Source organism: Callorhinchus milii, unplaced genomic scaffold (assembly GCF_018977255.1).
Source record: "Callorhinchus milii isolate IMCB2004 unplaced genomic scaffold, IMCB_Cmil_1.0 Scaffold21, whole genome shotgun sequence".
NCBI classification, from domain to species: Eukaryota; Metazoa; Chordata; class Chondrichthyes; order Chimaeriformes; family Callorhinchidae; genus Callorhinchus; species Callorhinchus milii.
In genome coordinates this window covers 5,540,418-5,612,506 of record NW_024704762.1, presented here as the reverse complement: position 1 = coordinate 5,612,506, position 72,089 = coordinate 5,540,418, and the positions used below count along the sequence as shown (strand labels likewise).

The window sequence follows — 72,089 nt, the reverse complement described above, 5'->3', positions numbered from 1 at the left end:
ATCACTGATTATTATTGCAGGGTCCCGTTTAAGCGTATAAATCACATTTTACATCTTGCTTCGTCATTGATTTTCTCCTCTTTTCTCCCGACCCAGTCGTCTTCTGCCCCCCCCCCCCCCACACACACACACACACACACACACACACTCATTCGTACGCACACACCCACACAAAAAAAAATCACCTTATAAGAGAGTCGTGCCAGAAATTGTAAGGACTTTGTGCTCGAATGTATGCTCGAGGGTAATTTGGTGGAGTGTTTCTGCTGGATCGTGGGGGCCAATTGGATTCGGTTTGCAGACCAAACAAGTTATCATTAAGTGATCAGCCCTCTGGGACACTACCCTGCCTGAGGGGTGCTACACAAATGCAAGTTGTTGTTGTCGACAGTGCAATGAGATAACCCGCAGTCTCTGTCATCCTCGTATAATGTCCCCGGTCTGGCATTTCCTGACCTTACACAAGAAGTGACTGAGGTGCCCCACCCCACCGCCTGCCTGTGCCACGGGCGCGAGCGACAGACGCAGTATTTGGTGTACTCCAAATACTGTGAGAAAGGCAGGCATTCGTTACTTAACACTTCAAGTTAAACGCCCCCTTCTGGAATGAAAGGGATGTCACTTTATATATATATATATATATATATATATATGTTATCCCGTTATCCACCCTTCATCTTGCGCAGTGTGCTCGGGAAGTTAGGGGCTTAATTTAACACAATTAATGAGATAACGCACATCTAATTGTGGCACATTTGTTCTCCATCAACCCTGTAACCCAATAAATAAAATAGGAAGCACGTGCACTCTATTAATTGGGTAGAAGATAGCATCTCCCTGGGTGTCCTGAGCCAACAATTCTCCTGATAAAATTAGTCATTGATTCCTGGCTGTTTGTAGGGCATTTGTTAAGCACAAAATTGGCTGCTGCATTCACTTACAAAGACACTACAGTCACATCAGCTTACTGTATATTGTCTGAAGTGCTTTGAGATGTTTTGGCAGATGTGATAAGGTGCTGTATCGAATGCAAAGATTATTACTATACAATAACTTGTGTAGCGGAAACTAAAAGAAACCTAACGGTGTAAGTTGACACATCGCCCACCACGTCTCAAAAAGTGTGATACGTGCAACAAACAAGGCTCAATGTGATGTGAGAATTCACTGTCAAGTAAGTGGAGTTCAATTTCAGAATCTTCAATGTTCAAGCTTTACTGTGCTCCAGTTAACCCACACCTGACATACAACATACAACAACAAAATTACATTTATAGAATGCCTTTCACATCGGGAGGATGTCCCTAGGCGGGACAGACAGAATTTCGGACCCGAGCTGGGTGTCGGTATCAGGAAGAGTGGAGGGCGGGGGGTGGCGGGGGTGGGGGGGAAGCAGGGTGATAGAAAGCACGGTTGAAGAGGAGGTCTTGAGATGGGTCTTGAAGGAGACAAGGGAGGGGGCGAAGCGGAGGGACTGAGGGATGGAGTTCCAGAGAGTGGGGCCAGAGTGGCGGAAGGTGAGGACCAGGATCTTGAACTGTATCCTCTGTGTGATGGGAAGCAGGTGGAATCGGCGAGGATAGGGGTGATAGAGTCACGGAACCTAGTGCGGGAGAGGATGGACTGCAGAGATCTGGATGATCGGCAGCCTGTGGAGGGAGGAGGTGGGGAGGTCAACAATCAAGGAGTTTGCATCATCAAGCCTCGATGTAATGAAAGCGTGTATGAGGGTTTTGGCAGCCTGGGTGTGAGACAGTAGCAGAGCCGGGAGATGTTGCGGAGGTGGGGGAAGGCAGAGCGGGTCATGGCACAACTGTGGGGTAGAAAATATAGTTGAGGGTCATACATCAACTGTGCTTTTGATCTCCCTGCTTCCCCCCTGCCCTCTATCCTCCCCCAGCTCAGGTCCGTAACTCTGTCTGTCCAGTGCCTTGAGACGTCCTCCCGTTGTGAAAGGCGTTTTACAAATGTAATTTGTTGTTGTTGACGTTCAACTAAAGAAAGTTAGCTTTCATCCAGGACTTGATGCGTGACAGATATTCTGTCAGGACAGCAGTGGTCCTGGAGTCGAGGGGAGGCAGAAAGATAGAGTTGGGTGTCATCCGCATACATGTGGATGTTGATCCCATGTCTGCAGATGATGTCACTAAGAGGGAGCATATAGCTGTTGAAGAGGAGGGGACCAAGGACAGAGCCCTGAGGAACGCCGCACGAGACGGTTCGGGGGCTAGAGGAGAAACCGTTTGTAGAGATGAAGTGGATGCGGTGTGAGAGGTATGATCCAAACTAATCAAGGACAGCCATGAAGGTTGAGGTGAGAGGAGAGATGAGGATAGGGTGGTTGACAGTGTCGAAGGTAGCAAAGAGGTCAAGGAGAACAAGGAGGCAGAGGGAGCCCTGGTTGCAGATGGACAAAATGTCATTTGTCACCTTGACCAGGGCTGTTTCTGTGCTGTGGGCGACACGGAAACCCTACTGGAGGGGTTCGTGAAGGGAGTGGGGGGAGTAGGAAGGAGCAAAGCTGGGAAGCAACAGTTTGTTTCTTCCCAGCTTCGTGACCATACAATTCTGATCACCAAAATAATAGGGAGCCTTCCAGTCCCTGAGAAGCAGCGCACAAGATAGGAACTAGCGCAAGCAGTTAGGGGTTTTCGAAGTAGCTAAAAGCTCAACAGTGTGCTAGCCTGGCTCTCACCACTGAGTCAAAAGTTTGTGAGTTCAAACTCTACATCAGTTCTTGGAATCACATAGTCTGACGCTAAGCTGACGCTCCAATACAATGCTGGGAGGGTGTTGCATTATTGGAGAATCCGTCCTTCGGATATGACATTAAACTGAGGTCCCGTCAGCCTGTTCAGGTGGATGGTAACGATCCCATGGCATTGTTTGAAATGAGAAAGGAATTTCTCCCGGTGTCCTGGTCAGCAATCCCCCAAATAAAATTGGTCATTCACTGCATGTTTTTTTGTAGGACATTGCTGTATGCAAATCGGCTGCAGCATTTGCCCACAAATACACAGTCACTCCACTTCGCAGACCAAGTAAAATCCTGTGAAGCGCCTTGGGACATCCTCCCGAAGTGAAAGGTGCTATACCAAATGCAAGCATTATTAATTTTTATTATTATTAACATGTACAATCATTCAAAGGTTTGAGGGCAATTTATCGAAGCTGTGAAATAAAACTAATGTTTTTTTGTTGTTGGTTAGCTTGGAGTTTAACAGTTGCGGAAACCCATCCAAACCTGACAGAAAGCGTTAAACCGTACAAATCATTGGTTAGGCCGCAATTGGAGTATTGTGGCCAGTTGTGAGAAGGATAGCATAAGGAAAACTGCATCACACAATGCAGAAAACATCTGAGAGGATAGAAAGAAAGAGAGAGAAAGCAAAAGAGAGGGAAGGAGGAAGAAAATAAGTTGTTCAATAAAATAGACAAGAGCATTCATCTAATTAATGCTGAAATAGACCGTAAGAATCTTTAAACTTTTTTTGCAAGAAAAAATACTTACTGCAAAGGACTATCAAAAGTTCTTTGCACTCTATGTGACAGAAATGGTGTGATCGGAACAAGTTAGTCACCCAATATAACATCAAATATCACCATGTCAAGTGTGCATTATCACACTCACACTCTGAGGTTTTGAAACAATTGTGTAATTGGGACACAACAGAATTTCACCCTAGCTCGACTGGCTACGGCAACCTACATGTCCCTCGTGCCCTCCGTTCCACCATCCGTTGCCGCACTTTCAGCCACTACGGCCCCGAAACTCTTCCTCTATCCCTCCGCCTTGCCCCTTCCTTCCCCATCTTCAGGTCGGGCCTGAAGACCTTCCTCTTCAAGTGTCCTCTTTTGGGAAGTGCTTTGAAACATTTATCTGTGTGAAAGCTGCTCTGCACATCTAGATAATTCCAGCTACCGATTTAATTGCCCTTTGCCGGATCTTCTGAATACTTCTGAAGCTGTATGCAACTAAAAACATTTAGTTTCTTGGCCTGAAGATTGTGCATTCAATGTTAACCTACATCTGGACTTTACAAGTGGCTGATGCTGCAGTGCAGTACTGGGGAAGTACTGCCAATTAGATACGTGGAGTCCTATAGTGTAGTGGTTCGCACACGCACCATGCAAGCGAGAGGGCCAAGGTTCGATTCCCGGGTGGGGTGAAACCTTAGGCAAGTTTCCTTACTCCATACACCTCCGTTTACCTAGCAGTAAGTAGGAACCCAGTTGTTAGTCAAATTGGGGGATTGCTTTCCGGGAGTAAATAATCCCTCCAAAAAATAAGTTGGTCACTCAATCCACGACTCTTTGTGGGACACTGCTATAATCAATTCAGATTATTTTGCATTTTGGTCTCCAACTAACCTACAGCTAAAGCAAATAATTTACATCATAATTCTTAGAAGTAAAAGCTCGATATTTCTGCCTTTTCTTTAACAAAGCTTTGGCAGAGTCATAATTAAATCACTTATTTGCATAGTGATTAAACGTGAATGCTCAGAATGCAGATAATTCTGATCAACGATAACATTAAAATGGAAACATTTGCATAGGACTGTCTATATAACTGCTTATCAACAATGCATTTTAGTAATGAAACCGAGAACGATCGCATTGCACTTGCACAGTTATCAAGCCACAATCAGCAAAACTTTAAAATTAGACTACAAATAGAAACAAAACTGATAACTTAAGGTCAGCCTTCAACCATTTATCTTCAACAGTTAAATTAGATGGTACAAGAGACAAGTAAAAACTTTACATGACTGTTTTAGTGAGCAGAAGACATACAGTTCTGTCCCTTTATTTATGCATTTTAGTACAAACATTGTTGGACATTTGCAATTGTTAGGATGACCAATGCAGTTGGAGGTGATTTTTGGGGGAAAGAACCAATAAAAACTGCTAAGAGGAATAAATGTTATTGATGTCTGTACTTTTCTTGTTATCACAAGTCATGTGTAGTACAGGAACTTGCATTAAAAAGAAATGGAGTGAGGTGGATCAACTATTGCATTGGATGTGCCATTTTACAGATTGCATAGGTGTCCAACACTTCACGACCGCTTTTTACTTGTAGCTTTCGTACAAACGTTACTGTTTGACCACTGCTCTGTTTTATCTGATAGCATCTCAATGGTGTTGTTTTCTGCCCCCACCCAGGGCATCATTGGACAAGCGGCTGTTTTGCTTCACAGCTGCACCTTCATATTTTACAATAGCCTAACCTGGATTTAGGAGCCGCCAACCCGTCTAAAAACACTGACCTGACCAGTTTCTCTGTAAATTTCCAACGCCACATTGCATCTTTGGCAAAACTGGCTAAATGCACCATTTCACTGGAGCCTGATGCAATGGACTAATAGCAAAGTGTTCGAAAGGCAAAGTACTGCAGATGCTGGAAATCTGAAGTAGAAACAGAAGCTGTTCTCTCCATAGAAGTTGCCTGACCTGTTGAGGTTTCCCAGCCTTACTTCTGTTTTTATAGCAAGTTGTTCAGTTTGTTTCAGACCGTTTTTTATGGCATCATTTGCATAGTCCTAAAAGCAACAGACCTTTGTGGGTAGGGTTACCACCTGTGTCTACATCTACTCTATTTGTACAGTGTATGCCCACAAAATATACAGTCAATTCACATGACAATACAGCAAACATTATTCTTACTCAGTTTGGAGCAGGTGAGGAGGAATCTCAACTCCAGTGAAAGACACCTTTGGAATTGGAGCTCAAACACCTACCACCCACTCACCCACCCTCCCCCCTCCTCTCTCTCTCTCTCTCTGTGTATCTAACGAGATGATGTCAATGTGGTTTTGCAGAGTGTGAACATGAGGAGCTTTCGAAATGGCACCTTTTTTAAGCTATTTTTGTCCACTCCTCAGCATCCGACGCCTTTCCTCTCTCTCTCTCTCTCTCTCTGAACAACGGGGTTCCCGGTGTAGTGATTAGAACAAGGGTGGGGGTTATTTTAGCCCCTGAAACTCTCCCTCCATCTCTCCCCCTCCCTGCCCTGCCACCCCCAACCCTGCCCTCTTGCTCAGCCTCAGCCTCCCAGGGCGCTGCCCAGCTCCATGTAAACTCAACTCAATGCCTTGCACATTGGGGAGGAAACGGGGTGGGGGGAAACACCCCCAAGTCCCCAACCAGTCAGCCAATCCCCAAGTCCAGCAGTCAATTCAGCCTCCAGATCAGTGCTCTTCATCACACAGCCACTCAGCTGCCGCCTTCTCCCTGTGTCTCTTTTCTCCTTTCTCCTATCCTCCAGGACCAGTTCCCCCCCCACCCCTTCGCTCTCTTTCTCTCTCCTGCCATTTATTAGCGCGACTCCAATCTCTTACAACGCGCTTCTCTCCCAACGACTTACAGTGACTGCGTCTCTCCCCCGACGCACCGTGCGCTCAAGCCACATTTTGCGCTTGGGTTGTGTTGGGGAGGGTCGTGTGGCTGCGGCTCTCTGAGCCCAGGGGACCTCTGAGCCTGGCCCTGCCCCCCACCCCCCAACCCCAACCCCAGCCACTCCCTTGGGCAATTCCCTCTTTGAAAGCCACTTTTTTTGGTGCTAAATTCAGCCTTAACCCCAAACTAACACTAACCGTTTCTGCATTCGATCCATCGCCTGTTGCCAACTGCACAGAGGTCTCAAAGCACCAACACACCTAAAGTGTGGTGACTATTTTCTGTGAGATCACCTACCCAGCGCAAAAGGAAGAAATAACTCGCAATGTGTGCCCCCAAAACCTTCTATTTCCCACCCCACCACTTAAGAGTTTAAAAGTCGTGGGGTGAAATGTTGCAATAAAGTATTTAACCTATTTTTTTCCCACCTATTTCAAATTGCACATTTTCTTTCACAAGTTTAAAGTATATTCCCTGCACCGTTGGTGCTCTGTGCTCCAATGCGAAGCACTATTCCAGATTGCTGGAGCCGATTTCATTGAAAGGTACCATTAAATCGCGAATTAATATATTTTAAAAGATAATATGCTTAAGCATCCAACTTTATGCAAGAGATGGATTGAGTGAGAACTCACTGGATGGAAATTCTCACCATATCAATAGTTCACACAAACTATGTCGAAGTTTCAAGGAGCAAACGTTTTATTATTAATTTTAGATGTTAAATTACTCCAAACACCAAACTGCATTCAGCTACCAATTTTGATTCCAACCCATGATCAATCATTCATTCAAATCACCTTTACTGATTCACCGCAAGATAGATAGATAGATATATAGATATACACATAAATGTACAGAAATTCTCCTTTCGCTTCTTGGTAATTTTAGATTAATTTAAATTAAATGCATTTAGGGTCCAGATCAGCCAAGGAGAGATAAAGCGAGCATGTTAATTAATTCATTCATTCATTAATAACCCCATTGTGCCAGTCCCTCAATTCGCTGTCAAGCAAAGAATATTAGGCTTAATCTACAAACCTTGATGTTAAAGTCACACATTTTAACAGCTCGATTTCATTCGACCATCGTCTTCCACCCACGCATTTTAAAAAAAAGTTTATTTTGCGCCAATTCGTAAACGGATTGATTGCGTTAAAAGCGCAATCGCGGTAATCATTTGGGTAAATCGACACACGAGGAAGACTAAAGGAAAGGGGACGAGAGAGAGAGAGAGAGAGAGAGAGAGCGAGAGAGAGAGAGAAGTGGGGGTGGGGTGGGGTGGGTGGTGGAAATGGGAGGAAGAAAAAAATAAGGAGGAAACAAAAATATAACCGGTGGGTCATTTTCTCTCGCATGTGGTGGGATTTCTGAGGGGGGGTGGGGAAAGTTTCGTAGGGTTTGATGGGCTGAGTGCAAGAGAGACAGAGCAGAAATAAAAACAAATTAGAGTCTGCGTTTGAGTCTCTTGAATCTCCACAAAGTGTTGGACTAGCCCTGAAATTCCGACTTGGTAAGAAAGAGATGGGTCATTTTATTTGAAGGTGGGGTGGGTGGAATTGGAAGGAAGAAACAATTTACAACACCCCATCCCACCACATTCCCCCCCCACCCTCAAAGAAAAAATAAGCTGGATACATGTTATGCTTACCTGCACATCAGGGTTAAAGGCACAAATTAACAAGGGTGGGTTTCAATGGAGAGTGTTCAATGTTGTGTGGGTTAGGTTTGAGTGAGAATGGAGAAAGCTACAGCAGCCAATGAGAGAAAAAAGGGTTCTAACACATTTGATCTACTGTCAGGCTCATTGCACTTTGCCTTAGCTCAACCAAGCCGCCTTCTTATTATTTTAGAAGTTATTCTTAAAAATGGGTCACTGGTTCATGAGACACTGCTGTGCGCAAACGACTACTGTGCACAGTTGGCAGCCGTGTTTCACCCACTAAAATACAGCCAATCCACTTTACTGTGGGTATTCTGTGAAGAGCTTTGAGATAGATGTCTCTGCTTCCGCGTTTGATGGTTGATTTAATTAGTCACTCACTTTATGGCTGTTAGTGGTTCGTTACCAGCCCTGTTCGTCTACAACTACGCAATCACTATACTTTATAATGAATTTGGTGAAGCGCTTTGAAATGTCTTGACGACGTCATAAGGTGTTGTGTCAAATGCAAGGAATATTACTTTTTATTTTCAAATATCTAAAACTGAGAATATCTAAGTTAACCAAGGTTTTAATAAATGTTGATGTACCTTTTAACGTAGAATCATTCACCCACAAAATACACGGTCACTTCACTTTACAATATATCCTGTGAAACGCTTTACAATATATCCTGATGAAGTGAGACATCTCGACAAAGTGATAAAGACGGTATATCAAATGCAAGGATTGTTATTATGATGATGACGATAGTAATCCTTGTACTTAATATAATGCCTGATCACATTGTCAAAGTGCTTCACAAAATTTAATGTAAAGTATAGTGACTGTATATTTGTAGGCGAAATTTGATAAATGTCCTTATGTATGTGAAAGAACCACTGCACAATCTCTTGGTTGCTCCAGATGTCGTGCTACATCTGGTGTGAGATGGTACCTTGAACCTGCGCAGAAGTTTGGTAAGGTTTTAAACTGCAGCTGCCACTGTGTTGCCCATCTTCTAAACGCTGATCCTATGGCACTATTCAAAAAGACCTGGTGGTGTCCTAGAGAAAATTGGTCATCAACTTCATGGCTGTTTATGGCTAACTGCTGTGCACAAATTGGCTGCCACATTTGCCTACAAATATAAAGTCGCTACACTTCACAGTAAACGCTTGTGAAGGGCTTCGAGACACCTGGGTGCTGAAGTATTATTATTGTCGTTTCTCACGTCAAAGTTGAATTATGGTTGTCTTTACTCCACGTTGCTCCCAATAAACCTTGTGGTAATCTGCCACGCTAAAGAGAACTGAGGTCAGACCACTAACTCTCCTCAGGCTGAGCTGAAGTAGACGAAGAGTGGGCGGGAATTTATTTAGCCTCTTCTAATATTGTTTTCGACAGCAGCTACAAGAAGGGGCAGGTTCATTTTTTCCATGAAGTGTCTCACTTCAACTGGAACCATTGATTAACACTGAAGGGGAGGTGGAGGAGGGACAGACCTCCTTCGTCTACTCAGAATTTTTGCGTCCTTTCAGTCTTTACTGAGTCATCACTTCCTGAAGTGTCAAATTGGTTCCGGTGTGATTCTGATTGCAATTGATCTGCTCCTCCAATCCCAGGGTTTTCCAGTGGAGATTCCATGTCCACCGAACAAGCAAAGGTCATTTCACCGACCATTAAATATTATATTGTGAAGCCCCTTTGAGATAATAATAGCAATAATAATAATCCTTGCATTTGATATAGCGCTTTTCACGTCGGGAGGACGTCCCAAAGCGCTTCACAGAACACACTGTAAAGTGAATTGACTGTATATTTGTGGGCTAACGCGGCAGCCAATTGCGCACAGCAATGTCCCACAGACAGTCGTGGATTGAAAATGACCAATTTATTATTGTTTTTGGTTTTGGAGGGATTATTATTAGGCTCTGTGTGGAGTAAGGAAACTTGCCCAAAGTTTCGCCCTCTGCCGGGGATTGAACTCTTGCAAAGCGAGTGCTCTAACCACTGAGCTACAGGACTCCACGAGATGTTGCAACAATGTGATAAGGCTATATCAAATGCAAGGATTATTATTATCATTATCATCATCATTGTGTCATCAGCCTGACTTATTCTATCACCTGGAGGAAAAAATTCTCTAGTTACTGTACTTTGCTGTCAAGATGCTATCTCGTATTTGATAACATTTGTTGGCAGCAGTTTCACATTGCATGGCCTGCAGTGAATGATTAATAATCTCCCTCGGATTGTTTGCCCCCTTCTCCACTGACTGAAATTCTGGTCTGACGATGTCAACAACAAGAAGTTTCATTAATAAAGTGCCCTTCACGAGGAGCACTTTACAGGAATTCGATTTGCAAAGTGGGGAGGGGTTGTTCAAAGAGGATGGATTTGAGGGGGGACTTAGAGTCAAAAAGAGAGGGGGTGAGATTGAATGATAAAGGTACGGAGTTCCAGAGGTCCATTAAGGTGAATTTCACTATTATAATCTCTCTTCGACAAAGACACTACACATAACTTTGACTAGAATTTCAGCCATCCCTTGCCATACCCTGCCATTTCTTTTTCTTGTTCACCCGAAAAATACACAGTCACTACTCTTTACAGTAAAACATGGAATTAAAATAGTCTAAGTCGACACTCCAGACACTCCAGTGCAGTGCTGGGGGTGCCATTTTTCAGTGAGACATTAAACCAAGGTCCATCTGTGCCTATTTAAGTAGATGTTAAAGAACCCATGGCATTATTCAAAAAGACAGTAGAGTTTCTCCCGGTGACCTGGCTAACAATCCCTCAGATATAATTGTTCATTGGCATCATGGCTATTGTAGATCAGTACCTTGTGCAAATTGGCTGCAGTATTCGCCTACAAATACACATTCAGAGCACTTCACAGTAAAATCTTGTGACGTGCTTTGAGATGTCTCTCCCATGTGACAAAGCGTTATATCAAGTTGCAAATTGTTCATGTTTATGATATTCCTGTCACTCAGTCCAGTGTTACCTGGATTTATTTCAGATTTCCACTAGTTGCTCCTTTATAATCCCTTTGAAACAGCAATAAATGCACACTTGACAGGTTCGCTCAGCTTCCCTCAACAGCCAGTATTTCAAAACTGTAACAAGGTATTGTACTGCCAATTTCAAGTCAAGTTCGAGATGGTGGGGAGATTTTTTCTCTCGTTTCGAGAAAAATGTTGATTTGGGGCGAACTCTCTGTGAGTAAAGTTCATTTTGAAGATCGTTCGATATGCGTGTTTGGAAAGGAGCCAAGTCTTCTTAATATGGCTGCATCATTTCCTGTGATGGTCAGTGCTTATTTTACCTTTGTGTTTGGCCTTTGACTGCACTGAAAAACATTGGGCATATGACTACAGGCTGTGTGATAGAAGATAAGGCCAGTTTGCTTCACAGCGCATTCCTTTGATATGCAATGCTATTGAAATATAATCCTTTTCTTNAAAAAAAGAGAGACATTCACACCAAGATGCTGATCTGCGCTGATGGAATAGAAAAACTTGGCTGATGTCATTGCAATTTGAAAAGTTGGCTCTTCCGCAAGAGTATGTATAGCTTTTCACAAAGTTAAAGCTGTGTTTCTGCAAGCTGCGTGTAACCGATCTTATCTGCTGTCGCACAATACGAGGTCTGAATGACAAAAAAAACTCAATTCTGCTCCAGGATTCAGTCAATGGCATTCTTCCAACTGCTTTTGCACCTCCATATGGACAAGAACTGGTCACTGCACATATTTGTTTGCCGTGTGAAGTAACCTCTCTTACAGTAACATTTCCTGAAAACAGAATTATTCCTCCACAGTCAGGCAACAGAAAGGGAACAATCTCTCCAAAAAAAGCAGTTGAAGCTTGTTGCAGCTTTGAAATAATAATAATCTTAATCCTTGTATTTGACATAGATGAGACGTCTCAAAGCGCTTCACAGAATATACTATAAAGTGGATTAACTGTGGGCGAAACCCGGCAGCCAATTGCACGCAGCAGTTTCTCACAGTCGGGCATTGAGTGACCAAATTATTATTATTTTTCTCTAAAATAGATTTGAGGAAAATGCGTTTCCTCAAATCTATTTTTGAATGATGGTTTTTAGAAATAAGGAGATGGAAAATAATAATCCTTGCATTAGAATTTCACATCAGGGCAATCTCTTGAAGCTTCACAGGGCTCACTGCAAAGCGGAACCATGGAAAGTTACGACACAGAAGAAGGCCATTTGGCCCACCATGGCTGTGCCAACTCCATCAAGAGCAATCCTTTCAGGCCCTTGCTGTTTGCAAATTGGCTGCCAAGTTCATCTACAAATACATAGTCCTCACAATTTGCAGTAAAATCCTATCAAGTGCATCGAGACGTCTGAATGATGTGATAAGGCTCTACATCAAATGCAAGGATTATTATTTCAGAGTGTCCTGAACGTAGGAAATTGTTGAATTCCATTTTAACTTTGAAGTTAGTTTCCTGTTGTTCCTAAAAGAAACTTAAAGAAATCCAGCTTCAAAATGAAGGCCTGCATTTAAGAAATGAGACATTGTACTGAGGTCCTGTCTGTCTGTTAAAGATCCCATGGCACTATTCGAAAAGAGAAGTGAGTTTTTTTCCCAGTGTCCTGGTCAAAAGATCCCCAGATAGAATTGGTCATTCATCTCACTACTTACTGCTCAGTAAACATAGGCATGTGGAGTCAGCAAACCTGCCTGAGGGTTTGCTTCGCCTAGGAATTTAAATCTTCTCACTTACGGGGTGAGCACTCTAACCAGGGATTCCTTAATTATTATTATAGTATCAGAGCGTAAGAAATGAACAGCACGGGTCGTTTTTTTTACTGGCCACAGGCTAAATAGAAGGTGTGATAGAAACAGTTTGTACCTTGGTTTCTGGTCACACTGACTCCTGTGAATCCAGAATTAGACGTGAAAGCTTAGGTTTGGTGGTTTCTACGATCTCCGTTTTACAATTTTTATTATTGTTTCACCAGCGTCTGGTTAATTCTTTGATCTGCAGAATCATTACTAATTCAAATTAGAAATTTCAGGTTATTTATAGCAGTGAGGCTTCTACAGCAAGGATTTTTGAGGAATGTTATTCACCTCCTAAAGGTAGAAACGGCTGGCATCGGCAGAGAGGGTTGAGTATTGTGTACTTAGTTGGAAACAAAACGGTTACTGGGCTTCAGAGAATCTTCAAACAATTCAGTTATAATAATAACAATAATAATCCTTGCATCTTCTAGACATCTCAAAGCGCTTCACAGAATAGACTGTAAAGTGAACTGACTGTATGTGTGTGGGCGAAATGCGGCGGCCAATTGCGCACAGCAGCGTCCCACTGGTTTGAAATGACCAATTTATTATTGTTTTTTTGAGGGATTAATAGCAGGCGCGCGGAATAAGGAGACTTGCTCAAGGTTTCACCCTGCTGGGAATCGAACCCACGTCTCTCGCTTGCAAAGCGAGTGCTCTAACCACTGAGCTACAGGACTCCAGTTCTTCGAAGCTGAACATTCCTTGAAATCCTCCACAGAAATTGGCAGTTCACTTCTTTGCTGTTTCTGGGAACGTTACTGTGCGCAAATCAAACAGTCACTGCACTTCCCAAAATCTTTGTGAGGAGCTCTGAGCTATTACCAATGCAATGAGGTGCTATATCAAATCATAGAATCATAGAACTATACAGCACAGATGGAGGCCATTCGGCCCATCGTGTCTATGCCGGCTCTTTGAAAAGAGCTATCCAATTCAATCCCACTCCCCCGCTCTCTCCCCATAGCCCTGCAAACTTGTCCTCCCCAAATGGAAGGATTATAAGTAGTAATTGTATTCAACAAATATATCTGTAAGCTGACTCTGGTGCATAAGTAATAATAATAAAAGCACAGAATATACTGTAAAATGAATTGACCGTGTATTTTGTGGGCGAAATGCGGCAGCCGATTGCGCGCAGCAAACGTAGCGTTAGTTCAGTGTCACTTTTATAATTTAATTTATTTCTGACAAGTAAACCTTTCTCTGAAGCTATAGGGTGCTCTGGAACCTCATGCATTTGAGACAATGAAAAAATACACAAAGATTATTCACACTAGTATATAAAACCAACAATCCTATTGGCCGAATATATGAATGTTGAAGTGAAAATTCTTACCATCTTAGTCTCTTTTAAACAGCCCTCGTCTTGTTTATATTTAGTTTGATTTACCCTTCAATGGCATTACGTGGATATTACATGACGGGTAGACCATAGATCAAGGTGTGATGGATGTTCTATTTCCCACCAGAAGGTTAGCTACCAGAATAAGTTCACATTGAATTTACTTTGCTTCTGATAAGTGGTCGGAAGTAAACGAAAAGTGCCCAAACATTCATTCCTGTTCACACGGGCCTTCAATAAATAACACGTAAAACCATCTTAAATGATCAAAACATTTTGTTTGTGTGTGAGAATGGTGCTACAAGAGCCGTACATTACAACAGAGCAAAGCTGTGCCCTATCCTTGTTTTGCCACTTAAAATAACTTGTTTTAGAAGGCGATTTCAGATATTGGAGGGGAGCAGATTAGGGTTCTGTATCGTTACTGCAGTCGTTATGCTTCTGCTGAGATGCATGGTGTTCTATGGAAACTGCAGGTATTGTGCATTAAAATATATGTATGTGTGACTGACCAGATCTCAGCTCATCTGGCCACAAACCCATTGAAGTCATCGTTTGACAGTGGCTGGTGAAACCACCCATTTCCCGGTGAACAGCATACATATTGCTCAGTAACTAGACAAGAGAAAAAAAACCTGCCACAACTTTGATCGCTTGCAGTTTGTTTTTTTGAAATGAGTCTTAAGTGGAATGTAGAATAGCATTGAACGCATTGTATCGTAAAAGAACTTCTCTTCCCTTTTATTCTTAAAATCCGTCTTAGAACGGATAATTGCTATCGAGTCTGCACTTGTTGACCAGCGTCCCATTTGCAACAGAAAGGTCCCATAATAACAGCAACAATAATGATTCGCTTTTATATAGATTTATATAAATAATATCTCAGAGCCCTTGACAGTGACAGAGGCCAGAGACAGAGCTGATCTCTTGATAGAAAGGGTCGCTTGCTGGGAAAGGCAACCTGCTCTTGTCAAATTGTGTCATTTGAATTTACAGCATTCACCTGAACAAGCAGAGAGGACTTTAGTAGGACATAATAATAATATAATAATAATATATGTGTCAAATAAAGAGGACCTCCAACAACACAGCACTCAGAGTGTCCCAAAGTGTCTGCCTCAACCACGAATTCAGGTCCAATCGCAGGGAATGAGCCAACAACATTCTAACTACAGAGTATAGAGTATAAAAAAAAATAATAATAATCCTTGCATTGGATATAGCACTTTTCACATCTTCTAGACGTCTCAAAACGTTTCACAGAATATACTGTGAAGTGAATTGACTGTATATTTGTGGGCGAAACTCGGCAGCCAATTGTTCAAGCTTTGTCTTAGAAAGCTATATATTTTTCATGGATATAACACGGAATCTCCTTTACATTGTCATTCCATTAGCTAACGATAAATATACATTTCTGTTCATAGGCCGTTCAGATATTATATATCGATTACCTGGATTTGCAGACCCTGTATTAGCTAATTCTTTTTTAACGTGATACCAATTTGGGCAAAACTGAGGAATCAGAGGAGTGTAGCAAAGATCGTACAAAGAGAGACAGAAGGATTGGATGTGCACATGGGCTGATAACTGGCAAATTAAATTTAATAATAATAATCTTTGCATTTGATATAGAGCTTTATCACGTCTTCGAGACGTCTCATAGTGTTTCACAGAATATACTGTAAAGTGAATTGACTTTATATTTTGTGGGCGGCAGCCAATTGCGCACAGCAGTGTCCCACAAACAGCCGTGGATCGAGTGACCAAATTATTTTTATTTATTTTGGAGAAATTATTACCCTCGGAAAGTGATCCGCCAATTGACTAACAAGCGGGTTCCTGCTTAATACAAGGTAAACAGAGGGGTGTGGATTAAGGAAACTTGCCCAACATTTCGCGCAGCCGGGAATTAAACCCAAGTCTTCTCGCTTGCGGTGTGAGTGTTCTGAGCGCTGAGCTACAGGACTCCACAAAAGAACGTACAAAAACCTATCGCAGAATTAAAGCCACATTAAAAAAAATTGCCAAATTCTAGATGCTTTAAAATGCTGTATAAATAGATAGATAGAGTAACTTGAGACCTGCGTGGGATTTCTCTCCATTTATGGGAGGGAGTGAAAAATATCCCAGAGACGTGACTCTTTTTTACAGAACTTCCAATGTATCTTGGAACTAAACATGTGTGCTTAATTTTAGATATGTTTCAATACACCACCTCACGCCTTTGTATAGAAAATACTCAAAGCATCGACAGTTATTTGCCTCACCCAATATGGAAGATGTAGTTATCAATAGAATATTCAATGAACCACAAAGTAACATGTGTATATTACTCACATCTAAACTCGTGCTTTGTGTGGGGTGAACTAATTGAACTCCAAACCCACATATAAACTGCAGCACATCCTGAAAACACCTCCCCCAAGGATGTCATCATGTTGCTATGTGGTAGAAATGAATGAAATATTATAGAGCCATAAAAATTAACCGTACGGAAAAAAAACTTTCAGTCCCAGTACCGTCCACAAAACATACAGTTAATTCACTTTAAAGTATATTTTGCGAAGCGCTTTGAGAAGTCTAGAAGACGTGATAAGGTGTTATATCAAATACAAGGATTATTATTGTTATTATTATCAGTGCTGGCTCTTTCAATCCCACTTACCTGCTGTTTCATTGTGCCCCTGCAAACTATTCCTTTTTAGATATCTATCAAGTTCCCAAAAGGAATAACTTCAGTAACCTTTGCATTTGATATAGCGCCTTCTCTCGTCGTTGAGTCATCTAAAAGCGCTTCGCAGAACATAATAATAATCCCTCCAAAACAAAAAAAACAATAATTGGTCATTTTCAATCCATGATTGTTTGTGGGACGCTGCTGTGCGCAATTGGCTGCCGCCAAATATACGGTCAGTTCACTTTACAGTATATTCTATGAAGCGCTAGAAGACATGAATAGCGCTATATCAAATGCAAGGATTATTATTATTGCATACTGTAACGTGGGGTAACTGTGTATTTTGGTGGGTGCAATGTGGCAGCCAATCGCACACAGCAGTGTCCCCTGCTCCAACCAGGAATCAAACCCAAGCCCTCTCACTTGCAAGTCAAGTGCTAAAATGCTCTGGGTACCCATAACTGTGAATATTCATAACTCGTCAAGAAATAATGACATGGAAATAATTCACAGGATTTTACTGTAAAATGTAGCAATTGTGTATTTTCTAGGCAGGTACTGCAGCTGAAATGCCCCAATTTTATTTGAGGGGACTGTTGGGCAGGACACAGGAAGAAACTTCCTTATTATTATTATTATGATTCTCTTTTCGAATCGTGCCATGGGATCTTTAACATCCGCCTGAATAGTTAGACGGGGTCTCGGTTTAACATCTCATCTGGAGGGATTGTAGATATTTTGCGATGTGCGTGAATGCATTTATATCTGATACTCACTGTCTGCAAATTAAATGACTGTTTGCACGTGCAACTTTAAAAGTCTGTCGTGGAAAGGAAGCATTGAAACAATGGTTGGCTGTTTCATAATGTGTTCCATTTGTTAATTAACACAAAGAGCACATCATGAGATACCACAGACTTTACCAGAAAGACATACTATAGTCAGAAAAGCAGACAAATGGCAAGATATTATTCTGCTGCTGCCTTGTCATACACATAACTTTACAGCTCACAGTTTTGGTTTTGTTATTATATGGCATTTTAATACAGTTTTGCAGTCTAGAAAGGTTTGGAAACCTAACAGCTCTTCAGCACAGATAAGTACCACGGTGCGTTTTAGGTCACAAACTAGAGGACCCGGGTTTGATTCCCAGGCAGAGCAAAATCTGAGGCAAGTTTCTTTACTCCACGCGCCTCTGTTTATCTAGCAGTAAGTGTGAATCCAGTTGTTCGTCGATTTGCAAATTACTTTTCGGGGGTCATAATCCCTCAGAAAAAAAAGCATTTTTGTCATTCAATTCCCGATTGTTTGTGTGGACACTGCTGGCTGCAATTGGCCTCCAATTTTCACCCACAAATTACACACTTTACAATATATTCTGTGAAGTGTTTTAAGATATCCAGTAATACCAATTACACATGCAGCACTACTAAGTCTGAGTAAAAACTGATTACGCATCCTGCACATGTAGTAACCCTGCATGACAAAGCCCCAAAGGGTAGGGTGGTTCCAGCTAGACAAGTAGTGTGAAGCTTGCCAGTTATCAGTGTGCTCTCAATAGCAAGTTGGTTAATTACTCTCTGGGTAAAGAAATAAATTGTGGTATCCTGAAATTGAAATCTGCGTCTTCGTGTTCTGAGTTTACTTTCTCAATCAAGATAGCAATACCGGACAACTAGACAGGAAGGATAGGAAGAATAAACACTGATTAAGATATTCAAAAGAGAGAGAAAGAGGTAGATTCTTGTTAAGTAAGGATACGGAGATGGAGAAATGGAATTAAAGGCATGCCTTAGAGTTAATTGCAAAGCCAACAGGATGGAAGTCCTTGCACTTATTCCTTATGCTGCAATCAGGAATTATCTGACTTAACTCAGAGACTTAATATAAAGTCAAGGGTTAGCGTCTTAGAGGGCTGAAAAGACAGCATCTTGAAATCTATCAACCTAATGGGCATTCTTCACGAAATACTGTCGAAAAGCATTCCAAAAATGTACACAAGATACAACCACAATTCATATTTATACAGTGCCTTGCACATCAGGAGGACGTCTCAAAGCGCTTTAACACAAACTGACTGGGGAGGCCGAGCTGGGAGCGGAGGGCATCAAGTGGACTGAAAGTGCCGTCAAAACATTTTGAAGGTGGCGAGGGACAAGGTGGAGGGATTCCAGGATGGCGTTGTGGAGCGCAGAGGCAAAAGAGCTGAAAGCTGTCTCACTGATGACAAGGACGGATCAGGCTTGGGACAAGGAGCGGGCAGTTTGTTGAGTTGGAGGGAGCGGGCAGTGCGGAAGGGCATAGCATTTCTAAAGTTATAAGCTTTGAACCGCACTTACCTATTGCCAGGAACTGAGGGAGGCACATGACGGTGTTTGTGGTAGTTACGTTAAGTGTTGGATTACTCACTGAGTGCTAGTGGTGATTTTGATCTTGCTCACATGATGTGATATTGTAATGATTAATTTTGACCATCACACTCAGAAGCTGGATGATTCAGTGTTGCACCTATCACATCTTTGATTGTGCGATACTGACAGATAGTGTTTATTTCAATAATACCACGTACAAGTGGGTTGATCATAGTGGTCCGTTTTAGTCATGAATTTTCTGTGAATTTTGTGTATTGGAATGTAGACTGTGAGTGCCTTTGTTGGTTTCTGCCACCCCTGTTTGTTAGAATTGGAGGGGATGTGGTTTGAAGCTGAATGGAAGTTCTCATTTGGTAATATTCCAAACAACCTCAATGTTATTTATCCTCACAGCCAAGATGTCAACCTGGCTCAATTGGTAGCACTCGTGCCTATGAGTCAGAAGGTTGTGGGTTCAAGCCCCACGTCGGGACTTTGAGGTCAGTCTAGGCTGGGGGGGAAGTGTTTCATTGTCAGAAATGTTGCCTTTGATTAAGGCCAATTCGCACAATCCAATGTCCCACTAACAGCCATGAAGTCAATGACTGATTTGGAATTGTTGTCCAGGACACCAGGAAACACTTCCTTCTCTTTATAAACAGTGCTGTGGGATCTTTAACATCCACCTGAACAGGCACAGATGGGACCTCAGTTTAAAGTCTCGTCTGAAGGTTGCCCCCGCCAACAATGCAGAGCTCCCCCAGCATTACACCGAGCCTAGACTTGTGCGTCCAAAGTGGCCGACATGGGACTTGAACCGGCAGAGAGTGCTACCAACTGAGCCAGGCTGCCACAATTAAATGGACCACACGTCATCTGTCTGTTCTGTAATTTCCATCTGTAATGGTAGCCACTTGTTGATACAAAGCCCTGATCATTTTAATGGTACTTGTCCAGCTGGAGCCTTGGGTGGGTGACCTGTTAGGACCTTGGCTTGCGGGAACCAAGGACGTCTCCAAATCTCAAGGATGACCCGGGAAACGCATTGGGTTACAGCAATGTCTTTTTGTCCTCATCACAATGCCTTCTGACAACAACAACAAAATTACATTTATAGAGCGCCCTTCACGTCGGGAGAACCTTCCAAAGCGCTGAACAGTCAGGGGTTGGGACCCGAGGAGGGGTAGTGCAGGGGTGAGGGAAGGTAGAGAGGTGGGAGGGTGACCAAAGGCACGATCAAAGAGAACCTGTTTCACCTCTTGGAAAGTATTGCTTGCCTCCACTCGCCCAGGAGGAAACATTTAGACATTGTACTCATTCTATCAACCCCCAAAAGTGGACCATGTATTTTTGTGTCACCTGAGTAAGCAATAAAGGATATCATACCACACATTTGTCAGTGGACACTGCCCTGGCACATTGCGGCATTGCGGTATTGCAGTTCTGGTAAAGAGATGGGACTTTGAATCTTTTAACAAATTACATTTGTATAGTGTCTTGTATCGTGTCATCAGGAGGACATCCCAGCACACAAACCCATCAGCAGAGGAGTTAACTGTGAATTGCAATGTTATTTGGTGCAGGATGTCCGTTATAGGAAGGGTAACCAGCAAAACACATTCTTGTGGTTTAATAAGTAATGGTTATGATGGCAGACTAATGCAATGATCTGCAGTTGACACACAGTTCAGAGTTACACTGACAGACTGGTCAATAAATGAACCCACCAACAGGGTAGAATTTTCCATTACATAACAACTAACACTGGTGACAATTATCACATGGCAGGTTGCAGTTTTCACTCACATCATTATTATTTCTAAGAAGCCTCTTGTGAGTTACCTTATCAAATGCCCTCTGGAAATGCATATACAGAACACCATTAATAAAATCTATGCTGGCTATGAATGCCTTTCCAAGTATTTTTTAAATTAACCTTTAATATTTTTTTCCGAATAATAAGACTGTAGACAGACAAGCCACAGCTTATCATTAGTCATGATGTGATCCGAATAGCTGACTACATAACAGTGGATTTGATGCAATTTCTAATTTAATATAACAATTTAATGCATCATTAATTCATTGTCGTAAATACAAGTCAGCGTTGGATATATTTATTTATTTATTTTAAAAATTAACATTTTACCAGGACTATTCACTAACTCGTGCAAGTTCAGGACTAGCAGTTCTGATGAAAGACAATACATTGTGCAGCTCATTTGTGGGATTTCAGATTGAATTTTGGTGGCACAGAAGATGAGATCAATTACTTGAAAAAACAGTTGCATTTGTATAGAGCCTTTCACGTCAGGAAGGCATCACAAGGCACTTAACCAATTCTGATCAAAGTCCCGTTGGTTGATGAATGACGTGTTTAAATTTTCTAGGTTTAAAGTCGCAATAAGCTTTCATAGCTATTGACTACAGAAGCTCTTAATGATAGAAAATACGTAGATTGCTTCGGCAGATAAATGTATCTTCAGCTCTTATCTGCTGCATCGTCGGCTGCTGCCAGCTGCTGAGTCAACTTATAGTAGTAGTCGCGCATTTTATCCTCAACGTGAACAAATCCAGGTCGTTCTTCCCACCTGTGAAGGAAAACACAGTGGAACACATTGTAAACATTTCAGCTTTGTCAAAGAAATTGAGGGGCATTGCCGTGCGTAAATTGGCTGCAGGGTTCGCTTATAACATACAATCATTTAGACTTTACGGTAAAAATCTGTGAAGGGATTTGAGACGTCCTCCTGATGTGAAAGGCACTATATAAATATAAACTATCTTGTATTGTAAAATGACCAAAGCATCCCTCCAGAGTCTAGATTTACTCTTGTTGATACAGTATTTCAGAACCCCCAAAATTTGGCAAACTCTTAAAGGCAACGTTCATTTTGAAGCTGGTTTGCTGTAAGTTTTTTTCAAGAAAAAAAGTCAAAGTTAAGACTGAGTGCAACGATTTACCATATTCTTGACATTCTGAATATGCTGCATAAATAGAATAAATATCCCAAACAGAATCTATTGATTATTCAGAACTCAACCAGTTAATCAGCAGAACAGAGTAGAAAAGGATTTAACGCAGTAAATGAAAAAGTTTAAGTGCACAGGTAAAACTTGCTGGTGTAGATCTGTATATTTTAGGGGTACATTTGACACTCTTAGAGAGTGTTTACATTGCTTGATAATAATAATAATAATCCTTGCATTTGATATAATAATAATATTATTGCATTTGATATAGTCTTATCATGTCTTTGAGACGTCTCAAAGTGTTTCACAGACTACACTGTGAAGCGAATTGACTGTATATTTTGTGAGCGAAATGTGGCAGCCAATTGTGCTCAGCAATGTCCTACAAATAGTTGTGGATTGAGTGAACAAACTATTGATTGGTGCTGATGATCAGAGCTATGCATTGCCTTCCAATGACCACACAGTATCTATATCTTCCTGTGTGAGCTGCTGCAACCTGGTGGTATCAATTTAGGCTGGAATCATTACCCCTACAGCGTTCTTTTTTTGTTCTTTTCATTGAATTTGAAAGAATGGAGCACAGCAAAATGAATTACAGCGAAGATGTCAGGTGTAGAATTTTGTAGAAACTTATTTTTACTGGAAGTTTTTTTTTCATACAGCCGAGCAAATAAACTGGCTAAAAGCCATTGCTGTAGCTTCAGCATCTCTGCCACCACAAAAGTCTGCTAAAAATAACCATTTATGAAGTGAGACATATTCTTGAAGCAGCACTGCCATACGGCTATTGAACGTACTGCATACCACTGAGAAACACTCGCACATCAGACCCATGACACATTCCACACCAACACACTCCACTGTCACACATTTTCTGACACCTCATTTGGGAAAAAAAAATGTATTGAAATGGTTTGGCTGTGATCTTGTCTAAGACACTAACGATACGGGTTGGGGGCAGGGCAATTATTTTTTTCTTGAGAGCCGAATTCTTAAAAAAATGTGCTGGATCCTTGTCAGTTGGGTAACGGACTTTTTCGGACCCAGGAATAATAATAATATTAACAAAGAAACATCCCACAAACAGCCATGAATAGGGTAAGAAGCCAGCTGGTCAATGCCGGAAGCTGGTTTTTTCGTATTGTGTTACCAGTCTTGTGTGGATCCACAATACACCCGCGAACCTGAGTTAAACCAGGCCGGTTTGAACGGGTTGCCTTGTATGTGGACAGGAACTTCACATTTTCCAGGTTGTCACGCACCCGTTGATCTGAATGGGGCTATCAGTGAACCCTTTGGCCTTACCACAACAACACAAACAACTTGGGTCTATATAGCGCCCTCTCATGCGGGGCAGCTTCTCCGAGCGCTTACTTGTAAATCCAGCACTCCTGCATGAGCTTGTGCATCTCCTCTGGGCATTCGTTGGGACGCTCCAATCGCCCGCCTTGTTCAATGAACGAAACGACATCTGGACCTTTCATTTTCTGCAAAAACAGAGCAGATTTTAATCCTTCCTGTTGTCTTAAACAGGGTCCGCCCATCAGTGTGTATCAGTAAAGTATTTCTGCCTAATGTTGAAGGAAATCACACAATTAATCACAATCGCCTCGCCCATACCCTCACAGTCACAGTAACAACGTTTGCATTGTTCAAAGTGCACCTTATCACGTCTTGCAAGGACAGGTTGCATAAACTTGGTCTGTATACCCTGGAGTTCAGAAGGTTGAGGGGTGATCTAATCTAGCTGCTAAAAATGGTAAAGGAACTTGATGGGGTAGATATAGAGAGACTATTTCCTCTGATGAGGGAATCCATAATCTTAAAGTACGGGTTAGGCCGGTTAGGAGTGAAAGTAGAAGCAGATTTTTCCACACAGAGGATGCCTGGACCCCCAAAAGGGTCAAGTGGAATTTTCAAGACTGAGGTCAATAGATATTTGTGAGGTAAGGGTATCAAGGGAAGTGGAGAAAAGGTGGGCAAATGGAGTTGATGTACAGATCAGCCATGATCTAATGGAACGGCAGAACAGGCTCGAGGGGCTGAATGGCCTCCTCCTATTCCTATGTTCACAGAATTCTACTCTTTCAATACAACACAGTAAAATCCTGTGATGAGAGGGCTTAACGACGTGAAGAGGCACAATATCAAATGCAAGGCTTATTAAGGATTAAATATGACACTTTCTGCTTCGACTACGGATTCAGGCAGTGAGTTCCAAATTCTCACCACCCTGTCTGTGAAGAGGTTCCTCCCTTACGGAGAAAATCATGTCCTCATCAAAGTGACGTCTAGGTTCATGTGCCGGAATATTCCAGAAACCATTAGCCGCCTAAGTGCCGTGTATCGCCAACAAAAAATACGCAGTTAATTCACTTTACAGTCTATTCTGTGAAACGCTTTGAGACGAAGACGTGATAAGGCGCTGTATCAAATGCAAGGATTATTACAATTATTATTATAAACACAAAATGGGATATAAGGGGCAAGAGCCCCTACTGAAGATATGTGAAGAAAAATAAGAAAATAAGTAACTTCAAAAGACTGGAAATTACTGCGAGTAAAATTTAGAGCACCAAAATAAATCTAGAGTTATTTATTGATTTATCTCCAGTTGTAATCTATAGAGTTACTGCACTCAAAATGACTAGCTAAATGTACAATAGTGGCTCAGAGTCTGGATACCCATGACTAATGTCTCTTGGAAGGGACAAGGTGAGATATTGGGGGTGGAGGGGGGGAGCAAGATACATCCTGTGATGTTAATCTCTCATGATACATTTTCATAATTAGAAAGTCACAATTAGGCCCTTTCTATTCTGAGTGGAAATACTAATCCTTGCAGTTAACACAGCGCTATCACATCGCCAACACTTCTCAAAGCACTTTACAGGATTTCTACTGCGAAGCGGAGTGATTGTCTATTTTGTCGGCAAATGCTTCAGACAATTTGCGCACAACAGCGTTTCACAAACAGCCACAAAGTGAATGACCAATTTTCTCTGCCGTATTGTTAGTGACCACCCGAACAGGCAGACGGGACTCTTAGTTTAACATCTCATCCGTAGGACGACACCTTGGACAATGCAGAGCGCCCCCGGCTCTTTACCTCTGAGTCAGAAAGTTGTGGGTTCAAGCTCCGAGTTAAAACGTTGAACTCACTGTCTCGACAGACACTCCCACACAGGGTGTGTGCTGTATCGTTAGAGATTCTGTCCTTTGGGCGAGACGTTAAACCTAGTTGTTCGGGTGGACCTTAAGGAGTTCCGTGATTACTCAAAAAAGAGACGAAATTTCTCCCTGTATATCACGAAATTATCTGAACCTCTGAATACGTTAAGTGAGCGAATTTGCAGGACACCATACCAGCCTTTTTAACCAGTTTAAAAAACGACCACCAAAGATGGCAACCTTTACTGCTGCGTGCCATACAGTATCGACCAGCCTGTTTTGTTCAACCACAGGAAACCTGCACAGTGTCACCCGATCCGCGTAACATCAAATGTGTCCGTATAACATCATCAAATGGTCTGTATAACAGGCCAGTGGGTATGTCTGCTCTACCTTTCAGCTGCAGGTGAATTGACTTCAGACCTATTTGCTGCGAGGAATAGAGAGTGCTGTAAATAACATCGCGGGACATGTTTGCTGAATGCTTTTGTGTGCAGCAAGACCGAAGTTGGTTCAAAAAGAAACATGACTTTCATGTGGACAGAGCAGGCAACCTCGGCTGTTAATTATCTTTTCCATTGTGGAAACGGCCTCTTTCTAAATGTGTAGCGCTGATTTGATTCTGTTTCAACTTTTTTTGTCTGCCACCCACCGCTAAATAGCCTTATTGTGCAGTCGTGCCTTTAGCACTTGGCCAGCCTGGACAGAGATAACCTCAGGTGCAAACTATCGCAATGCAGCAAGCTGTCATTTTAAACTGAAAAGTTGGTTCATTCAATCGATTTGAATCTGCGCACGTGACAGCACATTTGCAATTACGAGGTGAAGATGGTGAGCAGTGTTATGTTAATTGACTCACTTTTAATTAAAAAAAAACACAAAAATGGCATCAGCCTTTCTCAGTTGTACAGCTCTTTCCCCTGAATCATTAGGTTGTGGGACTTTTAACCTCACAAATAAGCTGACACTCCAATGCAGTGCTGGAGGGAGAGTTACTTTTGTTGGAGGGGCCGTCTTTTGGTGGAGACCGAGGTCCTATCAACCTGCTCTGTCTTTCAGATCGGACGCTAAAGATCCCACGGCAATACTTGAAAAGAGAAGAGAGTTTCTTCCAATGTCCTGGTCAACAATCCCCCAAATTCCCTTCAGTCATTCACTTCATTGCTGTACGCAAACCGGCTGCCACATTCACTTACAATACAGACCGTCACTGTGCCTTACAGTAAATCTTGTAAAGTGCTTTGATCCATCTCAATGATGTGAGAAGGCGCTATATCGTGTGTAACAATTATCTATTAAAGGGTGTGGGGAAATGGAGGCCAAATGGGACTCAATGAATAGCTCATTCTGAGAGCCAGTATTGACACGATGGGCTGAATGGCCTCCTTCTGTGCTGTAAATCACTATTCACCCACAAGTACACAGTCAATTCACTTTACAGGATTTTCTGTGAAGCGCTTTCAGACGTCTAGAAAATGTGAAAAGCGCTGTATCAAATGCAAGGATTATTATTATTATTACGGTTCTGTGATGGAGAAAAAAGTAAACGTGATAAATAATGCCTCGCAACTACTGCAACCAGAATATGACGTGACCATTACCTTGTATGGCTTTTGCCCAAAACTGAATGCTTCCCACATTGTCACGCCAAAGCTCCAGACGTCAGCCTTGCTGGAAAACTTGCGGAAATTGATGCACTCCGGGGCATACCACTTCACAGGCCATTTTCCGGCTGTTCGAGCCTAAGGTCAAAACAACAGCAAAGTCTCAATGAAAAACAGTTCAACGGGACTCTCCAAAAACTCAGTCAAGAGGTTCTCTGTTTTAGTTTGGCGACAGGACACATAGAGTGAGTTGGTGACAGGTTCTCCTCTGTTATCTGGGACGATACAATTAGAATACATTAGAATATACAGTACAGAAACAGGCCATTCAGCCCAACTGGTCTATGCCGGTGTTTATGCTCCACATGAGCCTCTTCCAGCCCGTCTTCAACTAAGCCTTCAAGCTTAGAATAACCTTTGGACTAATTAGAATATTAGTCCTTGTATTTGGTACAGCACTTTTCACGTCGAGAGATCGTCCCAAAGTGCTTCACGGGAATCTACTGTGAAGTGGAGTGATTGTATTTGTCAGCAAACGGGGGGCAGCCCAATTGCGCACAGCAACGTCCCACGAACAGCCATGAAAAGAATGATCAGTTTTATTTGGGGGCTTGTTGGCGAAACTCCCTTTTCTTTTCAAGTAGTGCCAAGGGATCGTTTACATCCACTCAAATAGGCAGACGGGACCTCGGATTCCACATTTCAATTGGCCTCAGGGCCACTGATTTAAATGGTGGGGTAGGAGAAGTGACAGGTGACACATGATGTGATAATTATCACTGGTTAGATTTGTCCTGGTGATGGCCCAGTCCTCACAACTTTGGCTGGTGGGTTCAAGGCCCAACATTGGTCTTATCCAGAGGCTGCTGTGTATTTGATGAAAAGATTTACCTTGTAGTAATTATCATCAGCACCTATCGCTTTGGACAATCCAAAATCACTAATCTTGGCATAATGTTGATGGACAATGAGCACATTTCTTGCAGCGAGATCCCTGTGCACAAAGTTCTTTTGCTCCAGGTACTTCATGCCCTCAGACACCTGGAAGAGTAGCTCCACGATGTTGTCCACAGAAATCTGGTCTCTGGGGAGGAAATATACCACGTTTAAAAATAACAATCATTTTTACTTTGATATAAGGCATTTTACCTCGTGAGAACTCCTCAAGGCGCTTTCAAGAATTTTACTGCCGATTTGCACGCTGCCCCTGTTTGTCCCACAAACAGCCATGATCTAAACGACTGATTATATCTGAGGGATTGTTGCCTGCGTCACTGGCAGAAACTCCCTTCTCTTTTCAAATAGTGCCACAGGAACCTCAAAGTCCATCTGAGCAGGCAGACGGGACCTCGGTTTTAACATCTCACCTGAAAACCAACACCTCTGACAAAAATAATAATAATAATCCTTGCATTTGATGTAGCGGCTTATCACGTCTTCAAGACGTCTCAAAGCGCTTCACAGAATATACTGTAAAGTGAACTGACAATGTTATGCTTGCCGGAGCATTGCATTGGAGCGTCAGCCTTAATCCTGACTCACGTGCAAGAGTTCTGCAGGCAAGTTCCAAACGAACAACTAGGTAATAATTTTCTGACGGGTCATATTGAGGGGATGACTCACTTTTTACTGGACAGGAATTTATTGAGAGGTCCTCCCGATGCCATCTCCATCACCAACATCAGGTGCTCTGCGTCGCACACACCAATTAAACGCACAATGTACGGATGATCCAATTGCTGCATAAACTGCGCCTCTTTCATCAGTTCATCCTTCAGTGACTTCTCGTTGTCGTTTTTCAGCACTTTAATGGCGACATCGATATGCTTCCTGGAGAGAAAACACAACAACGATCGATTACGCTAACAAATAAGGCTCCTTCTGTAATGTCCAAACCACCTCTGGTTCTTTTGCGATCGCACATGAGCTGAGCAACCCTCTCTTTTTCACTTTCTCAGTCACTATCCATCTCTTATCTTGGTTCAGCCACAAAATATAGAGTCGCTAGACTTCAGTAATAATAACAATAATCTTTGTATTTGATATAGTGCCTTATCATGAGACGTCTCAAAGCGCTTCACAGAATATAGTGTAACGTGGATTGACTGTATATTTTGTGGGCGAAATGTGGGCAATTAGCACAGTAAATGCTGAGCCAGGCTGATGCTATATAGTAATTTCATCTTCTCCTTAGTAATTAAACTGAATTTGCTGTCTTCTTTCTTCCCTTCCTGAGTACTGTACGCACAAGTTAGCCAAGACCAAAGCCTAATAACTTTGTAGATAAGTTAACTAGATCAATATAGGAGGATTTAAACTGTGACAGAGGTATAAAACAAGTAGTCGCTTAGAAGATTATGAAGAGATAACTGGGAATAAAATTCACCCAAATCTAGATTTATTCTATCTCTCTGTAGAGTAGCATTGGAAAGGATCCAGAATTTGGCAAATTGTTGAATTCAGTCTTTGAAGCTGTTTTTCTTGGACTCTTAATAGAAACACTTTTTTGAGATTAAGCCATATTTAAGAATATGCCAAATTTTGGATGTTCTAAAATGCTGGAGCGAGGTGGAATTTCTCCCCGATGATAATGTACAAATAGATTATTTGAACTGTTCAGCCATGATTTCATAGAATGGTGGAACAGGCTCGAGGGGCTGAATGGCCTCCTCCTGTTTCTATGTTTCTATGAGTGGGCAAAGAGAGAGAAGAAGAGCTTAAGATAATCAGGGCGCTGGGAATTTGGAATATTCTGCCACAAAGACTGTGATGGAAGCAGAGTCGAGACCTTCCTTTCAAAAGGGAATTAGTGAGAAGACTATTAAAGGGTATATGGACAATGGAACTAAATTAAGTGACTCACGTACCACGTGGAAAACAAAATACAGCGTGGAAAAAAAAACATAGACTGGACCAACTGGGGCTGAAATATTCAATGAGTCGCCTGTCTTAAGGTGGGATGTGTTTACACAAAAGCAACAGCAGCTCACAAGTCTCCCACACATACGGTAACACTATGGTGTGAGCTTAGCCTAGACAGTGAATGATAGTGGGCTGTTGGACCACAAGCATCATTTTGCCTTCAGCCAACAAACACATATTGCAACGCTTCCATCTGAGATCAGTGTACACTTATCAGGAAAGTAAACCTCTTTCCCCCTTTCTGGCCCAGAGATGCTGCAGGCAAGTGAAGCATCCCCATCGCGCTCTGACTGAAATGTCAGCACTCAGTTTTTTGGGGGGTTTGTTTGATTGTTTTTGATCAGTCGGGTGCCTGACACATGCGAAAACCCATCACCATGCTTAAGAGTATCCAAACCAAGCTGTGTCAAGGCTTGGGGACCCCAGAGTGTGCATTGGGGTACTGCTGGAGTCCAACCAGCGCTGAGTATAAATTGCCAAAGTACCGACTCGGTACAAAGCTGGGTGGAAATTGCATCCTTTGTTGGTTACACATACTGGACCATCAAAGGTAACTTCCCTGGTTTCGTGGAGGGTGGGGGGAGCGGTGGGAGGTGATAAGCGAGGTCTCTCTGGTGTTGAGCTGGCTCCAAGGTGACGTGTCTGGCAATGGAATGTCAGAAATGAATCAATCTTCCGCATATCTGCAATTCTCCAATGGATTATTAATGGCAGTCCAGTCAGCTTGGAGGAGCAGGTTGGTCACTCCGGACAGGGATTCTACCTACTCCCCTCCTGTTAGTCCTACATGTCAAAGCCCTACTGAGAAGAGTGGTCCTAACTGGACAAGTAGTGGACAGCTTGCCAGACAATGCTAACAAGGGCAAGCAATGTAGCTTTTAGCTGGCTAAACTCCAGCAATAGCCCAACGCACACTCTTGAGTTCACAAGCATCGAGCTCTTGCCAACCTTCTTCTGATACGTTCCAGGATTGTACAAGCAGAGTGCACACTCCATATATATGCAAGGATTATCCATGCAGAGGAGGCATGGGTATGTAGAACTTAAGCATGTCGCTGAACCCTATTTGTCAGACCAATGACCAATAAACAAGTCATTTTTATGAGTGCTAGATACAAGGTGCGGATGTGAATTATTTTTCCGACAGGTAATTGGAGTTGAGATACAGATCCGCCATGATCTAATAGGACGGCAGAACAAGCTTGAGGGGCTCAATGGCCTACTCCTGTTCCCATGTTCCTACTTACTTTGGCAACTTATAAACTCCTTTTTTCACAGAGCCAAAGTTGCCAGATCCCAGCTCCAATTCGTCTATCATCAGGTTTTCTCGCAGGAGGTAGAGCTTCATCTCTTTCGGGTCACTGTAGATGCTTCCAAACACGTTGGAATCCATGGGTAGAGGAACCCTACCTGCAAAGAAGAATTTGTCAATTACATAAGAAAACAAACAGGCCATTTAACCCTATAAACTTATTCCTATTTCAGTGCAACAACAAGTTACATTTGTATAGCGCCTCTCACATCAGGAGGATGTCCCAAGGCACTGGGTAGACCACACCGGAGATGGTGGTTGGGATCAGGAGGGGTGGAGGGTAGGGGAGGGTTAGGGTTAGGAGGGTGACCGAAGGCACGGTCGAAGCGGAGGGTCTTGAGATGGGTCTTGAAGGAGGCAAGGGAGGGGGCAAGGCGGAGGGACCGTGGGATGGAATTCCAGAGGTCGGGGGCAGACAGGCTGAAGGCCTACCTGCCAATCATTGATCACCAAATTCCAGATTTCGAGTCCAGCATCGAAGGACTCGACTCAACTGAACCTGCAGCCGTTGTTTGGGACTGGGATTGGTTTCCAAGTTCCATTACAAACCGTAAATTACTATACACTCAGAAGCTTCCAATTTGATACCCCGCAGTCTACTTCCCATTAGGTGTAGTGACTGTGAAGATATTTTATTTATAATATTAATAATAATAATACTTTCATTTGATATAGCGCTTTGTCACGTCTTCAAGACGTCTCGAAGCACTTCTCAGAGTATACTGCAAACTGAATTAACTGTGTATTTTGTGGGAGAAAGGTGGCAGCCATTTGCGCACAGCAGTGTCCCACAAACAGTCGTGGATTGAGTGACCAACATTTTTTTTAAAATATATATAATATATATGCATACATGCATATTTATAAAAGCAGATTATCAAAGTCACTCCCCACAGCAGAAGATGGGGATATCAATTCTTAGGAACTGATGGTTTGTGGTGAAATACTCTGGGCATGTCCTCTCCAAAATATCACCCAACCAATCATTTTAATCTTCAGTAGGAAGTTCATTATCTTTTTTCTGGGTACCAGCGCAAACGGCAAACATCTAGATGTCTATCACTCACTTTTAGACAGTCATTAGCTCAGACGCACAGAGCTCGATGGTGAGTGTTAAGAAACTTACCTTTAACCGGGTCTGGTGTGTATCCATCAGCATTGATGTTAAGGGCCACAACACTTAGTCTCTGAAAATCAGACCGAGTTTCATTAATATTCTTATTCCTGTGCTTCTGAAACAGCAAACTGTTTCTTTAATGAGTACAGGGTTTTGGCCTCAACCAGCCTTCCTGATACAACAACAACAACAACTTGCATTTATATAGCGCCCCTCATGCAGGGTAGGGTCCCAGAGAGCTTGACAGTGGCAGAGCACGCCCCCGAGCCATGGAGAGGGGGAGGTGACCATAGGCACGGTCAAATAGGAAGGTAATCAGCCTTGATCTGAAGATGGGGAAGGAAGGGGCAAGGCAGAGGGATAGAGGAAGAGTGCTCTAGAGTTTGGGGATGTAGTGATAGCTACAATGGTGGAACGATAGTGATAATCCATTCCTGATGTTAATTAACTTCTATTTAAATAAATGCTTCCTGGTGTCTGCCAAAAACTTATCTGAGCTTGTAGCTTCTTATTCTACTAACTCCCTGGAGTATCTGAAAGTATTTTTTCCAGGTTTATCTGTCAAGCATTACACATACCTCAAATGAGTTCCCTTGTTTTAACGTAAAGAGTGCTCGGTTAGGGATTAGTATGGCTAATTCAGTTGAGTTTAGATGCCCAGATGTCACAGTCAAGCTATAATAGTGCTCAGATCAGGCCACACTTTGAGAGCACCTCATACAGTTCTGGTCACCATGGACATAAGGCAGCTTCCTAGGCTCTAGTGACAGTGTAGAGGAGAGCTATGAGGATAATAAAATAATAATAATCCAGCGCCTTATCATGTCTTTAAGATGTCTCAAAGCGCTTTACAGGGTATACTGTAAAGTGAATTGTCTGCGTATTTTGTGGGCGAAACGCGGCAGCCAATTGCTCACAGCAGCGTCCCACAAACAGTCGTGGATTGAGTGACCAAATTAGATGAAAGAACTGCAGAAATGACTGCACTACCTTCAGTCGAGAGAGAAGACATCTCAGAGGGGACCTTTTCAAGGTTATAACATTTTAAGGGGGAATTGAAAAATAAACCCAAAACGATAATTTAAGACGTGTCAAGCCAGAGGAACAGAGCATATGAAATTAGCGATGCACAGGGCAATTTCAGAACAGACGGAACAAGTGGAGAATGAAGCATGTGGCCCAAAAGCAAGATTTTTTTTAAAAAAAGGTACATTTTTGGAGAGTTTTGAAGATAGGGTAAGAGAACGGAAGTGTGTCATCTACAAAACCAACTATGTTGCATTGAATCTACATCATATCTGAATACCAGGAATGGTTTTGACCAAACTAACCACCCTGGCTGCTTCCAAAAATCTAACTCTAATAAAAATACGATTTCTAAATGGAGGAACGTGCCAAGGCATGCGATCTTCAATGCATTGTGGATTAAATTTTGGGTTATGTTTAACTCAATAGCCCAAACTAAACCCCACTTCCAAATCGAGACATACGAAAACTGTACGATGTAAAACATAGAGGAGTTGACCACATCAAACCATAGTTTTAAAGTGATACTTACATTAGGAGGAAGTGAGGGAGGTCTCAGTGAATCTGTGAAACACAAGCGAGTTAAAATGAATAACCTTGGCACCTTTTATGCTCCTGTGTGTGTGTTTTTTTAAAAAAAGAAAGCAAAAACTCTTTTAAAAATGTTAGGTTGAAATCCAATTCTGTTCGATCTTTTTTGACACAAAAGCTTTGCATCTATGGAGCGGTTTGTCTCGTTTTATGATCACATCAAATCTGTTGGCTCGAGTAATCCTTTAATTTTATTATAGCACCTCATCACGTCTTTGAGACGTCTCAAAGCGCTTCACAGAATATACTGGGTGTTATGTGGGCGAAACACAGCAGCCAATTGCGCCCGAAAGGCCTGTTTCTGGCAGTGGAATGACTGACAGCAGAATCTTTTAAATACCAAATCACAGGCTCATGTCTGCGTCCCATCACTTTATGGAATATCGTTATATTCCCAAAGTTGGTTAGACGCAGTGGTTGAGATTTTGACTCTTGAGACAAAGGCATTGCGTAACATTCCTTTTCTATGTTTCATGCGAACAACTTTTAGATCTTTTTCTTGGGAGACAGCTCACCATTCCAGGGAATTGACTCTATTTAACTCGCTTTACTCTTATTTTCTTTGCACTTAGCACGGAATATGACAAAGTCTTTGCTTCGGAGCCTGTTTCCTCAAAGTTTTTTGAATACGTACGACAAACTGGCTTCAAAGGCTAAGACAGAACTCAAAAACATTGCTGAATACTGGCCGCACCGAAACGTGGAACAACCCATGATGTGTTAATTATTCCATCACATTTAGCATCACCTATGGGTTTTTTTTCCAACCTACTTAAATTTGCTGTTCAGCAGTACTTTTTTGTGCGATCAGGTCAGAGGACAGGAAATCACAAAATGTGATTCCTACTTCATGGCTCCTTATCACACAACCTTTACACACACACTTCGCTGAAGGTTGATGGCTGATAAAGAGTCACAAGTTTCCCATGCACCGATGTCAGTCAAGCTCACTGAGCATCGGTTCGGTTCCACAAGTGACCACAAAGCGAGTTTGTGAGCATTGTGCATTACATTGTATTCACGCAGAGATGTTTCACATTCACAAGGCGGGGGGGGGGACTTGAGCAAAAACAAGTCACACAAAATGGGGGGCGGTCGGGGGGGAGGAATCGAACCTCTGAGCTACAGGACTCCACTGAGATCAATTACAGCTCCCATCTGTTGCCCCGTTAGGCTCAGCTGAGCAGCGGGGATCAATCACACAACCTCTTGGTCTGGATGTTGCAGTGCTTCTTAGGTGGTACTTTTATCAACCAGGCCATTGAGTAAACCCAACAAAAGCAGTTTGAGAACCTCCAAGAAATACTAAATAGTTGTTCAGAATTCTCTCAAGGCTCTGCAGATGAATTGTTTCACCACATCACACGAGATATTCCTCCCCCACCTTCAGTCTGACTGGTAATCATCACTGTAGTTTAACCGTAATTCTACCAATTGAAGTAGGTGGACTGAGGTCTCGAATGCAGTCACCGCAAACAGTCTTAATGCATAACTCACCAGGGTGGCTCGGGCTGTTGCAGGTTTCACGAAGAGTAAAGACAACTCCATCAGGCTTGAGCTTCAAATATTCCACCAGCTTTAAAACACAGAACAGAAATGACGAATTTTTTTTTTTTTAAAATTTAACGTGGCAGTTTGTTTAGTCTGCAAAGGTTCTTATTAAAGCACAAAAAATATATAAAACGTGCCCTCTGACCACCCCCTACCAAAAACAAAGGACAGGTGAATTTAGTTGACATTTAAAATGGAATTAGGGGTGAATGTCCATAGTTTTTGATATTTTTAATTGTGTTAATACGGCCAATGTGGTCATCCCTCAACCGACTGTATTCAGGAGCGATGACCGGGGCAGAAATCTCACCCTGTGGCGGGGAGAGGCAGGGTGGGGGGGAGGTGGCTGTAAGTACGGTCCGAAGAAGAAGGTTTTCAGGTGGAACTTGAAAAAGGGGAGACAGGGGGCAAGGCGGAGGGATTGAGGGAGAGTGTTCCAGAATTTCAGAACGTAGTATCCTAGTTTCATGCTAATTGGCTTGGACTCTCCTTTGTTCTCCATGAAGCTCTGAGTACAAGTGCAATGGTCTCCACGTCTCTCTGAGGAGCCCGTTCATGCCTTACCCTTCGATGTGACAAGCCCCCTGCTTGTGAGTTTGAAGAGTAAGTAAGTGTGATTTACCTGCCAGAGAGTATCGAACTTTGATCCCTCCGGAATAGAAAACTTTCCCGACTTATCCATGTCTATTTTGTAATGGTAAACTGTCTTGCCATAGATCATAGAAAGTGCGTATGTTCCTGGCGTATTTCGCTCCCTGAGTCTGGAACAAAAGAAAACAAATACTATTTCTTAGATGAAATTACCATAATCATTGCATTTGATATATTTGGGCTTATCACTATGAATTAGTCTACTCTTTCCCCAAATTCTTGCATTCAAGTTAATTCCCTATTTGTGATCTTGCGGTTTTTATTTTCATCAGATAGGCACTTATACACATTTCCGCAGGTGACCTAAAGAGAACCACTCTGTGTTATAGTCACAATGAAGCCTGATATCCAATTGACACCACAATTGAAGATTTTATAATGAATCATTGTCTTTAACTTATTACAACACAACCTGCGACTAATACTCTCCAGAATTAAGTAAGCAGGGAGCCAGTGAGCATTCCATAGGGAAATTTCCATGCGTAGGTACCATACGCATGTGGAGCTTCCAGCCTGGTTGGGATATTTTTAAGAGTGTCCATGGGTTTCCATGTGTGTCAGACACCTGGTTCACCAAATAGAAATTGATTCATTGAACCAGAAATTGGCATGTTGTGCAATGCCAGAATTATTGTTATAATTATTGTAATAATAAGCCTTGCATTTGATATAGTGCCTTATCATGTCATTGCGCGCAGTAATGTCCTACAAACAGACATGAATCGAATGACCAATTTTATTTGGGGGATTGTTGGCCAGGACATCGGGAGAAACTCCCTTCTCTTTTCGAACAGGGCCATGGAATCGTTAACATCAAAACTGAACAACAAATAGGACCTCGGTTTAACATCTAATCCGAAGAACAGCACCTCCAACAATGCAACACCCCCGCAGCACTGTATTGGAGCGTCAGCTTAGATGATGTGATTCCAAGTCCGAACGTGGGGCTTGAACCCACAACCTTGTGACTCAGAGGCGAGAGCACTACCACTGAGCCAGGCTGACACACAATGCAGTAGACCAACCTGCTCTTAGCGGATTAATGGATTATCATTCCTCTTTACACTTTAGTTTAAGACAAAAACAACCCTTAAAATATCAAGGAAAGGTTTCCAGAACTTACAGAAATTTCCCATCTGTCTGGTTATTGGAGTATAATAGTTGTTCTGCATTTGACCGAGAGATGGAACCATGGTACCAGGGCATCTTCTCATGGGCAGTGGTTGCAATTAGTTTCTCTAACTGTGGAGCTTGAGTGATAATTGCTTGTTCCAGATCCTCGCCCTGCAAATCAGAGAAGCATAGAAAGAGGAATAGGCCATTCAGCCCCTTGAGCCTGTTCCGCCATTCTATAAGATCATGGCTGATCTGTACCTCAACTTCAATTGCCCGCCCTCGCCCTATATCCCTTAATATCCTGACCTAACAAATAGCTATCCACCTCAGTCTTGAAGACGAAATAGAAGAGAACACAGAGAATCCCAATCCCAGGCAAACAGCACATTTTTATAGTATTACAAAATGCAGCAACTTTAATGTCGCGAGGATGTCTCAACGCACTTTACCAGGATTTTACTGTAGAATGTAGTGACAAGTATAGTGACCGTGAATTTGAAGGCAATTGTTAGTCAGGACACTGGGAGAAACTCCTTTCTCTTTTCATACTGCCCCACGGGTTCTTTAAAGTCCGCCTGAACAGCCAAACAGGACCTCAGTTTAACGTTTCATCTGAAGGATGGCACCTCTGACAGTTCAGCGCTCATTCAATACTGCATTAGAGCGTCAGGCGAGATCGCGAGCTCACGTAGAATGAATTAAATTCAACCCAGTTTCATTCATTTCCATATATAAGTACTGCGATTCAGAATTTTTCTATAATAATTCCGTAAGTTGATAGATCAGGGTACTTGCAAATAAATGTTGAATGTTTACATGGTATTGATCGGTCATAGATTAAGTGTCCGGTATCAGACAATCAATTATTGAAAGGATATGACAAATATCTATCAACTTGCTATGATATCTATCAATGGCTAGCGTATCTCAACCCCTTGTCCCCTTTGTTATCTGTACCATCTCGTACCTCCCCATTCAACATGTATTCCCTTCTGCAAGTTTAATATCCAAATGTGCAACTCATGCTTTGTCTCGTTTAACAGTACCTGCCCATTCGCTTTAATAATAATAATGATCCTTGCATTTGATATAGCGCTTTTCACGTCGGGAGGACGTCCCAAAGCGCTTCACAGAACACACTGTAAAGTGAATTGACTGTATATTTGTGGGCGAAAGCGGCAGCCAATTCGGCACAGCATTGTCCCACAAACCGTCGTAGATTGAAAATGACCAATTTATTATTGTTTTTGGTTTTGGAGGGATTATTATTAGGCTCTGTGTGGAGTAAGGAAACTTGCCCAAGGTTTCGCCCTCTGCCTGGAATTGAACTCAGGTCTCTCGCTTGCAAAGCGAGTGCTCTAACCACTGAGCTACAGGACTTCACAAATAATCAGCTCCACAGATAATCAGTTTTATCTCTCTATAATCTGTGTCTTCTTCACCATTCACCATACTTCCTATTTTAGCCCAACTGCAAACAGATATAAACCCGTCTACTCCTACACTCAGGTTATTTATGCAAAGCGTAAAAATCTAAGACCCAGAACTGACCATAGTAGGACATCAAATGTCAATCAGAGAATATAAATTTTATCCCAACCCTCTGCCAACCAATTTCCAACTCCGTCTCACTTTAGTTCCAGTTCATATTCACTTGTGTGGGATTTTATTAAACGGCCTTTAGAGTTAAACGTGTTTTATAACGCAGAAAGAAAATCGTATCACATGGGACTGAACAACCTAAGTTGAACCATGTCTATGAGGAAAGCAGAAGTCACACACTGAAGGCAGGCGAGATTGTCAGCAGCATTTCATTCAACAGAAATGTAGGTGCCATTATTAATGCAGATGAAATTCCCCTCTTGTTGAATAAACTCAGGTGGTTTTGGGATGCTAGCACGCTCGTATGTTAGTATGCTGGTATGCGCTCTGAAAAGCTTGCTCTTCAGTCATGAAAGGTAAGTGGTTTCCTACAAAACCACAGGAGCTGAACCAAAAATAAATTCATCGCACACCATGTAAATAATACCGGCGTGATATGAAAGCTGCTCAGTGTAACACTGAATTATGAAACCAGGAAGTATATCCTCTGTTACCCAGAGGGTAACCATCGAGTGTAACAGGTTGGACAAGAAACGTGAGTAAGGCCAGGATGCTAGACTGGGAAGACATTAGGGTGGGTACTCCAAAAGGATAAGATCAAATGGGTCCAATGGGCCTTCCTCTTCCGAACTGATCTTATGGTCTACGTGGATAATCAGTAAGGCCGAGAGATTGTTTCCTGAAACTTTTATAATATAATAATAATAATTATCCTTGCATTTGGTAGAACACCTTATCGCGTCTTTGAGACATCTCAAAGCGCTTCCCAGAATATACTGTAAAAGTGTAGTGACTGTATATTTTGTGGGCGAAACATTGGAAGTTATCTCTTCGAAACAAAGTGTGTACACGAATGCGCTGAAAGCAAGCTACTCTATTGAAGGCCAAAGGCTTTTTTTTTTTGGATCAATTTATTCCTTAAGCAAAAACGGACCTCGACAAGAGAGGTGAACCCTGTAAGTTTATCCATCAAACGACCACTGCGTAGAACTTCAGCTTTAACTGGGCACACTGCCTTTTAGCGAAGTCTGAAATTAGATCTTAATTGCAGTGAAATTAAACTGTAGAGAGCGCAAAACTAGCACTAAGTTAATGGGGGAATTTTATTGATGCTTATTTATGTCGACTCTTGCTTCCAAATTTAAAATCTGTGTCATTGTCAACATGGATTTTCAGCTTCTCGGGGATCCCCTCTTGGGGTTGGTTTGACACCCACCCTTAGAAAGGGCTCCCAATGTAATGGCAGGTACTTCCCCCTCCCCCTCTGAAGGGTCATGTCTCATAACTCAAAATATGTGGTCACTTAATCCACCACTGTTTGTGGGACGCTGCTGTGCGCAATTGGCTGGCACGTTTCGCCCACAATATAAGCAGCCAATTCACTTTACAGTATATTCTGTGAAGCGCTTTGAGACGTCTCGAAGATGTGATAAGGTACTATATCAAATGCAAGGATTATTATTATTATTAATAATATTATTATGTGCATAAGGATAAAAGGATCTGCCAAATTCTCATAAACTGGTGGAACTGTGAATGGTCTCCTGTTGTTCCCTGTTTTGCTATGTTTCTATAAGTAACAGCCGCGACACTGAGACTTGTAAATGATTACAAATCTTGTCTTAGGGCACCACCTGGAGGATGTTTCAGGCATTATTTGCAGACACAGGAAACCAGATTCATGTTACATAGTCGTGATAATAATAATAATAATCCTTGCATTTGATATAGCGCTTTTCACGTCGGGAGGACATCCCAAAGCGCTTCACACTGTAAAGTGAATTGACTGTATATTTATGGGCGAACGCGGCAACCAATCGCGCACAGCAATGTCCCACAAACAGTCGTAGATTGAAAATGACCAATTTAACTATTGTTTTGGGTTTTTGGAGGGATTATTATTAGGCTCTGTGTGGAGTAAGGAAACTTGCCCGAGGTTTCACCCTCTGCCGGGAATTGAACTCGGGTCTCTCACTTGCAAAGCGAGTGCTCTAACCACTGAGCTACAGGACTCCGTAGTATCGGAGGAGGAGTGGGTCTCCTTGGAGCTGAGCTGCCTCCTGACTGACGGGCTTGGCAATATAATGTCAGAATCAAATCAATTCTCTGTAGAGGTTATGGAGGCTGGTCCTGTAGTATTTCCAGGACACTGCTGATGACAGCACAGTCCAGCCTGGCTCAGTGGCAGGATTTGGAGGGGCAGACCAGTCACTGTGGGCAGGAATTCTTCTCACTCAACTCCCGTTAACCCTGCAAGGCAAAGCCGTAATGGGTAGAGTGGTCCTCGCTGGACAAGCAGCGGGAAGCTTGCCAGACAGCGCTCTCGATGGTAAGCTGGGTAAACTCCAGCAGTTACCCCAACGCACACTCTGGGAGTCCCCAAGCCTTGGTTCTTGCCGGCCTGTGCCTAATAATCCCTGGTGTTAGGTAAACAGTGATGCATCTTTTTAGGGAGAGAGTGCACCTTCCATCCCAGGCACGGAAAAATCTCCAGGTGTTTGTGTGTCAGACGTGTGTGGTACTCTCAGTCTGGTTTGGATACACTTAAACCCAGGATGGACGGCTTGCCACCAATGTCAGACAGCCGGCTGACACAAAGAAGAATAATGTACGTAATAACATTTGTTAGTTAAGAAGTTACTTGGCTGAGGGTTTGCGCTGTGCACAGTCCATGGATGTATTCAGTTCCCACTCACTGCACTACAAATTCTGAGAGTGAGCGCAGAAATTTTGTTTTTTTTAACATTTACAATATATTAAATATCATTTTATTTGATTCATAAGATAATTCATATCATTTAATGTCGTATAATAAATAGTCAGAGGTATTTTAACACTTATAACCTATCATGAGTATTAAACCACTGGTGTGCAGTTCGTATTCTCAGCTCCATCATTTCTGAGCCGGCAAATGATAACAATTTAATCCTCAATAAGCAACAAAGATCTGGTGCGGTTTCCTCCGAAAGTGATCTTAAAACCATTGACTGAAATGTCCGCCAGGTGGCGTCCCAGGACGGGGTTATTGCTGAGGGTCCTGTCTATCTGGATGTTAAAGATCCCACGTTCCTAATGATTCCAAAAGCAAAGGTAGTTTCTCCCGGTGTCCTGGCCTGCAATTCCCCCAGATTAAAAAAAAGCGAGTCATTCAATCGCTGGGCGCAATTGGCTGCCACGTTTCACCCACAAAGTACACAGTCACTACACTTTGCAGTATATTCTGTGAAGCGCTTTGAGACGTCTCGAAGACGTGATAAGGCTCTGCATCAAATGCAAGGATTATTATTGCGTTATTCACTTCATCGCTGTTTGGGACCAAGCTCGCTGCCACATTTGCCCACCAATACACAGTCACTACACACTACCGAAACCTCTGTGCAACACGACGTATGAAACTCGAGGCTGGTTTATTAACTTCGACATGCTTCCGTCTTGCGAAGCGCGTAAATTGAATTACATTTTGGTGCAAGTGCCAAGTGCGGTTTGTTTGTTTCCGGGATGAACTGTTTTGAAAAGAAAACTGTTAGAAATTGATTCGATTGTTCCTGATTCGTTTCGCCCACAAAATATACAGTCGATTCACTTCAGACGTCTCTGTGACATGACAAGATTCTGTCAGATGTAAGGATTATTATTATTAGATTTGGACTCAACTGATGCAATTTGCATCTGAAATTGCTATATTTAGTAGACTGCACAGCGTGTTCACCCCATCAGTAGGAATTTATAAACGATTTGATGACTGACTGAGCAATAAAATACTCCTGAAAGGTTGTAAAATGTCACAGAACGGAAACAAGCCATTTGGTCCATTAAAATCAGCAAACACATCCCATTCTTGGCCTATCTGCCCTACAGTCGAAGGACAAGCTTTCAGCCATTGCTCCCCCGCTCTATGGAACTCCATTCCGGAGTCCCTCCAACTCGCTCCTTTTTGAAACATTGAAACAGGAGTAGGCCATTCAGCCCCTCCAGCCTGTTCCGCCCTTCTATAATAACACGGTTGATCTGTATCTCAAGTCCAATTACTTGCCCTTGCCCTATATCCCTTAATACCCTGACCTAGCAAATATCTATCCTCAGTCTTGAAGATGTGAATGGATCCAGTATCCACAGCCTTTTGGGGGAGAGAGTTCCAGATTTCTACTACCCTCTGGGTGGAAAACTGCCTCTCCTGATTTGACTCCTAAATGGCCTTGCTCTAATTTTGTGACTATGTCCCTTTGTTCTGGATTCCCCCCACCAGAGGAAATTGTTTCTCCTTTCCTCCTCTCATTCATGGCCCCTCTCAAAATATGTCTCTTTGACCATGCTTTTAATCATTTTTTTTCCTCCGCACCCTCCACCCCACTCAGCTCCCACCCACAGCTCAAGCACTTTGAGAGGTTCTCCCAACGTGAAAGGCGCTATATGAATGTATATTGTTATTATCATGGTATCGTTGGCACATGGGAATATGCTGTGAAACCTTGCATTTTTCACCCATACATCACTGGTCCATGTTGCTCTCTTAGATTGATCTCACGAGAAGGGAGTTTCTCCTGGTGCCCTCCCTTTGCTCTGAGACATTATCCAACGGAAAGGGCGCTGTATAAATGCAAGTTGTTGTTGCTGTTGACCTGGCTGTACTTTTGTTTGTTTCTGGGGTGTTAGATAATCACCAATAATCACCAACAACAACTTGCATAGCGCTCTACACGTTGGAAAGACATATAATCGTCACATCACATGGTCAATGTTTCGTCCGACCATTTCTAACGCAGACTACCTTGGGGTGATGGGAGGTGGTGGGGTGTGGGGGAAGGTGTATCTTTATCATCTGCGGTGCAGTGCGTAAACTATTGGAGACTTATGAAAAGTTCCGAAAAAAAGCCACAAGCCAAAAAATGTCCGTTCAACTCTATCTCAATTGTTCGCTTGTCGATTCGCTCAGGGAGGTGTGTCTCAGGCGTTCGAAAGCAATGCTCAGTTTTTGAATAACCCAAATTGAATAAGGTTTGATTTCACAATCTGACAGAGTAACGTTTCAAAACCGCTGTATGGAAATAGTACCAGTGGTGGCTGGAAGCAGGCAAGGGGTTGTGCAAACAAAAGCCAACTCTCTGAACTCTGTCCTTTTACAGGAAACTTCTACCCAATGAAGAATTAAGTCTCGCTCGCAACCGCAGAATTATACCTCTGCAGTGTGCACGGTACAGTTGGCTTTTTGACTTGCAACCCAAAGTTGTGTAGAAAGTGCAAAGGCACAATGCTGCAGTTTCCAATAAGATGGGCGATCATCAAAGTGACCCTCTCTCGAATTGGAACAACTTGTTCCTGTTCTACACAACGATGAAAGTAACAGACGTAAGAGAGAGGTCCACATGTCGGCGAGTCCAACATGAGGGAGTATGAACATTAATCAGCCACGAATGAATCTAAAAGGGAGTTTAGGAGGAACATCTATACTCAGAGGTTGATGAGAATGTAGAACTCACTGCCAGAATTGCACAGTACTGTATATAGTTTAGGACAGGACATATCAAGCGACTGCCAGGATGGTAGAAGGCCAACTTGATGGACCTTGGTCTTCTTTCGCCAGCAAATTCTTATGTTCTTATGAATTCACGCATACGCGCATTCATAACATCGAGGCTTGACCATGCAAACTCCCTGCTTGTCGGCCTCCCTAACTCCTCCCTCCATAGGCTGCAGATCATCCAGAACTCTGCAGTCCATGTCCTCTCCCACACCAGGTTCCATGACCTTATCATCCCTATCTTCGCCCGACTCTACAGGCTTCCCATCACACAGATCAAGATCCTGTCCTCACCTTCAAAGCCCTCCATGGCCTTGCTCCCCCCTACCTCTGCGACCTCCTAACCCCCCCTAGCAACCTGCTCGCTCCCTCCGCTCAGCGGGCTCCAGCCTTCTTCACGTCCCCCGTCTCGCCTGCCCCGCCATTGGCAGTTGGGGCTTCTGTTGTTGTGTAAAGCCATGGTTTTGGCTGAAAGCATCAACTTATTTCAGAGGAAATTTCATGCATACATGAAGGAGAAAAGAATAGAGGTGCAGGAGAGGTGGAGGCTTGTGTGGAGTGCAAACACCAGCACGGACTAGTTGGGCTGTAACATTCTATGTAAAGTCGTGCAGGTTCACTTACATCATATTTCTTTGCAGCCAAATTGGAAGGTGATTGTAATTTGTTTGAGAACCAATTCATTGATGGAGATTACCACTGGAATATTTTCACCTGAGTCCATTGAATGAGGTACTAACCATTGCTTTTACAGGAGGCCACACAGTCAGGGTAACAGTTTAGAATGGCTTGCCTTGTTACAGTAGAGCATTATAATTGGTAAAGTAATCGTAACATCTAAAATGATATAATACTGGAGAAATATCTTAAAAGGAAGACCCAGAAAGGCTATGGTTATGACCCGGGAATTGGGATTACGTTTCAGTGGATGAGATAGCATCACTCTCAGCTTTCAGTCAGAAGGTTGTGGGTTCAAGCCCCACATCGGGACTTTGAGCTAATAGTCAGTGGCGGCCAACCTGTGGCCCGCAGGCCGGAAATGGCCCACGGGGCCATCAAGAAGTGGCAGTGGTTAGTCGATTGGCGGATCGCTTTCTGGGGGTAATAATCCCTTAAACAAAATGGGTTATCGACTGCCGCTTTTCGCCCACAAAACGTACAGTCCCAATCCGCAAGCATTATGATTATTTATTATTAGTAGTAGTATTATTATTATTACTATTATAATAAGACCAGCCCGCCTTTCACCCCCGTCAGGCGGGGTCAACGTAAAAGCATTTACCTCCAGGTTCCACGTTTTACGAACATACTCCCTCAGCATGCTGTCCCTAAGACTGTCGAAGACGCCGGATTTCGGCTCCACACCAGACGGCCGGATGCAAGGCTTGCGAAGTACGCAGCACAGTCCGTCAGCGTCCCGCGAGTAGTACTCACACAGAATCTCAGGCCCACAGTGGGGCTTCCCGCCAGAGATGGCCAGCGTCCCATTCATCTGCCGTTCAATTGTATAGTGGTAGATCTTCGACTCGTAGGCAATAGATATGACGTAGCCTCCAAGGCTGCGCAGACATTGACGCAGCAGGAAGAGTCCGTCAGACATCCCCCCCATCCGTAGGTATTCGTCGGCTTCTGACCGGGATATGCTGCCGAAGAAAAACGGCAGACAGCAGGCAATGTCACGCATGGTCGCTGCAGTTGTCTTTGCTTCAGGGTCAATGCACCGAGTTTGTCCTCCTTTTGTACCTATTTCGAAAGAAAAAAAATCACACACAGACACACAATGTAATCCTTGCATTTGATACAGCGCCTTATCACGTCTTCGAGACGTCTCTAAGCGCCTCGCACCGTAAGGCGAATTGATTTACAGTCCATGTAGAATTTCAGCCTGCCCCAAAGCCAGGATGGACATGGAAATCGGAGGTGGCATTAGTATTAATTAGTCCTTGCATCTGAATTCAGCGCCTTATCACGTCGCGACATCGCAAAGAGCTTAACGGGATTTTACTCTGAAGTAAGCATGTAGGGAAACGCCAATTTGCACACAACAATGTCCCATAAACCGCCCTGAAGTGAAATGATGTGATCACCAAACCAGTGGTGATTTTCACACCAGTGATAATTTTCGCAAGGCTTCACCCAGTCCCACCCCAGCCTGCGCGACCCGCTTTGTCTTAAAATTTACAATCCGGTAGAAGCGTGGACAATCGGCAAATTTAAATCCTTATTCGGAAGACGGCGTCTTTCTTTTTTAGGAGCTGCGGAAAAGCAGCTTCCGAAATCCTGGCCGGGTTTGAAGCTTTCCCACAATGCTGCCCAACCTGAAATTTTCAGGTACCATGGTCAAGGCGTACAGGCTAGGACTAGGTGGAATTTTAGGGCCTGCGGTCACTTCAGTCAAAAATGATCAGTGGCCATCAGGAATGAGTAGCCTCCCGCCAACCCCACCCCCAGGAGTTCGGTGACCATTTTGGCTTGTGATAATTATCTGCTATATTTCCGCAGGGCCTCAATCTCCAAGTTGGTTTTCTGCACGTTTATTTTAAGGAAAACCGCTTTCAAAGTTAAGACTGAATGCACTTCATTTGCCACAATCTGGACGTTTTGAAATACCACTTAAGTGGAGCAAATCTAGACCCAGGCGTACGTTTCCCCAATAACATGCGCACGAAGACAGTTAAGTAATTGACGTGTGCAAGTCCCAACGTTAATAATAATGAGAAGTGTCACGAAGCAGTACACTTGAGGTGTCCGCTTTTGCCTCATTTGGAAACGCTCTCACTTAAGGGTCAGAAAATGGCGTGTTGAACCCCCCATGTCAGGAGTTGAGCTCGCAATCCAGGCTGCGGGCCACTAATTAACTATCCTCCATCGAGGCGCTATATAAAGGCAAGTTGTTGTTGTTGACATTCCTACGTGGCGATTGGAGCGAACTGCATTGTCATCCTTTGGAAGAAGCGTTAAACAAACCAAGTTTTCTTCTGCCCGTTTTGTCGAGCGGATCATGAAGAACCCAGGGAACTATTGAACAAGGATTGACCCAACTGTTGACCCAAAAGTCCTCCCGTTCGCTAATGACCAATTGATCGTGAGGATTGCACCCTGGGGTGTTGGGTGCTTGTGGGTCTTTGCTGCACGCAAAATGACTGCCTCATTTGCCTACCAATCAACACTCACTCGACCCAAACAGCAGCCGTCGTGTAGTGTTTTGATGCTTGTACACATTATCATAACGCAGAATCTTCTTGCCAAGCGAAAGTAGCCGAGGGCAGTGGAGGTTGTGTAAGAGTAATCAGCAGGAAATAAGACTGGCATTAGTTGTGAGTTGTGCAATGTCACATGAAATCAATAACAGATTTGGTCCAAAGCATCTATTCAATTTAATATTCCCCAAAATGTAATAACCAAATGCTTATCAATTATGGGATACCAGTAACAGTGCTTCGCCCACAGAATACACATTCAATTCACTTTACAGTATATCCTGTGAAGTGTCTTGAGATGTTTCAATGACAGGATAAGGCGCCATATCAAAATGCAAGGATTATTATTATTAATATGGTACATTTAGTCACTGCTATATGGAACTATACAACACAGAACTATTACATGTTGTATCACATGCCTATGTTGCCTGATGTAATGGGGAAAAGGTGTGACTTGACACAGCGGCTTCTGTGTAGAAATAATTCGAACTGAATGCATGTGGTTTCAGCAGGAAGTAAGCAGGCCACAAGCAGTCAATGTTATCCTTACTGCACTGGCCTAAAGGAGCTGAAAATGGAAGTTAGCATTGCGGCCCCTCTTTCTGAGGGTACAGTGTCCGATCGTGCACCAGCTTTGGTTACATAACCAAAAAGATCACGTCGTCGTAACATCTCAATGCTCTCCACAGGATTTGCTCTAGAGAGAGTGACTGTGTACTCTGTAGGCTAAGCGTATACGTCACATACATTATATATATACATGACAATGGTGTTGTTTTACAAGCAGTCCTGTTAGAAATAGTTCTTTATAGAGTTGCAAACACTCTGGAGAGACATGAGTTTGTTCGAAATAAGTTACTAAATCTAGGACCTATGCTGCTTGAAGCAATTGGTGTAAACTCCTACTGCTTTGTCATCATTTAGTATGTGTCTGAGCCCAACTCAATTAGAAGCGCTTTCACCTCCGAGTCAAAAGTCTGTAGGTTCAAGCCCCATGTTAGGACTTTAAGCTCACATTCCAGGCTGACTCTCCAATGCATTGCTAGGGATTTTGGAGGTATCGACCTTCACATGAGACATTAAAACCGAGGTCCTGTTCAGGTGGATGATAAAGATTCCATGGCACTGCCCGAAAAGAGAAGAACATTGTCTCCCAGTGTCCTGGCCAACAATCCCCGGATAAAGCAACAACAACTACAACAAAATGACATTTGTATAGCACCTTTCACATCGGGAGGACGTCCCAAGGCGTTGGACAGACAGAGTTACGGACCCGAGCTGAGGGTCAGGGTGTATATTCATATATACATGTGTGTATGTATGTATGTAAAAATGGACTGTTTGTGGGGCAGTACTGTGGGTAAATTGGCTGCTGTGTTCACTTAGAAATACCCTGTTGTTACATATAACGGAAATTACTGTGAACAGCTTTGAGACATTCAATATTATTATTTATTACCATCAGCATCTAAGCGTGAATGTTGGCCTCACTCATACAATCAATTCTACATCACTTCCCGCTCACGTATCTTCTAAACTACATCTTTTCCCATTTGCTCCCAGTGTTATTGCCATGGTACACGTCCAGGTTACTTGACATTGTTTCTTAGCCGAAGCCCTTTTTCCAACGTGATTTGACAATGTGCCACGTGTTCACTTGATATTTGATACTGAGCAGGTTAAAAGTATCTGTTAAACTCCGCCAACTATTTGTGCTGCACCTGCATCATGCCTTAAAGACTCGTTCAACCACAGTTGCAAATGAGTTAGGCAAACGTATCATGGCTTCCTGTCCTATGGTTTCCTGTAAGCAATTGAAAGACAAGGTCGCTTCTGATATCTCATTTTCCGCTTGTAAATACACTTAAGCTGTCTACTCCTCACCATCAGATCATCTCTTCCAGGGCTAACCTCATTAACTTTCACCCCACTTGTACGGGTAATGAAGTATCCCAAACCTCTCTAGAAAGTAAGATTCCATCCCCGGGTGCCTTAGTCACTAAGGCTAAAAGTTTTGTGGGTTTATCTTTTGTTGACAGACATTTTGTCGACGCTCATTTTCGATTACCGGGCTCCTGCTTGTAATTTCTTTTGTGACATCAGCTAAAGGTCTGTTGGTGTAACATGTGAACTCATAATCAGAGTGGGCCAACTGGTTGCCCGGGGGCCGAGTTCATCCTTCTCCGCTCCCTCCATAGCCCGTAAGAGTTAGGTTATCTTTCTGGAGGGAAACCCAAAAACAGGATGTGATCGAAAGAGCCGGAGGGCCCTCTTCATCTAAATCTCTCTCGCGATCTCGTGAATCCAGCAGATCACCAGACGTGTGGCTTATCTCACGCCTTAGGACGTCCTCCCGCCGTGAAAGGCCCTGTAACAAACGTCATCGTACGGGAAAACCTGCTGCGACGTCACTTCCTTTCGGAGCAGAGCTCCTGTGAGGTAGCCCGACACACATGCGGCCAGCGGTTACCTGAAGAAGTGACGATTTTGCAACCCTATTTCACTTTATTGATGCGATCCACATTTCAGACAGTACTGAGGTGCCATTAAATAAAAAGCTGGCAATATTCAATCTGTGCGCGATTATTACTTTGCCTACAAGATACAGTCACTGCACTTCACAAGTACATAACGTGAAGAGTTCTTGAGATGTATTCGGCACTATATCAAATGCGGGGATTATTTTATATATATATGTGTGTGTGCGGAGCACTTTGAGACATCTCAATGGCGTGATAAGGCGCTTTATCATGGATTACTGTTATTTTTACAGTTATATCCTCAAACAAATTAAATGCAATAATTAAACAATTATCGGATTGAAACGTGCCGCATTTCACACCGGATTCCATGTGATAACGAGCACGTGAAGTCCCCTTAGGAAACATCCGATTTTGCACCCCAGCTATTGTGATGCATGCGATTTCATTTTGCTTTATGTTTGCAAGCGAACGAAGCAGTCCAGTGCGGGTGGGGTGGGGGGTGGGGGGTGGGGGGGGGGGGCGGTGGGGGAGAAGGAAAACAAAGTAATTGACAAGAGATTCTTCCTTCATTTCCTATTTGTATTTTTAAGGAAACTGAGCTGTTTGAAAATACTGTGCGTTTCCACTTTAGTATCTACAGCGCAGATTGCAGACAGCTAATAATGTTTAAGTGTGCTGCATTGCTGTCTACCTTACCATGCTTCAGGCACATTCCAGGCAGAGAGTCTCTGCCAGCACCATCACAATACATTTATTGTTGGCCCAATAATTCTGTGTGTTTTTCTCCCCGTCTGTAGCCCGAGGAGCAAAATCTACATGAGCCTTTCGGTTTGTTGAAATCCACCAGCATAAAATGCTGAAACAAAGCCCCAAATGCCAGGCTCGGCGTCGCACTATTGTAAGGAAGAACGGTATGATTTCAACGCAGACTCTCTTAACCGATAGAATTATATTCACTTGAGTAAGATGAAGCATTGGCCAGAGTGTACACCAGGAGCCCTGTAGCCTAGTGGTTAGATCGCTGGTCTTGCAAGCGAGAAGACCTGGGTTTTATTTCCGGGTGGGTAGAGCAAAACCTTAGGCAAGTTTCCTTACTCCACATACCTCTGTTTGCCTAGCAGTAAGTAGGTCTGGTACTTAGTCGATTGACAGATTGCTTTCCGGGGATAATTATCCCTCAAAAAAAATTTTTTTCACTCAATTCACAACTGTCTGCAGGACATTGCTGTGTGCAATTGGCTGCTGTGCTTCACTCACACATACAGCCAACACACTTAGCAATATATACTGTGAAGCACTTTGAGATGTTTTATCGACGTGATAAGGCCCCATATCAAATGCAAGGATTATTATGATTATTATCCTTAATCAAACAGCAGGACAGCACCTCCAACAATACAGCACACCTCAGTATTGCATTGGAGTGTCAGCTTAGACGAGATGAGTTCCAAGTCCTGACATGGGGAAGAGAAATTGAACCAAAAAGTCTCAATCAAGTCTCATGCAAGTTGATCAGATATCAGCAGGGATTTGGATTACTGCAGACCTGAACCATTTACCTCTTTCTCTCCCCCATCAATCCCCAGAGGATTTACTTAGCCCTGGTATTCATTGATGGGATCTCAGAGTAGCGTAGACTATCCCAGTTCCACATCTGATGCTTGTTGACCAACTGAGGCAGCTGAATTGTTGGAATAGTTGGGAAGAGAACTCATTTTAAAATCTCCTTGGGGAGGACAAGTTTGTAGGGCTATGGGGAGAGCGCAGGGGAGTGGGATTGATTTGAATAGCTCTTTTCAAAGAGCCATCACAGACACGATGGGCCAAATAGCCTCCTTCTGTGCTGTATACTTCTATGATTCCCCAGAGAACCCACACATGCCACGCATGAGTTATAAGACCTTCCCATTCATAAAATAAACTCCATCGCCAGCAGCCTTGTGGTTTGCTCCAGCGCACTTATCCATGGGATCTTCTGCAGCTTTTACAAAGATAGATTTTCCTCCTTATTTAGCAATAGCTCCAAAAAAAAAAAATTTTCTGAAAACACAATGCGTTTATTACACAGGGATGTTTGAGAAACCCTCACATAATAACTCATCCGTTTAACAATGGGTCGAGAAGACTGGACTAAGTTTGCAATGTTGAGTTCTCTGCTTGGCAGCTATCCTCAAGGCAAGGCAGCCGATGACATGCTGGAGAGAGCGACCTGGAGGGGAGCACTCAAGTAGATTATTTTAGTGTTTTCTCCTTCCTCATTCGTGGACCTGCGGGATGTACCATCTCCAGCCAAGAGCTGAACTCCTGCCAGGTTTCTATCAACCCCGTCCCACAGCAGGGTCGCTAAGGAGGTGAGGGAGAAGTTTCTGGAACTACTTTGCCTCTCTGCAGGCTCGTCTGACTTCCACTCGCTCCTGCCCACGTGACGGTGGGACTGGGATCAATAACGCCCCACGTTAGGGAATGCAGATGCACATCTGCATCCTATTACTCCGTGGCACACAACAACCAGCAACACCTGAACACTTAAATCGAGCTTGGAAGCCACAATCCTCAGTCAAACAGAATAATCACATTCAACATAATCAGATTTCAACACTTACTGTTGAGCTCAGAGATCTTCTCAGAGCTCTTCAGGTTTTTTTTTGTGGGGGGGGTGGCACGGGGGAGAGGTGGGGAGAAAGTCATGTGTCTGACCAGTTCAGAAACCCGTCACCGTGACCAAGAGTCTCAAAAAAAAGACAGAGAGTTCCACATACGTACGCATGGAAATTTCCCCATCTCTGGAATGGAATGCGCACTGTCTCTCAGGAGGGACGCACCCTGCTTTACTTCATCGCGGAAAGTATTAGGTACAAATCGGTGAGAGCCAAGGCTTGCAGACCCCAGAGCGTGTGTTTGGGTACTGCTGGAATTTAGCCAGCTGGAACCCCACAGCTTATTAAACATAAGTTACAGTCCATCATGGCGTCACACCATTGAACTCAATGATACCTTCTCACTGATGGGTTAATAATAATAATAATAATAATCCTTGCGTTTGATATAGTGCCTTATCACACGATTGAAACGTCCCGAGGGCTTCACAGAATGTACTGTAAAGTGAATTGAGTGTATATTTTGTGGGCGAAAGGATTTGTACCGCTTCTGCACAGAGATAGAATCATTCCTGAGATCAGTGCTGGTCTCACACTGGACACTACCAAATTGGCTGTTTGTTTCCATCCCAAATTTCCAGCTAAAACATCCCTGCGACAACGCTCCTTTAAATAACTCACTCTCCTCCTTTGAAAACCATGTGCTATAGCAATCAGCACAGCTATTCCTCACTGACTGGCTCCACAAACAGATCGGTGGCCATGTGTCCTCCTGCAAGTGGCAGAGGTTTTATCACAACAGCTGTTCGCCGAAGACAGGCCCGAAGCTAGCGAGCTGGAGGCTGGTACAGGGTGCGTTTCACTTGTAGGTTTGGAATAGCGGCTCGAGAGAAGACCGAGGTCCTGTTGAAGTTAACCTTCTGTCCAGCGCCGCTCATACCTTCACATTTCCTGAAAGCTTCAACTCTGGAAACGTCCCAAACCCTTGAATCCATACTTTTCTTCTCCGGCTGCTGCCAAAATGATCGATGGGCCCCTAATTTGGCTTGAAACTCTTCCATTTAATTTGGGGATTGGCCGATAAAAGGCTTGCAATGCACTGGACTGAATTTAGTGGGGGTTTTGTTTTAAAAAAAGTTAAAATAGAACACTTGAATCCCGTAATACCCAATGTCCTTTTTTCTACAGGATTTTCACGTGCTTGATTTGGCTCTGTCAAAGCTCACTGCCCATTTCCTGCTCCAATTAAAATGGCCAACAATAAGCTCTAAGAATCCACAGCTGCCCTTAGTATGCGGTTTGGTAATCGCACAGTAACACGGGCCCCAGATCAAGCTATACACAAATGTTAAGTGTAAGCCTAACATTATAATTAGCATTTAATCTCCGAATCACACGACTGTGGATTTGAAACCCACATCGGGACTTGGAGCTCACAATTCTAGTCTCATGCTCCAATACAATACTGGTGCGGGGTGCATAAGAATAAGAATAATCCCTGCATTTGATATAGCGCCTTATCACGTCTTCGAGACGTCTCAAAGCACTTCACAGAATATACCGTAAAGTGAATTGACTGTATCTTTCTGGTCAGATATTAAACCGGGGTCCCGTCTGCTTGTTCAAGTGCACAATAAAGATCCTGCAACACTATTTAAACAAGAGAAGAGAGATTCTCTCGGTGTCCCTGGCCAACAGTTCCCCCAAATGAAATGTCACCAGGGCATTTACTTTGCCACTGTTTGTGGGACACAGCTGTGTGCAAATTGGTTGCCACGTTCGCCCTCAAAATTCATGGTCATAACTCTCTACAGTATAATCCTGTGAAGCACTTTAAGGTGTTTCAATGGTGGGTTAAGGTTCTACATCAAATGTAAGGATTATTATTCTACGACTGAACCTGGGGTATTATTTGCAGGCGTTACTTAGTGTGTGTTTTGACAGCCTCATAGTGTCCCGATATGATAGAAGTTGGATCGTACGACAAAGACGTTTCACTGGTTTCATAACTGATTATAAATGTACATTAATCTCCTCTTCTCCCTCTTTCTTTTTTTGGTCATTTTAAGAAGTGTAAATATCAGAGGAAATAGAATCAGTGAGCAGCAGCTTGTAACACTGAAGGGAGCCCCCAGGACACAAAGAATTACATTCACCACATGATGGAAACATAATCAAGTGCTTCAATTTAATAGTCATTAATGCGATTGATGAAGCTCTGTTTCCACTTCCAAGGCTGGCAGAGAAGATTATTAACTCGGTACCAACTTGGCTCATTTCATAGCACACTGGGTCAGTAGTTTACATGTTCAAGCTCCACGCCAGCCTACAGTCTATAACAACAGCAACAGCTTGCATTTATATAGCGCCCTTCACCCGGGTAGTGTCCCGGAGTCAAGGTTGACACTTCAGTGCAGTCCTGGGGAGAGTATTATCAGAGGTAAATCTTTAAAACTGAGCTCCCATTTGCGCATTTTCAAAAGGAAAAGAGAGTTTCTTTCAGTCTTCGAACAACCCTCCAAGTTAATTTGGCGTTCACTGTTTGTGAGACTTTGTCGCGTGCAAGTGGCTGCTGTGTTTGCCTTCAAACAACCGCTATGTTTTATTACAGAGGGGGGTGGGGGTGAGGACTCTTTGGAGCTGAGCTGATCTCAAGGTGATATGTTTGACAGTGAGATATCACAATCAAGTCAACCCCCTCTGTGGCAGTGTGAATTTCTTGCTGTTTCTAGCACACAATCCACGACTATTTGTGGGACACTGCTGTGCGAAATTGGCTGCCCGTTTTGCCCACAAAATATACAGTCAATTCACTTTATACTGTGTGGCGTGAAGCGCCTTGCGACGTCTCAACAACATGATAAGGCGCTATATCAGATGCAAGGATTATTATTATTACACTTAAAGTATACCCTGTGAAGGCTTCGAGATCACCTCCCGACATGAAAGGCAAAAGCACAGATTATTAGGAATAATTTCCAGGATTGAGTCTCTCCAGGTAGAAGGTTCGCACTCTGTTCCAGACAATTTCCATGCATATGTGGAACTCTCACCAGTCTGGTTAAGTGGGATGATGGATTTTCACGTGTGTCAGACACCCGGCTGTCCAAGAAAAAATATTACTTGTTCACCACTTTAAGCCATTTCAAAATGGCTATGTAAAAAGTCAAGGTCTTTCTTTCTTACTGTTCATAAATTGGGGTGGATTGACTTTTAATTATGGAAAAAAGTGGTTTGGTGAGAGAAACTGAAAATGTAAGTAGTGAGGAAAAATCTAGCAACAATATGCTGATGAAGTCACATTAAAATCATCAAACCTAAATGGTAAATGTCACCAGCTCCTGTGTATATGATTTGCCGATATGATATTTACTTATGATATTCTGTGGTTACAAGTGGCATGTCACTGAGTGGAAAAAATAATCCATAACCGTAAGAGAGACTGTCAAGTGCACAGCACCGGTTTAGGGCAACAAGTGTTTTTTAAAACATTAACCTGTGTCAAGAAATAGAAATTGGCTTATTTATAAGCCGAAAAGCACCACACTTTAAAGTTATATTTATACTAACGATTTGATACAGAGCTTTATCACGCCTTTGAGACGGCTCAAAAGCACTTCGCAGAATATATTTTAAATTAATTAACTGTATATTTCTGGGCGAAACGTGGCAGTCAATGGGAAATTGGTTTAGCCACTTCACATCTCCCCTAAAACTACTCTATAGAGAGTCACTGCAAACCATGAGCTGAAGTCCCGATGTGAGGCTTGAACCTCCAAACCATTTGACCCTGAGATAAGAGCTGCTACCAACCGAGCCGGGCTGACATGCATTGCATTTCATCATTTAGCACTCGAATCCTTTCTTGTTATCCAAAGTTAAATATTGATATCTGGGATCTTAATCAAATACATGTGAAGTTTAACATTTAGTGGGCAAAACTGCACCCGGGTCTAGATTTACTCTATTAATGTAGTATTTTCAATGTCTCGACGACGTGATAAGGCCCTATATCAAATTCAAGGATTTATTATCGATATATGACTGTTTATGGGACACTGCTGTGCGCAATTGGCTGTCGCGTTTCACCCACAAAACATATAAGTCAATTCACTTTACAGCATATTCTGTGAAGTGCTTTTAGATGTCTAGAAAAAGTGATAAGGAGCTATATCAATGATTATTCTTATTATTATCCATAAAACCATTTCCCCCCATCTCCAACATGCAGGGAAAACATTTCTGTGCACATAATATAATCCCGGTGGTGTATTAACTAACGTATATCTCAAAGTCTCAGTACTCTTCCTTTATGCATGGTTTTGTCACCATTTTATCCAGACCAGAAATACTCGAAGAAAAAAACTAACCCACAGGACTGTCTGCAACTACACAGATCAGAAAAACAAGTCCAATTTGGTGACTTTTCTCATATACGCGACTGGCATTGATCAGCATCGTACAGCCATCCTTAAGAAACCTGTGCAGAACGCAGTTGGGGGCTTCACAGTGTGTTAAATTTAAATGCATACTTATCCTCGCCTTTGCTGTCACCAAATGATGTTTTGAGCCGTTAGCATGTATTTTTATTACAGATCCTTTGCTTATTTCCTGTTGTTGTTTTCTGTTGCTACAGAGTTTTATATCTGCGTGTGGGTTCCACACCGGGGTCAGGGAATTCTCCCGCTCAGCTCCTGCGAGCCAAAGCCCTAACAGGTAAGGTGATCCTAGCTGGACAAGCATTGGGAAAGCTTGTCAGACAGCGATATCAACGGCAAGCTATGCAGTTTTAGCTGGTTAGGCTCCAGCGGTTACCCCAACGCACACTCTGGGGTCCCCGCAAGCCTTGGTTCTTATCAACCTGCGCTTAATACTTTCCGGAATTGGGTAAGCAAGGTGCGTCCTTTCCGGGAGAGAGAGAGAGAGAGAGTGCGTATTCCATTCCAACAATATATCTGTCACTCAGGGAACAGTCAGCGCTGTATCATCAACTGACAGCAAAGTCCTCCCACAAGCATCAATACTGCAAATAGTAGCACCCATCCCACTTTCAAGTGCACTTATGTGACCTTAGCTGCTTTCCGTTAAATGTTGCGCGTGTGGTAAATAGAACGAGTGGATGAAACTGCCCCACCTGAGGAATCCGAGGGAAATTGGAATGGAAAGGGGTTAGTTGAGGTACTAATCAGCCATGATCTAATTAAATGGCGGAACAGGCTCGAAGGGCTGAATGGCCTCCTCCTGTTCTTATGTTCCTGTGTAAAGATAACGACAGCACAACAATTGTATCAACTTGTCTCACTTTGAAGAACGTACCCCCTACGTTCATCCATTCATTAAAAAACATAAATCATGTCCTACACCCACGTCAGATTCTCAGCAAACGCGTTTGCTTTCGTGCCGATAAGCTGAAATGCTGCGATGTCAATTGTGTATGGAAAGAGCAATTTAATAGGGAAAGATGACTCTCTATGGTTCAAACTTAAATCAAACATGTTTAGGCCACACATAAGTTCGCAACCGTTAAACCTGCATCTACTGACTGCTTAACCTTTCCGAACAGTTCAGCTGCCTCGCAGTTTTCTCTTTCCATCTATAGCTGGGCTATGGTTCTAATGCCTATGTGCATTGGCCTTGTGCCACTGTTAAATCTTCAGCTTTTAGGGATTTTAGGGAAAAACCTAATGCTAATTGGTGGCTGTTTAACGCTCGCATGTCAATGATAATGCTATTACTGTCCTCGAGTCTCTTTCTACTGTTTCCCTTCAGAAACACACATTTCCGCTAGTCAGTAAATTTACTAGCATGTGTGTTTTCCCCCTCCAAAGCATGGCAGAAAGCTCGGCGACTTTACCAATCAGTAGAATTTCAGTTATTTGTCTCTTGTTATTTCTGCACCAAACTATTGCATACTTAATGCGTTGTTCCTTTATCTAGACATCTTGTCCCTCAGCCTTGTATTTTGACTGTATTTCCCCGTCCCCCAAAGGATCGAGTTCAACATCCTTATCCTCGTTTTTAAAGTCCTCCACAGTCTCACTCCACCCTACCTCTGTGCCCTTCTCAACCCTTACCAACCCACCTTTTCTCTCTGCTCTGCAGACACTGGCCTGTTTCACTTCACCCTGCTTGTCCCACCATATATCTGCCTCTCTGCCCCGACTCTCTGGAACTCCATCCCCGATTCCCTTCTCCTTGCCCCTTCTTTAGCCTCCTTCAAAATCCATCTCAACACCATCCTCTTTGACCACGCCTTCGGTCGCCCAACACTCCTTGGCCCCCACCCTTCTTGATTCCAACCCCTAGTTCGACTGTCCAGCGCCTTGGGACGTCCTCCCAATGTGAAAGGTACTATGTAAATGCAATTTGTTGTTGCTGTCTTTCTCATTGTATTTCTCTGTCTCTTTGCTACAGAGACACAGGTTATGTTGCACAGTATCTTTAAGACAACTGGAACTTAATCTACTTGTTTTCCTCTGCAGAGATTATGATGGTTTCTTGTCCCAGCTTCATAGCATTTAGATATTAACAAGGAAAAGGCAGACAAAATGTTGATGGAAATTAAAATACTTAAAAAGCTGGAAGCAAAAGCAATTTCAGGATAGTAAATATCAAGCCTTAGTTCATTAGTCTCAGTTAGTCTGCAGTGAGAAAAATGATGGCATTGACATGCATTGGGCAGATTGGGGTCCTGTCTCTATCGATTGTTTGGAGAATTTGACAGCTTTGTGGAGTCCTGTAGCTCAGTGGTTAGAGCGCTCGCTTTGCAAGCGAGAGACCTGGGTTTTATTCCCGGCAGGTCAGGGCGAAACCTTGGGCAAGTTTCCTTACTCCACACGACTGATAATAATCCCTCAAAAAAAAACAATAATAAAATTGGTCACTTCAATCCACGACTGTTTGTGGGACACTGCTGTCCGTAATTGGCTTCCACATTTTGCCCACAAATATACAGTCAATTCACTTTACTGTCTATTCCGTGAAGGGCTTTGAGAGGTCCAGAAGATGTGAAAAGCGCTATATCAAATGCAAGGATTATTATTATTATTATAGCCCTCCTTACTGCAGTTCACAAGCTTGAACTGTAACCAGTTGTGATAATCCTTGCATTTGATATTATAATAATATTAATCCTTGCATTTGATATTGCGCCTGGTCACATCGTCGGGACGTCTCAGAGTGCTTCACGGGATGTTGCTGGAAAGTGCAGTGACTGTGTATTTTGTAGCCCTTTAAGAGGACAGTCAATTGGCACACAAATGTCCCACAATTAGCCAGGAGGTAAATGACCATTTTTATCTGGGGGATTGTCGACAAGGACACCGGGAGAGAGAAACTCTCTTCTCTTTTTCAAATAGTGTCCACCTGACATGGCCTCAGCTTAATGTTTCAACTGACGGGCAACATCTCTGGCAATGCATCGCTCTCCCGCCACCCCCACCCCCCAGTCCTGTCCTGGAGTGTCAACCTAAACACCTCACATGTCCGCCAACAGCAAACACAGCCACTAAAGCTCACAGTATATCCTGTGAAGCACTTTGATGTATCCTCTTGACATGAAAGGCATCACAACAAATGCAAGGATTATTATTCTTTGACTTTCAGAAAATGGTGAGCAATGAATCCCCTAACCTCCTCGGTCTCTTTCCACCTATACTTTTAGCAAAGGTCCATGCTATGCATTGAGTACACATGCCTGCTGTTTTTACTATATATATATAGTGTCTTCTTTATCTCTGCATTGAACTCAATTTGTCAGTGATCAGCGCAGGTGCGTACCCTGTCAACTATCTATGGAAGATCTTGGCTGCCTCCCCTTATTATACAGTTCCTCTTCCTCCCCCCCACCCCCCAATACTCCATATTGATATAATTTATAAATTTAACCCCTTCTGCATTGACTCTGCAATTCCAGAGAACAAAATAATACTGTTAAGGAGACATTTTACCCAAATTCACACTTGAGTCGCACAGTGCTCTGGTCAGGTCAGACCACACCTGCACACAATCGTGGTGCCTGCAACCTGAGGCCTATTGGCACCGCAGAGGAGAACCACAAGGATCATCCCAAGTGTTAAAGAAATGAACTTTTAGCAATGATTAGACAAGATGGGGATCTTCAATCTTGAAAAGGAAAGTTAATATTAATAATAATAATAATAATCGTTGCATTCGATATAGTGCCTTATCACGTCGTCAAGACATCTCAAAGCGCTTCACAGAATACACTGTAAAGTGTAGTGACTGTGTATTTTGTGGGCAACACGCAGCAGTCAATTGTCCACAGCAATGTCCAACAAACAGTCGTGGATTGAGTGACCCAATATTTGTTTTAAAAACACACAATACTTTCATGTGTATCAAGACAGTAGAGCAAGAGGACACAGGTTTAGAGTCGCAATGGAGCAATTTCAGGAAAGACCGCAGGAAGTATTTCTTTACCCAGGAGGGAATTAGTGACCGGATCAAGGTTACCAGCAGGGGTGGGTGAGGCCTGGAGGTTGGATTTGTTTAGAAAAAACATGACATTAATGATGGCAATGGGAGGATAGTAGGGTGGGTATTCGGGAAGGATAAGATCAAACAGGCCAAAGGGCATCCTTCATCTGAACTGATCTTATGACCAAGTTAAAACCCCCAAACAATTTCAGTGTGATGTGCGTGAGCTAAGCCTCTGCGTGTAGAGCTGAAAATTGCGTATGTTTCATGGCCTCCAAAGTAATGTGAAGCAGGAAGTGCAAGCCAGGTTACCCCCCCCCCCCCCCACCCACCCCCAGGAACATAGCTGCGCTGCTCGGAGAAAAGCAACCTTATTTAATAAACATTAACTTTAAATATCTGTGGATCCTCTCGAGCACTGCAGTGAGATTCAAGGATAGAAGCGCTATGGAACCTGTTGTGTTCACGCCTATATCTAGTCTGTGATCTGTTCCACAAACCAAGCAGTGTTTTCGATGAAGTCTACGCCATGTTACTGCTCAGTGCAGTCTGTGTCAGTGTGACTCCTCGGTGCAGTCTAGGCCCAGTTATTCTGCCGTTCTTTTGAGGAAGACTTTTATATTCCTCAAAATGCACCCTTTTCGTCCATAAAATACACAGTCAATTCACTTTACACTCTATCTGTGAAGCGCTTTGAGACGTCTTGATGACTTGATAAGGTGCTAGATCAAATGCAAGGACTATTATTTTTATTGTTGTTTATATTAAGCCTCGGAACTTGGACATTTTTCACAATTCTGCTTGAATTCAATCTTAAGGCTAAATCGTCTTACAAGCTAAAAACCCAGGCACAATTTTGAACCTTTCAATTCCTGGTCTAAATATATATTTGTTATGGTTACACACCAAAACTGACAGTTTGCACTTATTAAAAGTGGATAAACAAAAGTAATGATAAGATTTTAATGCTTGTTAAATTATCCGTACAATATTCACTCGGTTTTATACTGACAGCGTATTCATGCAGATGTTATTGTTGCTGTAATGTGTGCCCTTTACATATCCTATTCTATAAGCCCACCCAAATCTTATGTAGGTCCTTTTAGTTTAAGCGCTCGGAGATACTGCCCCACGTGAGGTATGCTATATAAATGCAAGTTGTTGTTGTTGTTTAAAACACAGTTACTTGAAATCTGGGTTAAAAAGCATATTAAAAATGACACCATAGAACTGTATCTATTGTGTAATTGTGTATTGCTTTAGCTATTCAACCCTGACTTTACAGAACTGTCAAAGTAAATCCCTTATCTTTAATATTATAATGTTCATTCGGTTAAATAACTGACTGGAAGGCAAACAAATAAAAAGACAATTTCTGCAGTCGAAAGGAAACCCCCAGATTTGCAACTTAATAATGAAAAAGTAGTGACAAAAATTAGCATTGGTTATAAACAACAAACTGAGCACATATCAATTTACATACCAATTCCCCGCAAATTGTACTATATATATATATAATAAATATCAATTGCCATGAGTTACATATAAAACAGAACCAATGCAATGATTTAAGCAAAAAATAGGAACTACACTGTGCACTGAAAGATTCGTAAGGCTCGATCGATTTCGTAAAACAAGACAGCTTTCTCTAATGTTTGTCTCAATGTTACTTTGTTGGAAATCGCTCTTTACTGATAAAAAAAAGATGTATTTTGAGTGGGATTTAACCTCTATCGCGGTATTCTGCTCTAGCTTGTAACTGTAATGTAAATTTCAATGTGTGCAGTTTATTATAGTTATTGGTAAAAGGGGTTTAACATAGTTTCAAGTAGAAAATAGCATTCTATCCTCTGCATTTTCTAGTCCAGGCAGATCACTACCTCTTGGATTCTCATCCAACCAAATTCTGTACTAACTAATTTTTGCAATAACACTTGGAAAGGCACAATAGTAAGATTTGATAGCCAGTGTGGCTTAGGAATAAAAGATAAATAAATAGTTCGTAAAACTTACCTCCTATATCTTTTATATTTTACGTCATTTACAGTGATGAAAACGTCTCTGCTTTCTCTCTCTCTCTCTCACTGTCTTTCTCTTTCTCTCTCGATCAGCTCAAATCAAATGCTAACTTTTGCCCGGGCCAACCAAACAAATAAGGTTTTTTTTTAAAGAAACAAGGGAGAAGAAAAAAAAGGGTTATTTTTTTTCCAGGCAATAATTCAGCAAAATCTACTACAGGAGGAACCGTTAAAATGCGTAGATGTCGTGGGCAGACAAACATCAGTTTCGCATAACAGTGACCTACTTCCTTACATGCATACTGCCAAGCGGAATGCAGTATGAATTTTTTTTTGTATTAAAATTGTACTTTGCTCTCAGACACACACACACACCCCCTACTCTCAGCGAATGTGATTATGCACATGTTGACCTTTTATAATAATAATCCTTGCATTTGACACAGCGCCTTATCGGGTCTTTGAGACGTCTCAAAGCGCTTCACAGAATATACTGTAAAGTGAGTTGACTGTATATTTTGTGGGCAAAATTTTTCACCCAAGCTGGCATCACGAATTGGTGCAGATTGGAATGGGTGGGGGCGGGGATTGGATCTGCTCTATCCTGGACTATTATAACTGACTAACGTGTCCCATCCTTTATTTCTTTTTGGCAATCAATCTTCGCATAAGAACATAAGAATTTGCCAGGCGAAAGAAGACCAAGGTCAATCCAATTTGCCTTCCTCCATCCTGGCAGTCACTTGACGTGTCATGTCCTAATCTATATATAGATTGTTTCCCAAGATGTTATTTTTGAACAGAAATCTATCTAACTTGGTCTTGAAGAGAAACAACACCCTCTGCTTCTACCGTCTCCCTAGGGAGCCTGTTCCATACATTCACTACTCGCTCACTGAAGTAGTAGTGGAACACTGATTAAACTTAGATTCTCATTAAACTGAGCCATCTCATCAGTCAGCCAGCCACGTCTTGCCCACTCTGGGTGAAACTTCACGCTGATGAGAGACAGATCAATAGGAATAAACTCTAAAAACAACAACAACAAATTACATTTGAATAGCACCTTTCATGACGGGAGGATAATAATAATGATAATGATAATGATAATGATAATGATAATGATAATGATAATGATAATGATAATGATAATGATAATGATAATGATAATGATAATGATAATAATGATAATGATAATGCTTGCATTTGATGTAGCGCTTTTCAAGTCTTCTCGACGTCTCAAAGCGCTTCACAGAATATGCTGTAAAGTGAATTGATTGTATATTTGTGGGCGAAACTCGGCAGCCAATTGCACACAGCGGCGTCCCACAAACAGTCGTGGTTTGAAAATGACCAATTTATTATTGTTTTGTTTTGGAGGGATTATTATTAGGTATGTGGAGTAAGGAAACTTGCCCAAGGTTTCGCCCTGCCTGGAATTGAACCCGGGTGTCTTGTTTGCAAGGTGAGTGCTTTAACCACTGAGCTACAGGACTCCACAAGGATGTCCTAAGGTGCTGGTAAACAAAGCTGATCAATCATCCGTCAATTGACAAGAATAGTGACCTTCTCGTCTGTTCTCACTGGCAGATGCTGTATTGAGACTGAAGACAAGGACCAACGCTGGCAAATTGATAAGCACCGATGGCAAGGTTCAAGCAGAACCAGCCTGGTATCCGTTGAGATGTAAATGTATTCAAAATCATGAATAATAATCCTTGCATTTGATATAGTGCCTTTTGCATCAGTTAGATGTCTCCAAGTACGTCACAGGATGTACTGTAAGGTGGAGTAACTGTCTATTTTGTGGGTGAACGACTATAAAGACTGGCGTGATGATTCATTTTACTGAACTAGCATCAACAAAGGCAAGATGTGGGCCACATGGCCTCCTTCTGTGCCGTAAACATTTGCTGTAAGTTTCCTTGTCTCTTCGAAGCTGATGCCAAAACACAGCAGCAAAGCACTCTCTGAATTAAAAGGTAAATAGTAATTATGGTAATAAAAATCCTAACATTCGATATAGCGCCTTATCACTTTGTTGCGACGTCTTACAGCGCTTCACAGGATATATTGTAAAGTGGATTGACTGTATTTTGTGAGCGAAACTCGGCAGCCAATTGCGCACAGCAGCAAAAATCCTAGTGATCTCCTATTATGAAGCAATCAAATTAGCGACACTGACGATTAATCACACCCTGAAGTTGAATAGGCATCAAACTCAAAGGCTTCAGATTGAAAGGCATGTGCAAGACTGGTGGTGAGAGGGAGAAATGGTAACTTTCTTTGAACAATTGAGTGAAAGGATGTTGAAAGGTTACCTTTTAGCATCTGGTCCAGCCAATTTACAGCTGTGGTTCAAACCCACAAGAAAGGTTCAGATTAAAAAGACGTTTCACCTTATTTGATCTCGTCTTTCCAGAAATCCAACCCTTCTGTCTTACCGTTACAGCATCAAGCAGCTGCTTACTTTAATCCAGTAATACCTGGCATCAAACCGTTTTTCCAGCTGTTCGTTACCTTCTGTGCAAAGAGGTACTACAATATGTGGTGTCAATTTTCCTTTTCCTGACCACAAATCTCAGCCTTCGTTTCCCGCTGCCTTGAATATCACAAGATATTGTTCTGCCTTTACTACCTGCTATCCTATCCTAGTTGCAACAGCTTTCTCTGTGCCTTCCCTTTAGGGAATGAACGTCTCAAAGCCACACTGGTGATACTTCATGTAGCGTGCTGTTAGATATCAAAAAGGTCACCCAGCATTCCGTTTAGGTAAAGTCTGTTAAGCCAAGTTTATTCAAACAAAAATATCATTGAAGCGCGCTTATTTCAGCAGTCAACCGTCAACGCCGCTAGACCGAGTGCTGCGAGTCCGGAACAGGTTTCTTTCTTAGTTGCTTCAGTTATTCAGGCTTTCGATCTTCCATCGTCGTCTGTTGATGCCGTTCTGGACTGCTTTTCACTTCTCTTTTTCGGCTACTTATAGTCAGTCGCCTGACTTGCCGTTTCCTCCTGTATTTACATATCCAATCACTTCGTATTTTACCTCGCCTTATTCGGTGGTTTGTCGCCAACTGCCTCGTCCTTCCTAGGGCCCCTCTACCCACTTCTGATACTGTCACGTACCCAGGTTAATCAATCATCTGGCTTGGTGCCAGCCTGACTGAGTCTCCATGAGGTCTTCCCTTTTTCCTGTCTAAGAAAGGAGATTGATCAGCTTAGGGTTGTATCTGGTATCTTAGTCGATTGGCGGATCACGTTCGAAGTAATAATTAGTCCCTACACACAAGAAGGTGATACTCAATCTGTCAGTACCCCTCCCTATCACTTCCCTGATTTCAGTGATGTGGTTTCATCACCCCCAAAAACACAACTTAAGTACAAACATAAATTTCCTAATATGTCTAAAAGTGACAGCCGCTCACATATCTGCCGGGTTGAAAATATGTTGGGTAACAAAATGCAAAAGGAAATGGAAAATTGGCCGAAGATCAAAGTGTCTCAAAGCACTTCACAAGTAACTGCTCTCAAGTGACCATGTATATCTAGACAAATACAACAGCCATTTGTGCACAGCTGGGTCCAACTTCTGCATTTATGGTTGTTCCCAGGTAGAGGGTTCCACATCGTCACACGCCTGTATGAAAAAAGGCTTCCTGACCTCAGTCCAACTATCTTGGCTCTCATTTTAGGACTACATTTAGGGCTAAGTCCCCTTTCCAATGACGTAACAGATCCCTCTACCAATGATCCTTCTACGAATGAAGAGTCATCCATGATCTAAGCGGTCAATTCATTTCATTATTCTCAATCAGTCCACTCCTTAACCTCCTCTGCATTTAGGACCTAACTTAATCTACCCAGCCTCGCATCCCTCTTCAATTCAGGCATTAATCTTGTGATCCATCATGTTAGGTTGATTACATTGGGTTACACTGCGAGTAAACTACAGTTGTATGGAGAAAGGGCAGGCAAATGGACTGAAAGGATTGCTCTTAAAAGAGACAGCACAGACTCTTTCTTCCAGGCTGTAAATTTTTAAGATTCTATGCTTGAAATAGATTGATTTGATCATTTCTTTGGGGGGCACTTGGATTTCAATTCCATGTCTATTTCAAATAGCAATTTGTTTTACAGTTATTGTTTAGCTTGTATGGCAAGCTTTACCAGGCAAAGAACCCAAGCAATCTTTCTGTATGTGTGTAACTAATCTGTCCAGTGGAAAGAATGAAACAAGAGAGGGTAATTGGTGAAATCACCCTATTAGTTGTCAGCAGGTTATAACTTGGCTAAGTTATATTTTAGATCTTCCTGCTACATAAATAAATTATTGTTGTTGATTCCTCAAATAAGGAGCAAATCTAAATTTTGGTTTGAATCTTCTGTTTCAAATAACGTCACTCTGTGTTAATTGTGTGCAGCACATTTGGCTCTCAATAAGAATATTAATAATAATCCTTGCATTTGATATAGCGCCTTACCACGTCTTAGAGACGTCTCAAACTGCCCTTCGCTGGAGCAAGTACACTGTTTTTACACCAATAAACATGGGGCAATTGGCATAACACTTGCGATAAGTTCTAATAATTCAAAAAAACTGATGGCAAGAGCTGTATCTATTCAATCAAGATTTATTCAGAATCGTGCAGAGAAAGATTGAGTCACCATTTATTTAGTCAACAAGTTAACAGCTCTACAATCAGTTACAGCAAAGTTATAGCAAAGAGCACTGAACACTAAAAGTTAAAGGTAAAATCTTAATAATAATAATTCTTGCAATTGATATAGCACCTTATTACATCATTGAGATGTCTCAAAATGTTTCACAAGGTATACCTTAAAATGGATTGACTGAATTCCAAGCCTACGAAATCATTAAAACATAGTCCCGCACAGAGCCATCGGACATTGGCACATTGATGTTAAACTTTTAGACAAGCTAACTTAGTTTGAACTGTGTCTTAGAAAAATGCACGGAAACTTAGTTTTCTACAGTTCTCAGCATTTTTTCCCACAACTTTGACCACCTTTTCGTACGATAAGATAGCGATCTGTCAGATTAAGACATATTTAAAGTTAAATGAAAAATGTAGCATTTTTTCAAAGCTCTAAATATATTTTTTTCTATTTGACTATTGATATTGCAGTGACTACCACTTTGTGCTCTATCAGCCTGCACTGCAGATGGTCGGAAAATAAGAACGATGACCAAATTATATTTATATTGCGCCTTTCAGATCGGAAGGACAACCCAAGGTGCTAAAAAAGTGAATTTCTCAACACCGAAGAAAACTATTATGTCAATGCCGGTTCTATGATAAGAGTTTTCTGTTTATTCTCCCTCTCCTGTTTTTCTCTCCATGTGGAGTCCTGGAACTCAGTGGTTAGAGCACTCGCCTCACACACGAGAGACCTGGGTTCGATTCCCGGTAGGGGAAAACCATGGGCGAGTTTCCTTATTCCATAAGCCTGATAATAATCCCTCAAGAAAAAAAAGCAATGATAAAAAAAAATTTGTCGCTTCAATCCACGAATATTGGCACATTGATGTTAAACTTTTAGACAAGTTAACTTAGTTTGTGGGACGCTGCTGTGCGCAATTTTCTGCCGCGTTTTGCCCACAAATATACAATCAATTCACTTTACAGTATATTCTGTGAAGCGCTTTGAGACGTCTAAAAGACGTGAAAAGCGCTATATCAAATGCAAGGATTATTATTATTATGTCTCCCAATCTTTCAACTTTCCATGTATTATTATTTTCAGAATCAAATATTATTTCAGAATCAAATATTATTTCAAAGAATACTTTCGTATAAGTATTAAGAAGATCAAATGTTCACTGATTGGTGTCATCCATCCACCTCTTTCAAAAGTGAGAGCACCACCAATGGCAATGTAATTTCTGGCCTGTTATCAGATATTATCAGCTGCAGCCTAACACGAATTGCACAAACTCACACCACCGTACAGTAAAACTCCCGTGAAGGGCTTTGCAATGTCTCAACGACCTGGGAAGACACTATATCAAATGCAAGAATTAGTGTAAAAATGCCGATTAAATTTAGCATTAACATTGGCAGCAAGCTACAAGGCATTATTTTCAAACAAAATATTCTTGATGAACTGGTTACTTTGCTAAGAGATGACATTTCCGACTGATAATTTCCTGTGAAGCTTTTGCTTTGACACCATATGGGGGTTAGATGAACTTATAAGACTCTGGGCAAAAAAGCATAAGTTTGAAATGTTTTTTGCAGCAGTTTCTGTTCGGTATGATGAACGCAGCACCAGAGATAATTCGGCCAATAGGTTGTTCCATTTGCTCCTCCAATTTGTTGAATTTATTTTTTATTTTCTATCAGAACGGTATGCTGAGGCCGAAAAAAAGTTATTAAATTGATCACACAAATACTGCTTGGGATTTTATGTTGCTTTCCCATACTAGACTCCACAAGCCTTGACTCTAACTTCAAAATCCCAATGTTAGGCTTGAATCCACAACCTTCTACCTCAGAGGTTAGAGCATTACCAAAGGAGCCTGGCTGCCACCTTAATGATCAGAGAGGACGTTCAAGTGGACGTTAAAGATCCCAAGGCACTGTACGAAAAGACAAGAGACTTTCGCCCCATGTCTTGGCCCACAATCCTCCATCTAAAATCGGTCATTCATGACACTAGCAACTTTACTAGCAATAACTGTAGCCTACCAAGTTAAATAACAAATAACAACAACAACAAAATTACATTTGTATCGCGCCTTTGACATCGGGAGGACGTCCCAAGAATAATAATCCTTGCACGTAATACAGCCTCTCGTGTCCGGAGGACGCCTCAAGGTGCTTCATTGAATTTACTGTAAAGTGTAGTGACAGTGTATTTTGTAGACTGTGTATCTTAGTGAAGCGCAGTTCAGTGCAACGTACGAATGGCTGAACGGAGGGAGTGTTAGCTTAACTCCACCTGGTGGTTAATTATTTTTCTGCTTGTGAGAACACGATAAAACATTCTCTCTCAGAGAAAGGAGTCTGTTCATTGCAGTATCCCAAGTGTCTCCCCCAGTGTCCTAGCCGACAAACCCTCAGAGAAAATTAATCATTCACTTCATGGCTGCCTGTGAAGCAAATTAGCTGCTACATTTGCCAACAAATACACAGTTTCTACACTTCGTAGTATCTCGTGAAGCACTTTGAGACATTCTGCCCCTCTCATTGCAGATCATCCTCACATGCTCACATTTAATGAGCAGAATCCTTTTCCTATTGCTAAATGCCTTGGCTTTGTTGGCCCTTGTCCACACTGTGACATCCACACATTTGGATGCGGGGCACATGAGGTATCCCAGAAACATCACTGCAAACCTTTGTCCCTGCGAGTTGCATAGGAAATATAATGAAACTAAACAAGTTCACCAAGACAGCAGTGCAGAAATGGGCTGTCGTAGGTACCAGGACAGAAGGTTTGTTGTTACCTGATACAGCACCCGAGGTTGGACAAAAATGGAGAGAAATTCCATCTGGCGCGAGATTAATCTATTTATGTAGCATTTCAGAGGGTCCGTGATTTGGGCAAATTGTTACCCAAAGTCGATCATTTTGAGGCCGCTTTTCTTCCCGCCGTGAGCTTCTTCTGAGAACCCCAGAAAGCTGACTTCAAACTCATGTAAAACTCCTCACAGTATGAAACACTCACTGCACCCCCACAAATTGCCGCATTTATATTATAATAGTAACCCTTGCATTTGACATAGGGCCTTATCAGGTTGTCGAAACTTCCCAACCCACTTCACAGGATATACCATAAAGCGGTGTGACGAGCCCAGAATGCGCACAACAACGTCCCACAAACAGCCACAAAGCGAGCGACCAAATGGGAACAGCAAAAGATTTATTGCCAGCTGGTTCCGCGCTGTAAAATAATTTTTACAGAGTATAAAAAAAGCACCGTGCAACACACCTATTGCCCAGCACTGCTTTGTCTCCTGAAACACACCCAGAACCGTGGCAAATGGTGATATAATTCTGCTTGTCCCTCGTGCCCTCCGTTCCGCCATCGGTGGCCATGGCTTTCAGCCACTACGCCTGGAACACCCTCCCTCTGTCCCTCCGCCTCTCCAGTAAAGACTCGCTTAGAAATAAATAAGATGTAACTTGGTAACGAAAGGATCACACTAAAACCCGACTGTGTGTTTTTCATCCTCCCTTTTAGTCAATATATAGTTTGTTCAAACGTATGGGCTTGGATCATTCTTGCAAAGAAATGTGTTATATTCCAATCTTTGCATAGAGCAACCACAATGTTAAGACTACACATTAAGTCCCTGAAGAGCATTTGGCTGCTGTGTAAGTTTTAATTAACGCTAGAACGTTCTACAGCGACATAAAAAGCGACAGAAACGTTTGATATTCAAATTGTGGGTGATTTGGTGGAGAAAGTGTCACCGTCAATGTTAAAGTGCAAGTTACGTTAAAGTTGAACTGAAGCACAATTTATAATCGTCCTTGCATTTGACTTAGCGCCTTATCTCGTCTTCGAGACGTTCTCAAGACACATCCCTCGCACCCGCGCAGCAATGAGCCACGACACAGCCGCAAAGTGAACGACCGATAACGTTTTCTGCCTGGGGAACTATCGGCCGAGGGAAATGAAGACAGAGGCAGGGCAAAAAAAATAAAAAGAAAAGGTTTCCGAATTGTTAAAAGGAAAGTTTTTTTTTATTTGCGAAAAGGGAAAAAAAGAGAAAGCTCTCGTGACGTCAATACGTTTCAAGCCTTTTTTTTTCTTTCTAAAAGTTTATTTCGTGTGTGTGTGTGTGTAGTTTTTTTTCTTGGAGGAGGGAAGAGAGAAAGAGAGAGAGAGAGCAAGAGGGAGTTGGCAAGATTTGTGCGCTGTGCTATTCTGCTTTGCTCCACCACTGAGTGCGTTGCCTGCGCTTCAGGCTGTCAAG

At 42.5% G+C, this 72,089-nt stretch overlaps 1 protein-coding gene across 1 annotated transcript; it reads right to left on the bottom strand.

Moving 5' to 3' along the window:
- Positions 1-21,348: 21,348 nt before the first annotated feature.
- On the bottom strand, positions 21,349-63,447 carry LOC103183477 (tyrosine-protein kinase ZAP-70). The gene is made up of 13 exons (XM_007900985.2): positions 63,138-63,447; positions 45,685-46,145; positions 37,290-37,450; positions 36,138-36,276; positions 35,462-35,540; positions 33,906-33,937; positions 32,357-32,417; positions 31,166-31,328; positions 28,620-28,826; positions 27,888-28,080; positions 26,994-27,134; positions 23,596-23,708; positions 21,349-21,836 (listed from the first exon to the last, which is right to left on the bottom strand). The coding sequence occupies exons 2-13, from the start codon at positions 46,084-46,086 to the stop codon at positions 21,728-21,730; spliced, it is 1,800 nt and encodes a 599-aa protein (XP_007899176.1). The 5' UTR covers positions 46,087-46,145; positions 63,138-63,447; the 3' UTR covers positions 21,349-21,727.
- Positions 63,448-72,089: the final 8,642 nt, after the last annotated feature.

What these genes read in the sequence shown, in the direction of transcription:
- LOC103183477 (XM_007900985.2), bottom strand. Translation starts at nt 46,086, where the DNA reads ATGCGTGACATTGCCTGCTGTCTGCCGTTTTTCTTCGGCAGCATATCC. An exon ending in GGAGTTTATAAGTTGCCAAA is followed by an intron (nt 28,827 to 31,165) that starts GTAAGTAGGAAC and finishes TTTTCTCTCCAG; the next exon opens with GAAGCATATCGATGTCGCCA. An exon ending in CAGGAGTGCTGGATTTACAA is followed by an intron (nt 21,837 to 23,595) that starts GTAAGCGCTCGG and finishes TTTCCTTCACAG; the next exon opens with GTGGGAAGAACGACCTGGAT.